The sequence below is a fragment of the Saccopteryx bilineata genome, chromosome 4 (genome assembly GCF_036850765.1).
Source record: "Saccopteryx bilineata isolate mSacBil1 chromosome 4, mSacBil1_pri_phased_curated, whole genome shotgun sequence".
NCBI classification, from domain to species: domain Eukaryota; kingdom Metazoa; phylum Chordata; class Mammalia; order Chiroptera; family Emballonuridae; genus Saccopteryx; species Saccopteryx bilineata.
The window spans coordinates 291,308,054-291,376,583 of NC_089493.1; the positions used below are offsets into that span (position 1 = coordinate 291,308,054).

General features: G+C 47.6%; 1 protein-coding gene across 3 annotated transcripts; it reads right to left on the bottom strand.

The window, feature by feature from the left end:
• Nucleotides 1–7,486: 7,486 nt before the first annotated feature.
• On the bottom strand, nt 7,487–60,166 carry ACSM1 (acyl-CoA synthetase medium chain family member 1). Of its 3 annotated transcripts, none has more exons than XM_066275567.1 (14): nt 60,085–60,166; nt 46,757–47,002; nt 38,631–38,841; nt 34,470–34,677; nt 31,695–31,835; nt 29,301–29,460; nt 26,808–26,887; nt 23,490–23,613; nt 20,830–20,910; nt 20,225–20,326; nt 12,969–13,096; nt 11,459–11,558; nt 10,480–10,599; nt 7,487–7,948 (listed from the first exon to the last, which is right to left on the bottom strand). In XM_066275567.1, the coding sequence occupies exons 2-14, from the start codon at nt 46,946–46,948 to the stop codon at nt 7,862–7,864; spliced, it is 1,734 nt and encodes a 577-aa protein (XP_066131664.1). In that variant the 5' UTR covers nt 46,949–47,002; nt 60,085–60,166; the 3' UTR covers nt 7,487–7,861. The 3 variants fall into 3 exon arrangements, with proteins under 3 accessions (XP_066131664.1, XP_066131662.1, XP_066131663.1); XM_066275565.1 differs by lacking the exon at nt 60,085–60,166 and adding an exon at nt 50,329–50,421; XM_066275566.1 differs by lacking the exon at nt 60,085–60,166 and adding an exon at nt 50,329–50,419 and having other exon boundaries at nt 46,757–46,998.
• Nucleotides 60,167–68,530: the final 8,364 nt, after the last annotated feature.

Sequence of the window (68,530 nt, forward strand, 5' to 3'; positions counted from 1 at the left end):
GGAGAGGGTGATGCCTCCGCTAAGTTGGGATCCTTGACGATTTTTGGGTTCAGAGAACCGGACCCCGTCGTGCTGTGGGGAGCGCAGTACCCCCACCCTCGGTCCTGCGCGCTGTATACCCTTTCTCTTTGGAGTCGGAGGCCCCGCTACCGATCCTTCCCGCCGACCTCCGGTGCTTCTGGGGATCCGCACCCGCTACGTGTCCTCCCAGTGGGCGTCCTGCGCGACCGCTCCCTGCGCTCCGGGGCTCTGAGACACCACAGCGGGAGTGGGGGGCAAGGTCGGGTGGGAGAAGGCACAGCTCTCTGTTGAGGAGCTTAGGCTAGACGGGTTAAAGCATCTCGATTTTGGGGATTACCTAACCGGAACCCCGGAAGGGAGGGTCCTCCAGAGATAAGCTAGTAAAGCCAGGACAAGTGAAATAGGGAAAGACACAGGTAAACTGCCAAGCAGTTCACAACCACAAAGCAAAATCCTGGCTTCCCTAACCAAGGACATTTAAGAGTAAATGGTTTATACTTCTCCTCGATCAGAAGGTAAACAGCTTAAATCACCCTACTCAGGGAGATTGATAGCAAAAATCCAATTAGTGCCAGTTATGCCGACAGCACCCAAGGACGGATGAAGTCAGGGGAACAAATCTCATTTTGGCTCATCAGCATAAAGCTGATGAATATTCTATTGAGATCCCCCCCCCCCCCCCGCCTTTAAAACCCTTAGGCTGCTCTCCCACTCCAGACGAGCACGGTTTCTTTCCGGTCCCCGCCTCTTCTGCAGTCACTCTAGTCTTCCCCTTTCCTAGGACCTAAGGGCCCTTTTTTTGCTTCTGTCACTTGTTTCCCGCGCCTGTGCAGCCCTGCGGGCTCACTTCTACCTCTGCAACTTTCTAATAAACTTGTTCTTCTTTCTCAAGAGCGCTGTTGCTCTTTGGGGTCTTCTGTGGTTCCATATACATTTTTGGAATATTTGTTCTAGTTCTGTGAAATACGCCATTGGTATCTTGATAGGAACTACATTGAATCTATAAATTGCTTTGGGTAATAGGAACATTTTAATGCTAATTCATTATATCTATGAACACTAAATAAACTTTCTTTTATAATTTGAGTTTTTGGCTCTGAACTCTTTCTTTGCTGAACTCAGGAACCCAGGTCCAATTTCGCCGCCAGCACTTGGTGCTGTTCCGCTGTCTGGTCACATTGGTCAGTGTTTGTAAGTTACAGAAAGGCCCCGTGACAGCACAGCCTCAGATTCACGTCTTAGCGCATCCTCAAGCGAGTCCTGAGCGAGTGGTCAGGGCTCCTGGGGTGTGGTGCCTCAGATTTCACAGCAGGAGGGAAAGAACACTCACCGAGGAGTCGGGAACCTCTGGCTCGCGAGCCAGATGTGGCTCTTTTGATGGCTGCATTTGGCTCGCAGACGAATCTTGAATAAGAAAAAATAATAACGTTAAAAATATAAAACATTGGCCCTGGCCAGTTGGCTCAGTGGTAGAGCGTCGGCCTGGCGTGCAGGGGACCCGGGTTCGATTCCAGGCCAGGGCACATAGGAGAAGCGCCCATCTGCTTCTCCACCCCCCCTCCTTCCTCTCTGTCTCTCTCTTCCCCTCCCGCAGCCGAGGCTCCATTGGAGCAAAGATGGCCCGGGCGCTGGGGATGGCTCCTTGGCCTCTGCCCCAGGTGCTAGAGTGGCTCTGGTAGCAACAGAGCGACGCCCCGGAGGGGCAGAGCATCGCCCCCTGGTGGGCAGAGCGTCACCCCCTGGTGGGCGTGCCGGGTGGATCCCGGTCGGGCACATGCAGGAGTCTGTCTGACTGTCTCTCCCCGTTTCCAGCTTCGGAAAAATACAAACAAACAAACAAACAAAAAAATAAAACATTTTCCTGTATTACAATCCATTCATTTCCTACTGCTCATGTTCATGATTGCGAGAGGCTGGAGCCAATCACAGTTGTCCTCTAGGACAACAAATTTTTATTGGATAATGTGTAAGTACACGGGTTGTTGTATGGCTCTCACGGAATTACATTTTTTTTTTTTGTATTTTTCTGAAGTTGGAAACGGGGAGGCAGTCAGACAGACTCCCGCATGCGCCAGACTGGGATCCACCCGGCATGCCCATCAGGGGGCGATGCTCTGCCCATCTGAGGCAGAGGCCACAGAGCCATCCTCAGTGCTCAGGCCAACTTTGCTCCAGTGGAGCCTTGGCTGGGGGAGGGGAAGAGAGACAGAGAGGAAGGAGAGGGGGAGGGGTGGAGAAGCAGATGGGCGCTTCTCCTGTGTGCCCTGGCTGGGAATCGATCCCAGGACTCCCGCACACCAGGCCGACGCTCTACCACTGAGCCAACCGGCCAGGGCCGGAATTACATTTTTAAATATGTGGAGTTCATGGCTCTCTCAGCCAAAAAGGTTCCCGACCCCTGGAACAGGGCGAGGACGCGGCCAGGATGACGCAGAGGCAGGAAGCCTATCCTGACCGGGACTTGGGGCATCGCTCTTGGTCGCAGAAGTCCGCCGCAAGCGAACTCGGCGCTGTAGCCATGGTCTCCGCTGCGCAGCTGGGAGCCCCACGCCGCCGCGCGCCCCAGTGCTCCGCGCACGAACGGGGATGAGCGAGGCAGGCAGGCAGGGGCGGGCAAAGAAACGCGCAGAAGGAAGCCGTGCTGGGTCCTCTGTTCTCCCGCAGCTCCATTGCCCCCGCGCAGTTCGCTCTAGCAACGCCGTGAACACTTTGAGAAACCAAGGTGTTGGCGAAAGCCACCGTTTAAGCGCTCTTAGCTGACACACAACCAGGAGGTTGACCCGGAGGGGACTTTTTAAGCCACTCAGGCTCTGCGGGGGAGCTTGGGCTGAGGGCCCCGCGCTGGTAACAGCGAGCCCTTCCCACTCGGTCTGGCAGCGTCCCGAGGTCCTGCGGAACCCGCCGAGCCCAGAGAAGGGTTCATCGTGAGAAGGTCTTTGGGCATCAGATCTCCGCTCCGGTCACGGATGGCGCCCTGGCGGACACGAGCGGAGTAGCGCCGTGCCTCCTCCACGACCTGTGGAGCGAAAGGACCGAGGATGGTTGGGACCGAACGGGCCACGGGCATCTGGGCAGGAAGTCCGCGGCCCTCGCCGGGCGCACGGGCGTCGCCGGGATAGTCTGTCCAAGTTCCTACGCGTCATTACAAAGTGCAGTGTGCTGCCGGGCCCGCCGCCCGGCCCTCGGCAAACGGCGGGAGACCTGCTCCTCGCTTCGTCTCTTTATTAAATACAGTGTCTGCGCTTCTAGAGAAAAAGAGTACAGTTGTATCAGGTGAAAACGTTTTCCGCGCACTGTCCTGCGGCCGGGCGCTATGGGCCTGCGAGGACCAGAGGAACTGGTGTTTGGGGAGCCAGACCCCAGCGCAGGCTCCCGGCGGCCGCGCGTCTCCCGGCAGAGCCCCGGGGGCTCTGACTCACAGTAGCCGCGTCGCTGGCTGAGCTGAATCTCCCTCTTCCCACGGGTGTTTGATTTCTGTGCTTTGATATATTTATTTCACTCAGCACCAGTTTTTCGAAATCCGTGGGAATCTGAGTCGCCGCTGCCAGCTGTAGACCTTGGATGGCACCAGACCCTGGAGTGCGCTCGCAGGAAGCCCACTTTGTCGAGGGGTTCCGACCGAGGCCAGAGAGGTGGTGCGGGCCGGCGGCTTACAGGAAGAGCGCGCCGCGCCGCGTGCACTCCCTTCGCGACAGCACCGCGCGCGCCTCGGCGGGACTCCGGCTCAGTGGCCCCTTGCGCGCCGGCCTGGCCAACGCTCCAGCTCCGGAGTCAGAAAAGTGATTGGTGGCAGCTGAGGGCTTACAACCATCTCGCCGCCAGGCCCGCTACAACTTGGCTCCGGGCGTGGGCCGCCGAGACAGCGTCCTTGCCTGGGCCCAGGGCTGCCGCGGCCCGGTGCAGAAGGCCCAGGCGGCCAGCGGGTGGGGAAGTCGGGCTATCCGCGCGTGCAGCGAAGTGTGCGGAATGTTAAAGGCAAAGAGCACCCTCAGGGCACTATCCTTCACCGAGTCACACAAATCCAGCAACTGCAAAACACCACACAAAGGAACAGTTCAGATGCTGTTCACAGCGGCTGGACACCCACCACCAATTATACGCACACCCAGCGGCCAGATTTTCTGGGACCAGGAGGGTGAGGGTGAACGCATTCGATCTTGAAACTCTCCCAAGCCTTTTTCATCTTAAAAATTTTCAACTCTCTAACACCTAGTCTGGCAGAAGCTCACTTATTCCGTAAAGGGGTGCGGGTGGGCTCCTAATCAGCCGGGAGCTCTCTACAGAGCCGGGCCTGAGAATTTGTTGATTTCCCCCTCCTGTCTCCTTCTTAGCGACTAGCGTGCCACCCTCTGGTGCGCACAGGCAAGTGAACTGGCAGAACGTCGGAGCAGGCGAACTTCGGAACCTGCCGGGTTGTCCCCAGCCACGCCTCCTCCCACCCACCTCCCATTCCTCCACCACTCTTCACCCCCACACTGGCCGCAAGTCACCGCTCCTGAAACACCAAGCAGTGGTGCGACTGTTGGGGGTTGGAGGGGGAAGGCAGTGGCAACTTTGCGCACCTTCCACCTGGCTGCCGCTGGAAACCCACCACCTGCAGTAAACCCAAGGAACCCCGCCAACACTTCCCGCCCCGCATTCTGACAATCACCGGAAGGCAGGATAAGACATCCTGCCAGAGGGGAGGGGAAGATGCAGACTGGTGGTTTTGGAGGCGCTGCATTGGGTGCATTTTATTTCATTTTCCATGGTTTAGATACCCAGCGTTTTTTTGTTTTTTTTTTTTTGTATTTTTCCGAAGCTGGAAACGGGGAGGCAGTCAGACAGACTCCCGCATGCGCCCGACCGGGATCCACCCGGCACGCCCACCAGGGGGCGACGCTCTGCCCACCAGGGGGCGATGCTCTGCCCCTCCGGGGCGTCGCTCTGCCGCGACCAGAGCCACTCTAGCGCCTGGGGCAGAGGCCAAGGAGCCATCCCCAGCGCCCGGGCCATCTTTGTTCCAATGGAGCCTTGGCTGCGGGAGGGGAAGAGAGAGACAGAGAGGAAGGAGAGGGGGAGGGGTGGAGAAGCAAATGGGCGCTTCTCCTATGTGCCCTGGTCGGGAATCGAACCTGAGTCCCCTGCACGCCAGGCCGACGCTCTACCGCTGAGCCAACCGGCCAGGGCCTTTTTTTTTTTTTTTAAGAGAATGAGAGACAGGAAGGGAGAGATGAGTAGCATCAATTCGTAGTTGTTCATTGATCGCATCTCATACCTGCCTTGGGAGAAGGGAGGGAGGGCTCCAGCTGAACCAGTGACCCTTTGCTCAAGCCAGTGACCTTTGGGCTCATGCCAGCAACCTGAGGATCATGTTGATGATCTTGAGCACTGTATGTCTATTTTCTCCTAAAATACTTGTAAATCTAGTTTTTGTAAATCAATGCATCACATACTGTTTTGGTGACCCCGCATTCCAGAAACTGTGTTCTTCACAGATCAGTTGTCAAGGCTGCTGTTGGTTCATTTAGGTACAACATTGTGAAATAAAACCTGAACTTTCCTGCTGGCTATTTGTAATTATTTTCTTAACTAACATCAGTTCTCATCATTTTAATAATAATATGCAAGATCATTCTATTATGCAAATTTTTATGTACTTCAGAAATCTGCTATTATGAGTCCTGGTTCAGAATCAAAGTAAACATTGAAAAATAATTTCAATGGTTTTAGAAACTTGGGCTAAACAGTAATCTATAATTAATTTTTGTTGGAATAATAATCCCATTATAAGAGTAGCAGCTGTCTGTCTCTGCCCATGATATCTATACCTATAAACATCTTTATATATATTATTCTCATTTGTATATTTAATATACATATTTTATTGTTACCATGTTCTATTTTTTCTTATACAGTTTAGTCATATATTTGGTGATTCAAAGAATTTTATCCAGATATTTCATAAATATACAAGAGAAAAAGTAAGCTTCCCTTCCACCATAAATTTGTATTTATTTATTTTAAAATTTTCATTTAGAAAACTAAAATTAACAGGGTGACAGTAATCAATAAGAGTACATAGATTTCAGGTAAACAGTTCTATAGCATTTGAACCAGTAATTCTGTTGTATAACCATCACCCAAATTCAAATCATTTTCTATCACCATATAATTGTTTTACCTTTTATTTTATTTTGTATTTTTCTGAAACTGGAAACGGGGAGGCAGTCAGACAGACTCCCGCATGTGCCTGACCGGGATCCACCCGGCATACCCACCAGGGGGCGATGCTCCGCCCATCTGGGGCGTTGCTCTGTTGCAACCAGAGCCATTCTAGCGCCTGAGGCAGAGGCCATAGAGCCATCCTCAGTGCCTGGGCCAACTTTTGCTCCAATGGAACCTTGGCTGCAGGAGGGGAAGAGAGAGACAGAGAGGAAGGAGAGGGGGAGGGGTGGAGAGCAGATGGGCACTTCTCCTGTGTGCCCTGGCCAGGAATCGAACCCGGGACTCCTGCACGCCAGGCCGATGCTCTACCACTGAGCCAACTGGCCAGGGCCTGTTTTACCTTTTAAAGTTAACTTACAGCACTAAACTGAGGAGAGCTATAACTTCATGAAAGATAATGCAGAACTTGCAGAAAAAAGATCCATTCGGGGACAGACGGCATCATGGTCCTTTCAATTATTTTTCATGATTTTGTTTTAACTACTCCCACCTCCGGTAGTTGTTATTTTGCTATCTCCTCTCATACTACGGTCCTATTCCATAGTTCTGTAAACACTAAGTTTAACAAGGCTTCATATGCATAAAGCACTACTTTGTTTCTGTGTAGGCCTCACCAAACGACAGCTTTTCTACCACTGTAATAAATAGTCTTCAACTTTAGTTCCCTTCTTACATATTGGTCTAAATCAATATATCCAAGAAAAGTCTCTAAGGAACCAAGGAACAACATAAAATTATTCCCGATGAAACACTTAAATTTAAGGTAAAAATCTCCTCCTTGCTTGGATTACAGTTTAAAAAGAGAAGTTAAACCAATGAGTAATTATGACTGATTCAAAATGTTTTGTTGAAAGATGACACCAACATATTTGAAGGGGCTAATGAAATTTTGAGCGACACCTTCAAAGAACCCGCGCTAGACTGCCACCTGAGAGATATCAGAAAGTCTGGAATCAGGCTCAGTAAGAGTTTGGGGGCTAAGCTTTACCGTCATTTGGTTTTAGAGGCTTTTTGTCCCCTGGGTGCATGGAGAGCTGCACACGTGCTTGCTGGTCTCCCGTAGAGTGCGGGAGCCTGGCAGCCGAACCTCTGTGGGAACACTGAGCTGGAATTCCAAGAACTAACAACCACCACGACGCGTGCACAGAATGAATGCACAACACAGGATTGCTGTTGACATGGATGTCAGCACTTTATTACTGTTAGCCCCAGTTCGAGAGCTCACCTGAGCAATCCAAAGGAACAAGAGACCTGGAAGTAAGGTAATGACTGATGTTTATTTTATTTATTTTAACTCTATTTATTGATTGATTTATGGGAGAGGAAGGGAGAGAGAAACATCAATTTGTTGCCCCACTTATTTATGCATTCATTGGTTGATTCTTGTATGTGCCCTGACCAGGGATCAAACCCACAACCTCGGTGTATCGGAACAACGCTCTAACCAACTGAGCTATTCTGCCAGGGCACTGACTGATGTTAATTTCAAAGAACAGTAATGCTGACAATCCTGTACCCTTCCCAATCAACTCTTTCACCATCCCCAGCCTCAGCCAACCATAGAGGGGGCGCCAAGGCAGCCAGGGGTTTACCCAAGGTCACACTCAGAAGCGGGTTCTGACTTTACTGCAGATTACATCTGACCAAACTCCTTTTTCCGAAGTTCATTTCTCTTAATCTTGCCAGTGTTGGTTTTCGGCAGCTCAGGGACAAACTCCACCTGGTTGAGGAGAAAGCAGACCATCCTGACTTAGACCCTCTGTCATTTCCCGCCAATCCCCCACTGCTCCTCTTTGCCTCTACGCAGTCCTCCAAACAGGCCGGCACCATGTGCTGGCTTTACTAGGGCCCACCAACAGTGTCAGGCTCTCCTCCTGAGCCCCTGAAGTTGGCTACAGCCGTGTGACGTGCTTTGACCAATGAAATGTGGTGGGAGTGAGGCATGCCACTTCTGACAGAACAGTCTGGAACCACTGAGACTGGCAACCCTCTCTGTCCAACTCAACAGCCCCTGGTGGGCACCTACGTGGTGGTCCCGGGAGAACAAGGGTGGGCATGTGGCACGAGCACTCCCTTCCTTAGTGTAAGCTAGGGAGACTTTGGAGCTGTTTGCTACCCACAATAGCATCCAGCCCATCTTAGCTGGTCCACATGCTCGATCCTACCCCCTAGAGGCAACAGAGCCTAAAACGAGAAGCAAGAACTCTGTTGTCAGATGCACATGGGGGTTTGAGTTCCCTCTCTTGCCTTGATTAACTCTATTCTCAGGCAGTTTACACTGAGTCTCTGAGCCTCAATATCCTCGCTGTAAAATAGATGGTTAAACCATTCAGGTTGCAGAGAGGATTAAGTGAAATAATAATGCATGTACAGCATGGACTCCAGGGCCTGGCTCTGTAGTAAATATTCAATAAGCATTAGCTGTATAGCTTTACAGTATGTACAGGCTATGAACATTCAGACATATAGGAAAAGTTAACTTGTTGGCATATATATTCTTTCAAATTTTCTTTTTAAACAAATTGGATAGGCCCTGGCCAGTTGGCTTAGTGGTAGAGCATTGGCCTGGCGTGTGGATGTCCCAGGTTTGATTCCCGGTCAGAATACACAGGAGAAGCCACCATCTGCTTCTCCACCCCTCCCCTTCTCCATTCTCTCTCTTTGTCTCTCTCTTTTCCTCCTGCAGCTATGGCTTGGTTGGAGCAAGTTGGCCCCGGCACTGAGGATGGCTCCATGGCCTCGCCTCAGGCACTAAAATAGCTTGGTTGCCAAGCAATAGAGCAATGGCCCCAAATGGGCAGAGCATCACCCCCTAGGGGGTTTGCCAGATGAATCCCAGTTGGGGTGCATGTGAGAGTCTGTATCTCTGCCTACCTGCTTCTCACTTAAGAAAAAAAATTGGATAATATTATGTATATTCTCTCCTAACCTGCTTTTTTTCTCTTAATAATACAATGTGTCCGTAAAGTCATGGTGCAGATTTCACATTTCCATCGTCTTTTTTTTAAAAAAGATTTTATTCAATTTTCAGAGAGGATAGAGAGAGAAAGGGAAGGAGGGAGAGAGAGAGAGAGAGAGAGAAGGAGGGAGGAGCAGGAAGCATCAACTCCCATATGTGCCTTGACCAGGTAAGCCCAGGGTTTCAAACCGGTGACCTCAGTGTTCCAGGTCGATGCTTTATCCACTGCGCCACCACAGGTCAGGCTCCATCGTCTTTTGTTGGTTTCCTGTGACTGGTCAAAAGTGCACCATGACTTTACGGACACACTGTTTATTGTGATAGTTTTATGTTAAAAATAAAAATAGCTTGACCAGGTGGTGGAGCAGTGTATAGAGCATCAGACTGGGATGTGGAGGACCCTGGTTCGAGACCCCTAGCTCGCCAGCTTGAGCGCGGGCTCATCTGGTTTGAGCAAAGCTCACCAGCTTGGACCCAAGGTCGCTGGCTCAAGCAAGGGGTTACTCGGTCTGCTGTAGCCCCACGGTCAAGGCACATATGAGAAAGCAATCAATGAACAACTAACAACAAAAAACAGATGATTGATGCTTCTTATCTCTCTGTTCCTGTCTGTCTGTCCCTATCTATCCCTCTCTCTGACTCTCTCTCTGTCTCTGTAAAAAAAAAAAAAAAAAAAAAAAAAATATATATATATATATATATATATATATATATATATATATACATCACCACTGTAAATCAGAGGATAATATTAAAATTCACAAATAATTTAATAACTTGTTTATTGTTGGACATTTTTGTTGTTTGCACACAAAATTTCAAACAAATGCGGTAGAATAAAAAGAATTGGAATGGGCTGCCTGTTGTAAGGATAAATATAGTTTTGCTAACATTCGTTTGTTGTGTGTGTAACTAAGTATTGAGTTGCAGTATTGAATGCATTTCTGAGTATGAATCATGTTTTAAAAATATTGTGGAAGCTGTTAATTTGGATGCCGTTTTCAAATTTTGAAAGATTTTAAATAACTATCTAGGATGTCTTTGGGTACCTGTCTGGGTTTTTTTTTCCTTTTTTTTGCCTACAGGTTAACAGGAATGGATTGCTTTGGGCGTTTCTGACCCAGAATAGAGGTTCCATCTCCCTCAGTTGGCTGCACTCCAGCCTTAGGCTGAACTGCTTCTTCTGCAGAGAAAAATGCTAGTTCTACTACTGTGGGTTGTGTCGCCCAGCCACCCGACCAGAGCGGGGCAGCAGAGCACAGGAAGGGCACCAAGCACCTGCCCACACTCACCTTCCTCGGGTACTTGTACGGGGCTGTCACCGACTTCACGTGCTGCTGCAGCTCCTTGGTGAGCTGGTCCGGGTCATGGGACAGAAACTGTGGCGTCAGGACAACAAACGCCTTCACCACCTGCAGTGCAGAGCCAGAGCGGAGGCTCAGGGTGAGTGCCAGCCCGCTGCACGGTTTACAGAGCAAATGTTTATGTAATGAATGGAGAAACAAGTGGAGGGAGACTCGAGCCTTTGCAAAAGGACAGGACTGGGTTCAAATCCAAATAATTCCAATTTTCACTCTTTGCCTTGGAAAATTACTTAACCTCACATTCTTTTTCTGTGACATGCTCACATATAGGCTCATCCATCAGTGGCCTTGTGTACAGATTCCCAGAGATAATAACTATATAACATATAGATAGTTTAACTCTATTATTACCACCATCACATTATCATCATTTTTACTATTAATATATGGACAGTTCTCTGCCTGGAACCTTGTGGGAATTTAATACTCATTGGCAAGTTATTGTTTTTATATTGTTACTTATGTCCCCATTAATTGTACATGGCCTTGCACATAGTAGGTGACCAATAAACACTTGTTAAATCAATGTGTTGGAACTGGAGTGCTTCGATTTCCCTCCTGGTTTACCACGGTGTAATCTGGGAAAGTTTATTTAACTTCCATATGCGTGTCTCTGTATCTCTTAAAAGGGCATAATAAAAGTCTAACTCATTAGGCTGTTGTGAGGGTTAAATGTGCCGGGTCATTGAACCCTCATAACACTGTAAGGGCCCACGGAATATTAGCTCTCATTCCAGTCAACATTCTCAGTTGGGAGTATATTAAGTCACCGATGACGGCACAGCGCCTCCTGCTGCTCACGTGGTGTAAGTGCGCCACGCACCCCAATTGCCCTCTTGGCAGTTTCCCCTGCCCCAGCCTTCCAGTGTCCTGCACACATATGTGATGACCTCCCTGTCCTCCTCACCTGCCCTCGAGCCGGGTCCGGGCTGCTCACCACGGCTACCTCGGCCACCGCAGGGTGCTCAGCCAGCGCGTTCTCCACCTCTGCTGGCCCAATGCGGTACCTATGGGACACATGGTTCAGATGCCAGGGCTGGAGTGACCCAGGCCCTCCAATCTCATGTTTGGGAGGGTCACAACTTCTCTTGGCACAGAGAGCAACTGTCACAAGAGCCAGGGGACTGTGAAAGGCTGTGTAGTGAGATCAAAATGTGAAGACCTGGACATTCCAGGTGTAAGAAATCCCAGTTCAGATGCTCCGGGGTCCCCCTTCCACTGCCTCTGGGGAGGAGGGTGTGGGGCAGCTATCCTGGGGATGTGGGTCTTGGTGCAAGCAGCTCCCCAGTTAGCAAGACTCTTACTACACTCTTGGGAGTGTCAAACTTCATCTTAAACATTTAGGGAAATTCTGCCTCGTCGTTCCACTACATCAGCATTTCATTTAGAAATTTAAAAAGTCGAAAAAGCCTGACCAGGTGGTGGTGCAGTGGATAGAGCGTCGGACTGGGATGCGGAAGGACCCAGGTTCGAGAACCCGAGGTCGCCAGCTTGAGTGTGGGCTCATCTGGCTTGAGCAAAGAGCTCACCAGCTTGGACCCAAGGTCGCTGGCTCCAGCAGGGGGTTACTCGGTCTGCTGAAGGCCCATGGTCAAGGCACATGTGAGAAAGCAATCAATGAACAACTAAGAAGTCGCAACACGCAACGAGAAACTGATGATTGATGCTTCTCATCTCTCTCTGTTCCTGTCTGTCTGTCCCTGTCTATCTCTGCCTCTGCAAAAAAATAAAAAATAAAGTGTATAAAAAAAAAAACTAATTTCTAAAAAAAAAAAAAAGTCGAACAAATTTAATCTCCCTGATACACCCAAGAAAACTTTGTTACACGTGTCACTTTCCGCCTTAAATCGCATAAGCATTAGGGACAACAGATTGGGAGCCAGACGTCCTTGGTTCAAAGCTAGGCTCCACCCTGCACAATCTCGGAAACGTTCCGCATCTTACTTCACCTGTCAGCGACTCAAGTTTTCTTGTCTATAAAGTGGGCATAACCATGGCATCTACTGGGTTATAAAACACAATGAGGAGAGTGCTCTCACACAGCAACTACTCCATAGAAATCAGCTGCTATTGTTGTTTTAGTGACATGCGCCCCATCAGAGGAGCTCAGAGAATAATTTCCCTCAACCAAAATGGGGACCGATAGGGACCAAAATGAGGTATCCCTTTCTGATCCTCTCCCCCCCCCCTTTAAATTGCATGATGTCTTATTGTGGTTGCACTTCCAAACCTTCTTGAACTTTGTTTTGATGTTGAGGGAGATGCACAGATACCCCGGGCCAGGGCCCTGTAGACATGGTTCTGTTCAGAAATAGTCTGAGGGTCCCATCACCAATGCATGGAGGAATGGCAAGACAGGCTAGATCCCACCAGGCATATAAGGTGATACCTCCAGGTTCCAGGTCTGCCACACCTACCCAGAGGCGTTGATGATGTCATCATCCCTCCCCAGGAACCAGATGTAGCCTTCTTCATCCATAGTTGCTTTGTCCCCAGTGTTGTAAAAGTCCCCACACTCCACTTCAGCTGTCCTCTCCGGATCATTCTGCAAAGAGAACCGCACTCTTACTGACGGCGCTGAGTTTAGAGATGTTGAGCTGCAACCGGGGTCTCAGATCTGGGTTTGAGTCCTGCTGCTCATTCTACCAGGTACCTGCATGACTTTTGCAATCTCTTTGAGTCTGTATTCTTTGCATGCAAACACTCAAGGCATGCGAGTGGTCAGTTAAGTGCACAAATACACTGGCTACTGATATTAATAAAACACAGTAGTTGAACAGACGGGAGGCGTCAATAAACATGTGCTGAATAAATTTACTGCCCCAAGCCCCTCTCATCCTCAAAGAAAGTCTATAGGGCTGGAATTTTTTCAAATGGAACTTTTAAGATAATTGTAGATTTGCATGTATATAGTTATGAAAAATAACAGAGAGATTCCATGTACCCTTTATCCTGTTTCCTTCAATAGTCACATCCTGCCAAATTATGGTTCAGTATCACAACCGGGATATTTAAATTTTTAAAAAGCTTTTATTTATTGATTTTACAGAGAAAGGAGAGGGAGGGGTGGGGGAGAGAGAAGTATCAACTCATAGCCGCTTCATTTCAGTTGTTCATTGATCGCTTGTCATATGTGTCTTGATGGGGCAAGCCAAGGGCTTAGAACCGGTGACCTCAGCATTCCAGGGCGACACTCTATCCATTGTGCTACCACAGGCCAAGCACACACACCAGGGTATTGACATTGCTACAAGCCACCAATCTCACTCAGATCTCCCCAGTTTTTCACTAGTATTCACAAGTGTGTGTGTGTGTGTGTGTGTATCTAGTACAAGGCAATTTTATCATATGTGGAGGTTTGAAACCCACCACCACAATCAGTCCCATCTTCACCAGAACCACTCATGTTGCTCATTAATGTCCACACCTACCTCCCTCTTCTCCCCCTCCGTCCTTCCACATTCCTAAACTCTTTGAAATAACTATCTTCTCTCCAGTTTTATAATTCTGTCACTTTAAGAATGGTACCTAAGTGGAATTATATAGCATGTAACCTTTTGTGACCGGCTTTTCTTTTTTTCACTCGCTATAATTCTCCAGCAAGCCATCGAGGCTGTTGTGTTCATCAATATGTTGAACCTACTTACTGCTGAACAATATTTCATGTTAAGGATGAACCACAGTTTGTTCACCCACTGAAGGGCATTGGCATTTTTTCTAGTTTTTAGCTATTGTGAATAAAGCTGCTGTGAACATCTGTACACAGGTCTTTGTGTGAGATTGACAATTTAATAGCCCATTTAATGGAAGAGCAGACTGATGCTCAGAGAGGCACAGTAAGTTGCTCAAAGACATCAGCTGATCAGCGGCAGGACTGGTACTTGAACCACTGAGCAATAAGACGAGATCATTCCTCTTGTGGAACATGAAATGATTTTATGAGGCTCCAGTAAAAAAAACATTTTTAAAAAACATTAAATCATAGTCTTTTTTTAGCTTCCCTTCCAGTTGTTCTGGTTATATCAATGAGACTCCATGACATTTTTCCCCTTAAATGTTTATTAGTCTTGAAAGGTCAACTCCAATATTTATAAAACAAAAACACACACAGCCTGAGCCACTTATGGACTCAGGCACTTCACAGAGTTGCATATTTAAAAACTGTGTTGCCAGGCCTGACCTGTGGTGGTGCAGTGGATAAAGCGTCGACCTGGAAATGCTGAGGTCGCCGGTTCGAAACCCTGGGCTTGCCTGGTCAAGGCATATATGGGAGCTGATGCTTCCAGCTCCTCCCCCCTGTCTCTCTCTCCTCTCTTTCTCTGTCTCTGTCTCTATCTCTCCCTCTCTCTCTCCTCTCTAAAATAAATAAAATTAAAAATTAAAAAAAATAAAAATAAAAACTGTGTTGTCAACACAGCTGCCCTTCTGAATGGCCTGGGACACATAGAGTTAGCTATCTGTATTCTTGTGATGAGGAGCAAGTTCCTAAATGTACCTGTAACTAACCACCTGCTTGTCCAGTTACAGAATCACAGATCAGATATTCTAGAAAGCACTTTATGCTCCACACTACAGATTAAAGGTTCAGATTTACATAATAGGAGAACATTTATCCCACTAATGGTTTCTAATAAATTCACACTCAGCTTGCATTAAAGAGAGTAACATTTGGGACGTGAATTTAAACACTATATTCTCAAGGCTTCTCTCTGGGTGCTGAGGAAGCTACAAGAAGTAGTGGCTCCACCTGACCAGGTGGTGGTGCAGTGGATAGAGCATCGGACTGGGATGCAGAGGACCCAGGTTCGAGAGCCCAAGGTCACCAGCTTGAGCGTGGGCTCATCTGGTTTGAGCAAAGCTCACCAGCTTGGACCCAACGTCCCTGGCTTGAGCAAGGGGTTACTTGGTCTGCTGAAGGCCCACGGTCAAGGCACATATGAGAAAGCAATCAATGAACAACTAAGGAACCGCTACGAAAAACTGATGATTGATGCTTCTCATCTCTCTCTGTTTCTGTCTGTCTGTCCCTGTCTATCCCTCTCTCTTTCTCTCTGTCTCTGAAAAAAAAAAAGAAGCAGCACTGGCTCCATGAGATGAATCCATTTTGAGGGAATAAGTTGGGAATAATGCATGTATTTTCAACACATAAAAATCAGATTTAGCCTGACCAGGTGGTGGCGCAGTGGATAAGAGTGTCAGACTGGGATGCGGAGGACCCAAGTTCGAGACCCCGAGGTTGCCAGCTTGAGCATGAGCTCATTTGGTTTGAGGGGGGAAAAAAAAAGCTCACGAGCTTGGACCCAAGGTCGCTGGCTTGAGCAAGGGGTTACTCAGTCTGCTGAAGGCCCATGGTCAAGGCACATATGAGAAAGCAAACAATGAACAACTAAGGTGTTGCAACAAAGAACTAATGATTGATGCTTGTCATCTCTCTTCATTCCTGTCTGTCTGTCCCTATCTATCCCTCTCTCTGACTCTCTCTCTGTCTCTGTAAAAAAAAAAAAAAATCAGACTTAGAGCTTGAAATAATTAAGATTGGGTGACATCAGAATAATGGCAGTGTGAGAGATGGGCCTGAGCTCTCCCCTTAATATATATTTCAACAAATTGAACAACTATAACACAGCGAAGGAACCCCAGCTGGGATCGCAGCCATGCCAGATGGGAGCAGGGTTGGGGAAATGGGTGGAAAAGGTGAATGCATTAAGAAGGACAAGTTGACCTAACCAGGTGGTGGCGCAGTGGATAGAGCGTCAAACTGGGATGTAGAAGGACCCAGGTTCGAGACCCCGAGGTTGCCAGCTTGAATGCGGGCTCATCTGGCTGAGCAAAGCTCACCAGCTTGCACCCAAGGTCGCAGACTCGAGCAAGGGGTTACTCAGTCTGCTGAAGGCCCACAGTCAAGGCACATATGAGAAAGCAATTAATGAACAACTAAGGATTCCCAACAAAAAACTGATGATTGATGCTTCTCATCTCTCTCCATTCCTGTCTGTCTGTCCCTATCTATCTTTCCATCTCTCTGACTCTCTCTCTCTGTTCTTGTAAAAAAAAAAGAAAAAAAAAAGCACAAGTTGGTTGTTACAGAATAGTCATGGGGATGTAAAGTGCAGCATAGGGAATACAGTCAATAATATATTAACTTTGTTTGATGTCAGAAGGGTACTAGATTTATTGGGGTGATCACTTTGTAAGCTATTTGAGGGTCTAATCACTAGGTTATACACCTGAAACTAATATAACATTGAACATCTACCATAATTGAAAAATAAAAAATTATTTAAAAATGTATGTGGAAAAGCAAAAATATTTTTTGCACACCTGAAACTAATATAATATTATATGCCAATTACACTTCAATTTTAAAAACTGAAAATGACTTCACCAATTCAACTCAAATCACTGAAAGAAAACTGTCAAAATTTAAAGAATGCCTACTATGTATTTTTGAAAAATGAGATTTGAACAGAGAATTCTGCTGAAAAATATAAAAGCCAAGAAGAACATGCAGAAGTGCTCAACATCACTAGGCATTAGGAAAATGCAAATCAAGACCACACTGAGATACCATCTCATGCCCATTAGGAGATCTATTATCAAAAACAAACAAGCAAAAACCCCTGAAAATAACAAGTGTTGGGAAGGACGTGGGGAAATTGGAAGGCTTGTGCCTCATTGGGGGGAATGTTAAATGGTTCAGTCACCATAGGAAACAGTTTGGGGCCCTGGCCTCTTAGCCTGGTATGTAGATATCCTGGGTTCAATTCCTGGTCAGGGAACACAGAAGAAGCACCCATCTGCTTCCTCACCCCTCCCCCTATCCTTTCTCTCTCTCTGTCTTTCTCTTATCCTCCTGCAGCCATGGCTCTGGTGGGAGCAGGTGGGCCCCAGGCACTGAAGATGGCTCCATGGCCTCACCTCAGGCTCTAAAATAGCTCAGTTGCCAAGCAATGGAACAATAGCCCCAGATGGGCAGAACATTGCCCTATAGGGGTCTTGCTGGGCAGATCCTGGTCGGGGTGCATGAAAGAAGGAAAGAAAACAGTTTGATACTTCCTCAAAAATTTAAACATAGAATTACCTTGTGATTCAGCAATTCCATGTGTAGGTATGTGCCCCAAAGATGTGAAAGCAGAAACTTGAACACATACTTGCACACCAATGTCCACAGCAGCATTATTCACAATACCCGAAAGGTGAAAACAATTCAAATGCCCATCAGAGATTAATGGATAAGCAAAGTGTGGTCTATACACACAACGTAATATTATTCAGCCTTAATATGAATGACACTTCGTTACGTGTTACAGCATGGATGAACCCTAAAACATTGTGCTAAGTGAAATAAGCCAGACACCAAAGGGCAGATGTTGTAGGATTCCACTCAACTGAGGTACCGAAAACAGATACATTCCTACAACCAAGAAGTGTGTGAGAGGAGAAGCTGGGAGATGGGGAAGAGGGAGTTAGTGTTTAGTGAGAACAGTTTCTGTTTGGGATGGTGAACATTTTCTGCACATGCATACTTGTGATGGTTGCATAATATTGTGAATTTACTCAATGCACAGAACTGTATTGTATGCCACAAAATGGTGAACAGGGTAAATTTTATTATGTTGTATATGTTTTACCTCAATAAAAAGAAAAGAAAGGGTGGACGGGAAGCAAGCAAACCTCAGCGGAGGAGAGGCAACGTATTGTCACAAGAGCATGTGAAACGGGAGAGCACGTGTGGGCATATGTGAGGACATCTTTGTGAAATAAATGTCACATCGGTAAAAGTACATGTCATTGCGCTGGACCACCCCAGTTCAATTGAACCAAAATCTTTGTGGTTGAATCCAATCAGTAATATTTTTTAGAAAAAGCTCCCCAAACGACTCTAACGTCAAGGCAGGGTTGAGAACCACTGGTCTATATACACGTAGGTCTGGGTTTATTTTCTCTTTCATCCGAGCTTAAAATTGTGCTCCTGCGTGTTTGCTTTTGGGCGATAGTATAGCAGCGCCCTCTGGAGGCCAGAGTGATGACAACAGGGTCCCCATTGCTCCTTTTGTAAGAAAGAGGCTGCCCCTTGGAGAAAGGAGGGGCGTCTGAGATTAATTTAAACGCCCTTCCATGGCCAATCTTAGAAGCTGAGAATTTCCTCTGAGTGGCGTCTACTATCCTCAAAGGTCAAGAGTTTCAGCAGGTTTCCTCAAAGCCTATCATAGTTTTCCGTAATTCCTGGATTTCTCATTTATTTAGGCTTTGGGGCTCAAAAAGACGGGTTTGAATCTTAGACCTGTTATTTATTTGACATGGGAAGACATATAACTCTTCTAGTCTGTAGTTTGTTTTCTGTAAAGTGAGGATAGTGGTGGACCCCAGAGGCTCAGCACAGTGAACACATTTGTTCACACCCTGGTAGAATTTGAACCCAGCCAAAGCCTGCATTCTTTTTTCTTTTCTTTTCTTTTCTCTTTTTTTTTTTTTTTTTTTTACAGGGACAGAGAGAGTCAGAGAGAGGGATAGACAGGGACAGATAGACAGGAACAGAGAGAGATGAGAAGCATCAATCATCAGTTTTTTGTTGAGAGACCTTAGTTGTTCATTGATTGCTTTCTCATATGTGCCTTGACCGCGGGCCTTCAGCAGACCGAGTAACACCTTGCTCGAGCCAGTGACTTTGGGTCCAAGCTGATGAGCCTTGCTCAAATCAGATGAGCCCGCACTCAAGCTGGCAACCTCGGGGTCTCGAACCTGGGTCCTCTACATCCCAGTCCGACGCTCTAGCCACTGCGCCACTGCCTGGTCAGGCAAAGCCTGCATTCTTTTTTTTTTTTTTTTTTAATTTATTTATTTCTTTATTCAGTTTAGAGAAGAGAGACAGAGAGAGAGAGAGAGAGAGAGAGAGAGAGAGAAGAGGGGCGAGAAGCAGGAAGCATCAACTCCCACACATGCCTTGACCAGGCAAGCCCAGGGTTTTGAACCGGTGACCTCAGCATTCCAGGTCGATGCTTGATCCACTGCGCCACCACAGGTCGGCTAAAGCCTGCATTCTTTCTTTTTTTTTTTAATTTTTTTTTTTTTTTTACAGAAGACAGAGAGAGAGAGTCAGAGAAAGGGATAAACAGGGACAGACAGACAGGAACAGAGAGATGAGAAGCATCAATCATTAGTTTTTCATTGCTCATTGCGACACCTTAGTTGTTCATTGATTGCTTTCTCGTATGTGCCTTGATTGCGGGCCTTCAGCAGACCGAGTAACCCCTTGCTCGAGCCAGCAACCTTAGGTCCAAGCTGGCGAGATTTTTGCTTAAACCAGATGAGCCTGCGCTCAAGCCAGGGACCTTGGGGTCTCGAACCTGGGTCCTTGGCATCGTAGTCCGACGCTCTATCCACTGCGCCATCGGCCAGTCAGGCTAAAGCCTGCATTCTTAACCACAGGCAGTCAAAGGCCCCCAAGACTGAAGATTCTAAAGCCAGGCTTCTTCCCACCCTCCCAGTGTCAGATGGGTGGGACAGGAAAGGATACGGGAACACACTCTGAACTTTGCAATGAACTAGAACAGGCTTCATTGAAATAGAGCAAATAAAGGGAGATGTGAAGTCTCAGGATGTGGAGTGGAGTGTACCCCCCTTATTATTATAGAGATTCTCAGGCCAGAGAGGGGTGATAGGGGACCCTTACCTCATAGCACATGAACAGGCCGATGGGCTTGGTGGGCTTGATCCTGACGCCAATGTTGCCTTCAGTGTTGGGCGGCAGGATGTTGCCCTTGCTGTCAATAATCTGCAGCAAGAGGTCTGTGAGTCCCACCCTCTAGGCTCCCCAGCACTCCTGCTCCACCCGCCCACTGCCTGGCTTATTCAGTGTGACACCAGCAGAGATCACTGGGGAAGACCGTTGTCAGAACACAGAATAAAACTGTCAATTCTTTGAAATCAGCAAGTCTTAGGTCTGTTTGTCATGACATTGGGACATCGCAGATGTGTCTTTAAGCTAGAAGACATGGCTCAGGAAAAGCTAAAAGCACCAGCTGGTGGACAGAGCCGCCAGGGCTACTCCAGGTGCTGTCTGCCAGCCGCCGTGTGTGAGGCCCCGGCTGCCACGGTGAGCTGCAGCTATGCCCACCACGATACTGACATCTCCCCAGGAAACCAGAGGACACGTAGGAGGGGAGGAGGAAGGACAGCTGGGGCAGGGGCGTGGCTGCTTCGGCCACCTGGTGTCACACGGGCGTCCCGTCTTAGCTGAGCCCTCCGTGCTGCCTGACAATGCCTTTGGGACCAAACCTGGACGTCGAAGGGTGGGATGGCTTTCCCCATGGAACCGGACTTCACCTCCATTTCCTTCATAACGGCACAAGTTATTCCCTGTGCACAAAAGAAAGAGAATTCCAGTCATCAAAAGGTCCTAGTCACAAAGCAGCAAGAATCATACACGGCATCCCTACTCACAGATGTCTTTTTTCTTCTTCTTATAAATATTAAGTGCGAGGCAGGAAGGCAAAGAGACAGACTCCTGCATGCGCTCTGAGGGGGATTCACCCGGCAATCCTTGTCTGGGGCTGATGTTCTGCCCATTGCTCCATTGCTCGGCATCCGAACTATTTTAGTGCCTGAGGCAAGGTCATGGAGCCATCCTCAGCGCCTGGGCCAACTTGCTACAACCGTGCCCTGGCTGCAGGAGAGGAAGAGAGAGACAGAGAGGAGAGGGGGAAGGGTGGAGAAGCAGATGGGCGCTTCTCCTGTGTGTCCTGACCGGGAATTGAACCTGGGACATCCACATGCCGAGTCAATGCTCTACCACTGAGCCAACTGGCCAGGGCCCACAGATGTTATTTGATGCTGCCCATGGAGCCCTGTGGGGAAGCCAGAAAGTGTGGATTGTAGGCTCAAGGCTTTGACTCAGCTCTTCAGCAGACATTCACTGTGCCTGGCACGTGCTGAGCCAGTGCTGGCTGCCGGGGCTGCAGGGTCCAGTAGGGAAGGCCCAGAAAGAAGCAAATGGCTGAGCTGGGGACTGTGGGCATGTGCTGGTGGAGGTGGAGTGCTCACTGCATGCTAGGCATGAGTTTATTTGACAAACATTTACTCAGGACTGTTAAACAGTGACAGGAATCCTGCTGTAAAGCTTCTCAGGGCTGTGTTGCCATTACTCCGACTGTTCTTTCTGCTACGACTGCCCTTCCCCCACCCCCCGTGTTCTCCTGCTGAGCTGATGCTTCCTTCATGGTTCTCTGAAATACTGTTCTTTCTAAAGTTAAATGCTTTACAGTCAGACAGACCAGGGTTTGAATCTCGACCAGTTCATGTCCCTAGATCTCCTTGTCACAGGGGGATGATTCTAGCGCCCCCTCTCCGAGAGCTGGCGAGTGTGGGAACTGCACAACGCCTGCACCCACCTAGTGAGTTCAACTAGCTATAATACTTTGGTCAACCGGCTGTTACCCAGGCCCCACGAGAAGTTGGCTGGGGGGTTCTCCTTCTGTAGTGTGTTCCCCACATTTCTTCAGTTGACAACAGGGCATCACACCGGTTTCTGCAGGTCTGTTTCTCTCAGCAGATAACAAGCACCCTTGGGAATAGCGATGGCCCCGTTCGTCTCTGTACTACTCACGTGGTACACCGCCTCCCGCCCCAGGGAGGACAACGGCACCTGCAGTGTGGACACGCGCAGGGCTGGGCCCTGTGGCTGGAGCTTTACACACTTCCTAACACTCCCCTTGTCACAACCCGCAAGATCGGCCTTCTACTTCCCATTTGGGAGATAAGGAAGTTGAGCTTCTGGAAGGTTCTCTGGTCTGCCTATGGTCTTGAAGCCTGTCATTGGCAATGCTGAGGCTGGAACTGAGGCCCAAGCTCCTGGGAGAGGAAGGCCTCCCCCTCTGCCACGTTGCTGCTCACACTTCCGGCACATGGAAGATGCTCGCAGATGAGTGAGTAGGGTTGAAAGCGCTTTGAGAGGTAAGCACCATGCAGGATAAGGGAGCGTTCTGTTGTTTCAAATAGCTGATGCAAAGGAACTGGGGTTACGGGTGTACAGCGTGGCTCTCCTTGTCCAAAAATAAACTGCGAGCCATGCAAGGACATTCCTCAGGCCAGGAAGCAGAATAAGTAAATGATTAAAATAAATTGTATTTTGCAAAAAAAAAAAAAGAAAAAAAGTCAAACAAATAGGTGAATTAGGACTAAAACAGCCATTTTGCTCTGGGTCCTGAGCTGGCAGTCGAGTCTGTCAGCTACAGGGACAATGGGCGGCCAGGGACAGTGGCTCCATCCAGCGTCAGAATGGGCTGAGGATGTGTTGGGAGAGAGGTAGCTCCTCACACTGTCACTGAGGAAGTGCACGAGGTTCCAGACAGACACAGTTCTCTGAGTGCCCTGCTCACCCGCCTATTCAGTGACGCCCTGTGGGATCACACTGCGTGCGTGTGTGTGTGTGTGTGTGTGTGTGATGCCTCTGCCCCTCCTCCACTCCTGCAGGTGCTCCACAGTCTAACCTGTGTGCTTCCCTCATAAACACCCAGAAATGAACTTCTGGGGCCCGCTCCTGCCTGGCCCTGTGGTTTCCACTCTCAGGAGGGTGGTGACCTGGGCAGGAGGACTTGCAGGTGGGGCCTCCATGTTGCAGGGGTGTGCCTCCATTTCCATTGCCCCTGGGGGCTCCCCTGATCACAGGGACACAGCACCATGTCCTTAGACCCCTTTATAAGTTTTTGTCCAATAGTTTTCAGCACACTGGAGTCTTGACATGTTGGTGAGCTGTGTGTGAACTGTCTTTCTGCACACCGATTTGGGGCAAGTTAGCCTAGAACTTTGGAGCCTCCCATCTGCCTGCTATGTGCATAGTAGGGCCTTTGCACACGCTCATGGCGTGATTCGGTTGGTAGGTCTGCCGGGCTCAGTGGCTGGACACCCCCTGACGGGCCCAGAGGGGACCGTGCACTCACCGTTTCTGACTGTCCGTAGCCCTGAAAGAGCTGAAGGCCCGTGTGCTCTTTCCACTTCTCTACTTCATGGGGCAACAGGAACTCCCCTCCAGCACAGCAGTGCTCCAGGGTGGGGAACCTGACACTGAGGGGGAGACAAGGTGTCATCAGACCTTCAGAACAGGCCCGGTGCTCCGCCCAACCCAGCCCAGGAGTTAAGAGCTCACAGCATTGTCATTTAGATCATTCCTCCTCCTGCTTCCTCACTTTGGCTCTCCAGGTGAAAGTCATTCACTTCCTGTCAGTCCCTATCCATTCTTCTTCAGGCAGGGGGTGGTGCTGCTGATGGGGCTAATGCAGGGGTCGGGAACCTTTTTGGCTGAGAGAGCCATGAATGCCATATATTTTAAAATGTAATTCCGTGAGAACCATACAACAACCTGTGTACGTTATGCATTATCCAATAAAAATTTGGTGTTGTCCCGGAGGACAGCTGTGATTGGCTCCAGCCACCCGCAACCATGATCATGAGCGGTAGGAAATGAATGGATTGTAATACATGAGAATGTTTTATATTTTTAACGTTAGTATTTTTTTTAATTAAAGGTTTGTCTGCGAGCCAGATGCAGCCATCAAAAGAGCCACATCTGGCTCGTGAGCCATAGGTTCCCGACCCCTGGGCTAATGGGTTAAGTTAGGGGTCAAACTAAACTTGGACGTTGAAGTAACAAAAGAGAAAAAACGTGTTTATCCGACCTCGTAGGAGGGAAGAGGCATCTTTCTAAACCGCAAAGGGGTGAAGGATAGGAGTCCAAGGACACCCTGGGAGGGACGGATGGCAATCAGACTGCACTTCCCCCCTTCCACTGTGGAGAGTGGCGTTATGTGAACTGACCGCAAGTTAGGGGTTGGGAATGAGTTGCGCAGGACATCAAGGAGGATGGGGCTGAGCACTGGAAAGGAGGGCAGGGGTGGGGCTAACGGCCCTGAGACCAGGAAGTTGGGAGAGAACAGAAAGGCTGCTGTGAGCGTGTAGTAGGTATAGTGTATGCTAGGAACATCGTGTGCTGTAGATCCTCTCCTCCATTTTCCCCATGAAAATTCCTGTAAATAATACAAAACAATCACAGGATCATGAGGGGATTCCTGAAGAAAATGGGGAGTGACTGAGGCCCGAGTACCAGTGGGCATAGGTCTGAGCCGGGCCAGGTCCTGGGGATGAGGGAGGAGGCAGACATCTGGCTGACCTTCCCACCTGGTACACCCAGAGTCAGGAGTGATGGACCGAAGTGGGGGTGGGTTTCACTCAAGGTGTCTTCCTCACTCATCTGGAACTTCCTCCAAAGTATTTAGATTAAAGGAGCAGAGTGACCAGTGGAGTCATTAGTTGTGCTCTGGTTGGATTTTCACTGGGTTTGGACAAAGTCTATCATCTGAGGAATGTTGCAAAATAGCTGAAATATGAGCTTTGAAATGCAGATAGAAGCAGAATCCAGCCAGATGGAGGCGTCATGAGCAAAATCAAGTTGTATTTCGAAGTTAGCTTCATAAGGGTAGTTGTTGAACTCCTTTACATTTTAACTCTGTGTCTAAACATGGTTACTTCTGAGATTTGAAGCAGCCATTTCCATTTCAGAGTCTTTAAAATATGCATAAATGCTCATTAGGTTCAACAAGAAGATTGCAGCTTGACTTAAAAATTAATCTACAAACATGGGGAAATGCGAAAACAAAACCAGTAAAATAACACTATGCAGCCATCAGATTAGCAAAAAAATAAAAGCTTTGACAAGAACGAGTATTGCCAAAGATGCAGAACAGTGCATATTCTTCTTTGCCTCACTAGTGGGAGCCAAAATTGATCTGATGTGTTGGAAAATAGGGAGGTAAGGTGCAGTGTCAGGGTGACCTAACTATTCCCTCGTAGGAAAACACTGTAAATGTGTGGTTATATGCATCAGGGTAAAAGTGCAAGAATTCAGTGCAGTATCATCAGCCTTCAAATGAAAACTGTCCAAATGTTCATTAATGGTAGAACTAATAAAAAAAAAAGTGTGGACTTTTCATAAACTGGGATATCGTATAGCAAGGAAATTTAGTTGCAGCAATGTGGATACATTTTTTTTTAAAGAATCTAATATTAACTTCATTATCACTTTTGGCTTTATTTATTTATTTATATTTTTTAAGACTCTGTCTCAGCCTTTTTGAACCTCACTTATGTCTTTTATTTTTATTTATAAAATTAAATTTAACGAGGTGACATTGATCAACAGAGCCCATTGGTTTCAGGCAAACGTTTCTGTAGCGTTTGAACTGTTGATTATGTTGTACACCCATCACCCAAAGTCAAATCATTTTCTGTCACCATATAGTGGACCCTCTTTACCCCCCTCCTCTCTGCCCTCCTCTCTAGGGACACACCTTAGAAATATAATGCTGAAAAAAGAAGGCAGTTATTACAGAATAATGTGTGATTACCTAGCTCAAAAGCAAGTAAAATAGAGTGATTTCTTTCAGGATATTTCCTTAGGAGGTAAACAAGAAGGGAAGATAAAGTAATACAAAACCAGAAACGAACACCATAAAAGTCAAGATAGTGTGGGTCCCTTTAGGACAGTGGTCCCCAACCCCTGGGCCATGGACCGGTGCTGGTCCGTGGGCCATTTGGTACCGGTCCACAGAGAAAGAATAAATAACTTATATTATTTCCGTTTTATTTATATTTAAGTCTGAACGATGTTTTATTTTTAAAAAATGACCAGATTCCCTCTGTTACATCCGTCTAAGACTCACTCTTGACGCTGGTCTCGGTCACGTGATATATTTATCCATCCCACCCTAAAGGCCAGTCTGTGAAAATATTTTCTGACATCAAACCGGTCCGTGGCCCAAAAAAGGTTGGGGACCACTGCTTTAGGGGAGACAGAGAGGGATGACTAGGTCACGGGGGGGGGGGGGCTGGCAATGTTCTCTTTCTGTAACTTGAATGAGTGTTTACATAGGTGTTTCAGTCTCAACAATCCCTTAATCTGCAAGTTTATGTCTTATGTATTTTCTGTATGTTTGTTGTTTCACAATAAAAATGTTTTAAAAAGGACAAAAACCTACAATGCTGCAAGGCTCACTGAATGTGTCATTTGGGTCTCGAAGTCCTACTTACTAAACTGATTACACTGGCTGATCATTATCACTACCGACAGTTCACACACTCACACACGCACACACACACCCACACAACCCCCGGAGAACCAGACTTGAAGCAGTCAGACCGCAGCGCATCAGACTGCTTCAAGTCCTAGCCAAGGATTGCTAGTACCACGGGCTCTTCTCCCCTACCCGGTGGAGGTCTGCTGCAGAATCATCCGAAACACCAAGGGCGCAGAGAAGCAATAGGTGATGGGGTATTTGAAGAGTGTCTACAAAGTGCGGAAAGAAAAAAGTTTATTGTTATCACACGAAGGTTAAAAATATTGACCACTTTTTTTTTTTTTTTTCATTTTTCTGAAGCTGGAAACAGGGAGAGACAGTCAGACAGAATCCCGCATGCGCCCGACCGGGATCCACCTGGCACGCCCACCAGGGGGCGATGCTCTGCCCACCAGGGGGCGATGCTCTGCCCATCCTGGGCGTCGCCATGTTGCGACCAGAGCCACTCTAGCGCCTGAGGTAGAGGCCACAGAGCCATCCCCAGCGCCCGGGCCATCTTTGCTCCAATGGAGCCCTGGCTGCAGGAGGGGAAGGGAGAGACAGAGAGGAAAGCGCGGCGGAGGGGTGGAGAAGCAAATGAGCGCCTCTCCTGTGTGCCCTGGCCGGGAATCGAACCCTGGTCCTCCGCACGCTAGGCCGACACTCTACCGCTGAGCCAACCGGCCAGGGCCTATTGACCACTAATAAGCATTTATTTCTGCTCCCCCCTCTAGGAGAGCCCACTTATTCATTCATTAATTTTTCCAGTATACATATATTGAATATAAATGGCCTGAAGGAGTGGAGGCTGTGAAACATGAGAGGCTCATAATACAGAAGAAAATGAAAGATGAGTAGAGAGGGGCTCCACTGGGAGGGCCTGGGGCAGAACAGGGGTCTCCGTAGTATATCCATGACCTCGGTCTTATAAACCAGTAAAGGGGAATGACCTCCCTCAAAGACTCAAGGAGAAGGCGCAAGCCTCACCGTCAACACCCAAAGCTGAAATCCTAATCAAACTACTCCTTGTGCTCGATACAAGGACTCAAAACCCCCTAAAGTGCTTCCCTAGCATGAACAATGATCAATTAGAAGTATGTATATCGTGCATTAAGTTATATTCCCCGTGAATAATAAGCAAGTATGCATTATTATTACTAATACGGCATAGGACGTAAGATTATTGATGGTAGATACACCATTAAGTCCAGTAAGTCCTAGTCAACAGGACTAATCCTGTCCAATGGTAATCTCTTTGTCTACCCACCTCCATGCAACCAGCAGCCCGCCAAACAGTACCCCTCTTCTCGCCCACCCGGGGTCCATCCACAGTGGGGGTTTCTAAACTGGGTCATAAAGGGCACCTGGTTCTTACCTCAGGGCCATGCGCCTAAGATCGCCCACAGCAGCCTCTTATATAAGACATGGCTCCCTGGCCGGTTGGCTCAGCGGTAGAGCGTCGGCCTGGCGTGCGGGGGACTCGGGTTCGATTCCCGGCCAGGGCACATAGGAGAGGCGCCCATTTGCTTCTCCACCCCCCCCTCCTTCCTCTCTGTCTCTCTCTTCCCCTCCCGCAGCCAAGGCTCCATTGGAGCAAAGATGGCCCGGGCGCTGGGAATAGCTCCTTGGCCTCTGCCCCAGGCGCTAGAGTGGCTCTGGTCTCGGCAGAGCGACGCCCCGGAGGGGCAGAGCATTGCCCCCTGGTGGGCAGAGCATCGCCCCCTGGTGGGCAGAGCGTCGCCCCTGGTGGGCGTGCCGGGTGGATCCCGGTCGGGCGCATGTGGGAGTCTGTCTGACTGTCTTTCCCCGTTTCCAGCTTCAGAAAAATACAAAAAAAAAAAAAGACATGGCAATGGATTCATGACTAATCAGCCCATGCCGACACATAACTGTGCTGTGTTGCCTATGGTCGTTTTTAACTTTTGGGGATGCATGGATTCACCTATGGCCGTCAAAGGCCCTGACGGGGTGGGGAGAGGCTTGGACTCTGAGAGGTGGAGAGACAGGTCTGCTGAAGGAAAGCAAGGGTGAGTGGAGAAACAAACCGCGTTTCCAAGTGTAGGAAAGCAATTTGCGGGGGGGGGGGGGGTCTGCAGGCCACTTTGGCGGTGTGGTCACCATGAGGGACGCACAGCAATAGCAGCAAGCTCTACCGGTTACTGAGAGTGGCTAGGTGCAGCCCTCAGGCCACGCTTTAAACACTTGACCTGGATCACCTCAATGTTCCCGACAATTTTATGAGTTAGCAACTATTAAAACTCCCACCTTACAGATGAGGAGACTGAGGCTCAGAGGTAAGGAGACCACCAATAAATGGTAAATGTGTGAAAAGAAACTAGAAACATCATATTCCACGGGCTCTGATTTTTAAAAACTTCATTAAATTCACACACACACCCCCTTCCCCAGCTAACTGGCCCTGGAGGAGCCAGGAGACCTGAGCTTGTTCTGGTTGCTTTAATTTTTCAAAATATGTATTCCGGGCGATTCTGATACAATGACTGATGGAGCGCTGAGGAACCCAGAACCCGGGTTCCGTTACCCGAATGGGCTTCTTTGTTGTCTAAACTATTTCTCAGAAGGGTCCAGCTTTTCTGCTTGAAACCTGAGTCACTTCTGATACTGAGAGGTTCATCTTCTTACCTGTACAATGATCCTAGGGTCGAACTGGAGCAGATGATGGATGAAGACCGTGCACCCTGCTGTCCAAGGCTCAAACAGGCACCCCAGAGTAGCCAAGATCCAGCCTGGATCTGACAGGCACCAGAGGACATCGTGCATCTTCAGATGCAGGAATTTCCTGCTAACTCCAAAAAACAGCGGCCTCAGCTATGTAACAGCGGGAGGACGGGATCGCGGGCTGGGGGAGCCGGGTCTCACAGCAGCCACCCCACTCATTCTCAATTCATGTCACGTGGTTGGTGTGGGGCTCCAGAATCACTTCCACCCAGGTCCCAAGGGTACATACACCCCATCCTATCTCCTGGTTCCGTGTGACTTTAACTGGTTCAATCATCATGTTCCCCGAGACTGGGAGGAAGTCTGTCGCTCTTTTTGCCGGCTCAGATCTATTACTGGTATAGTCTGGGGCAAGGCTGGCTGCCCTTTGGGGATAATAAGGGATGAGCCTTTGGGAGAACAGCATCAAAACAATGGAAATAGCTGGCGGATGGAGAGAGAAGTGGAACCCAGAGGCTCCTCTTACTGCTTCCGCGGGACCTCCATGGGTGTAACTCCTTGAGAAAAACACAACTCTGCACTCGCAGGCTTGGCTCTGAGGGGCTTTCCTATCAAAAGGGAGGGGCCTGGTGAGGCGCGTCCCTTCTCTCTCAGGACCGGGACACGCCCACAGGAAATCACTAGCCAGGGGGACCTCTGTTCTGAGCTTGGAACCCAGCTACTCCCAGACCATCTCTCCTTGGATGTCTCTCAGGTGCTTCCAGCCCAAAGCATCCTAGTCTCTCCTGCCTCCCTAGACTAATTCTTCTCCAGCGTTCTCTGTATTTCAGGGAACCTCATCACCGTCCAAGCCCGCAACCAGGGCTTGACTCCCACATCCAGCCCGCATGCCCTGCCCAGTCGCTCTCCTAAAATTCAAATATGTTCACCTTCATGTCCCCAGCATCTTGTCCAAGCCACCACCACCTGGCACCTAAATTGTTCTAAGACCCTCAAACTAATCTTTCTAAGTCTATTCTTTTTCTAACCCATTCCCTATCCTGTAGCCACAGTGATCTTTTCAAAATACAAGTCTGATTAGGTCTCTTCCTTGGTATAAACCTTTCAGGGCCTCCCCATTGTTTTCCCAATGAGCTCCGATCTCTATCGCAAAGCCCGCACGACCCTGTATGATCCTGTATGATCGGGCTTGGCTCACTTCTCTGCTCCTCTGTTTGTCCCTCACCTTACACCCTGAGCACCAGCTCATCTCAAATCTCTGCCCTGTTGTCAATGCTACATGTGTGTGTGTGTGTGAGAGAGAGAGAAAAAAAAAGATAGAGAGAGAGACAGAGAAGGACAGAGAGAGGGACAGACAGGCAGGAAGGGAGAGAGATGAGAAGCATCAATTCTTCGTGGTGGCACCTTTGTTGTTCATTGATTGCTTTCTCATATGTGCCTTGACCGGGGCTACAGCAGAGCAAGTGACCCCTTGCTCAAGCCAGATGAGCCTGCGCTTAAGCCAGCGACCTCGGGGTTTTGAACCTGGGTCCTCCTCCTCCCTGTCCAATGCCCTATCCATTGCGCCACCACCTGGTCAGGCTGAATGCTACAGTTTATATCTTTGTGCTTTTGTATTATTCTGACTATGCAGAAAACCCTCCCCTTCTCCCTTGCCCACCCCACTCCTCCAGGGTTTTGTTGTTTCAGGGCTACTGTTAGCACAGATACCCAGTGTCCACACGACAGCTTCCTGCCCCTGGTCTGGTTAATAAGGTAGAAAATACAGAGAACTTGGTCTGCTCTGAATATTACCAGTTGGGGGAGGAGGAGGGAAGAGGGAGAAGAGGCTCGTTTTAAAATTGATTCAATGATTAATCAAAGGCTGTAGTTTCAGCCTCTGCCATTATTTATTTTAGGTTAAAGGCAGTGGCGTGGTCCCAGGTGCCATTTTCCTTAATGGCTCATGGTTGGGAAACTGCAAGTCTGATTTGCTCATCATGAGGGACAATAGAAGGCCTGTCATCTCAGGTCACATTGCTAGAACGTTTGTCTTCCCCTCACCACACCCTGGAACCAGTGACAAAGACACTTGTCATTTGTGTGGCTTGCAGAACGCCTGGTGCCTCCCCCACATTTCCTCCAGGCCCCCTGTAGGTGCTCAGAGGGACCTTCTTTGTCATTCGGAGGCTCCTATTGACCAACACTGAAGAGTGCAGGCGCTCGCCTCTCAGACCCTCCGTGGTCCGAGCCCAAGAGGGCAGAGGGGAAGCAAGACGGACTCGGCTTCGCTTAGAGCACCTTTCCCGACACGCACCCATGCACACACACGGCTTGCCCCTGATGGTGACCCAGCCAAGTTGGTGCCCTTTTTCTTACCACGAAGGGAGGAAGGACCGTAAGGCCAGGCCATGGCTGTGTTTTACCATCTTGGGGAAGCCCGTGGTCCCGCTGGTAAAGAAGATGACCATTGGGTCTGTGGTCTTTGACTTAACACAGCTGTGATCTGGGGACGCTGATCTGCAAGGAATTCAACAGAGAAGAGAAGTCAGGTTCCCTGACCAGGGGAGAAGTGCTGGCTCCCATCCTCAGGGTGAGCAAGAGGAACAACGGGAGGCTCGCAGTCAGAAAACCAGGGATTTGCGACACTCCAGGGAAAACTGGCTCTCCAGGTCTGGGGCATCAGACAGAGACCATGGGGGACTCGCATAAGAGAACTAACATTTCTTCATTTAAAAAATGGGGAAAGAACAGCAGATTACTTTTTTTGGGGGGCAGAGACAGAGTCAGAGAGAGAGACACACAGACAGGAAGGGAGAGAGATGAGAAACATCATTTCTTCATTGTGGTTCCTTAGTTGTTCATTGACTGATTTCTCATATGTGTCTTGACGGGGGTGGGGGACTATAGCAGACCGAGTGACCCCTTGCTCGAGCCAGCGACCTTGGGCTCAAGCTGGTGAACCTTGCTCAAACCAGATGAGCCTGCGCTCAAGCTGGCGAACTTGGGGTCTCGAACCTGGGTCCTCCGCGTCCCAGTCTGGCGCTCTATCCACTGCACCACCACCTGGTTAGGCCTGTGGATTACTTTTTAATTTAACAAATATGGAAACAGCACTTACTATGTTTCAGAAAACGCTCTAAATGATTTAGAAATAAGAGCCTATTCAATCTTCAGAGGGATTCTAAGAGGTGAGTGTGCCCACTTTGTCGTGCCAGCTTCGCGGATGAGGAAACGGGGCTCAGAGAGGTTCGGTCACCTGCCTGAAGACATACAGCCAGCAAGTGGCAGAGCCAGGTCCAAACCTAGTCTCATCTGTAGACTGTGCTCCTAACCACACCGCTAAGCTTGCTTTTTACACACACTGGCTTCACAGGAATTGAGTTCCATAGCCTTTGTGATGAGGGGTGAGGGAGAGAAGGAGAGGGGATTGAAAGAAGAAGTGTGTACATCAGCCCTGCTGTAAACCTGAGACCGCAGGTCAAATCTACAGTTCCCGCAGTCGGCCTGATTCTTGGGAGCCTCTAGACTCAGTCTTGGGGCTGCAGTGGTTGGAAGTCAGCTTCCGGCGCTGTTCAGATAAACTACAGCTTATCCAAATGCTGGAGGAAACACCGGCTCTTCCTCAGAAATGGTGCCATTCTGACTCCAGGCAACTGAAGGGATTCTTTTTTTTTTTTTTAAGATTTTTTTTTAAAGGTTTTTATTTATTCATTTTAGGGAGAAGAGAGAGAGAGAGAAGTGGGGAGGAGCAGGAAGCATCAGCTCCCATATGTGCCTTGATCGGACAAGCCCAGGGTTTCAAACCAGCGACCTCAGCATTCCAGGTCCTTGCTTTAATCCACTGAACCACCACAGGTCAGGCCTGAAGGGATTCTTAAATGGTATTATTTATTTAAGCTTTTTAAATTGAACTCTCTGACTTTAGAATCTAGCATAACATAACAGTGGCCGAGACATATAAACAACCACAGTGTCCTTCGATAGAGGACTGGATAAAGAAGATGTGTGACATATATACAATAGAATACCACTCAGCCGCAAGAAATGAAGACATATTGCCATTTACGACAAGAAAGAAAAGAAACACCTCATGGTTCGTTTTGTGTATGGGGGAAAAGGGATTCTATAGAACCAACTTCACAGGGTGATCTGATTTCTAATTCCTGAGTGGGCAGGACGTGGTGGGTAGTCACGCACGGGCTTATTTCTTCAGTTAAAGGTTCTAACACAGTCATGACCATTATTCTTGTGCATCTAGATTAATGCACCTTTGAAATATGAAAAGTAATACCTCTTCATGGGGGGGTATTAATCCTCAGAGAGCACATAATTTTATTACCAGTAATCCAGTCCCCATCTGGCTCTCTCCCACCTCCATGTGATCTTACTTACACCCTGTTCTTAATTTCAAGTGCATAAAAAAGCAGCAAGACTGTTACTCTCTGGAGCATTTGAGATCTTGCTCCCCAGCGTACGTGGTCAGTCTGGCTTGGATAAACTCTTATAAGAATTCTCTACAGGTTTAGACGTTTCTTAGGCCCACGGTGTGTGTCATATCATAAATGCCTGAAGGCTTACAGAATCAGAGTTTTGGAGGTGGAAGGGGTCTTTCTTACCTCCCACATTCCCCTGACCTTTCCTACAAGGAAGGTGTCGCTAATGGCACCCCGCCCCTAGAAGATGTTTGCTCCCTAAACTCCCTGCTAACCACAGCCTCAAGTTTCACCTTAAAGATTAATTTTTAATCTCTCACTCAACTTACTCATATGTATTAGTATATGAATGATATTTTATTATAGATTCCCATCCTCTAAGAAGTTTGATTTTAATCCTCTGACTTTCCACATTCTCCTTTGCACAGTTCCGGGGGTGATCATGTTTTAGTGAGAGAGGCATAGAAGTACCATGTCCTTATATTACAGACAGAGCAATATACAGAGCAATTACAGGTGCTGCCTTAGCTAAGAGAGGGGAAGGAACTAGCCCAGCATCACACAGCAAGTAAGTGACATAGCTAGGAAGAGTTTCCTGGGGTCAGACCTGGTCTGCCTGTTTACTAGTGCTTGGGAGTGGATGGCCTATGTCACCACTGCTAAGTGTGCACACATTGATAAGTGTGCGGAGAGCACACTTATTCGACTGGAAACTCACTTTATCAGAGACTGGAAGTTCAGCCACCCGTCACGGCTGCCATCAGACACCAGGAGCTTGATTTTCAGAGCAGGACACTCAGAAGCCACCGATTCCACCTCTGGGGCAAGGGTGTCTGTGGTCATGATGGCCTTGGCTTTAGACTTATTTAGTCGGTAGAGAATGTCTTTGGCCTTCATTTGGGTTGTCCCTGGCATGTAGATAATCCCTGGGGGTGAGAAAGAAACCATTTGTTTTAGGCCTGCTTTTTCAGCATAGAAATCCCCTAGCCCCTGGTTATGCAAAGTAGGACATGAAATCCTGCGCCCCACTCCAATCCTACTGAATCAGAATCTGCTTTTTAACATCTCCGGCCCTGGCCGGTTGGCTCAGGGTTAGATGTCCACCCGGCGCGTAGATGTCTGTGGTTCGATCCCCAGCCAGGGCACACAGGAGAACTGCCCATCTGATTCTCCACCCTCTCCCCTCTCGCTTCTCTCTCTCTTTATCCCTCTATTCTCTTCCTCTCCTGCAGTCATGGTTCTATTGGAGTGAGTTGGGTGCTGAGGATGGCTCCATGGCCTCTGCCACAGGTGCTAAAAAATGGCTCTGGTTGCAACAGAGCAAGGGCCCCAGATGGGCAGAGCATCACTCCTTAGTGGGCATGCTGTGTATGTAGATCCTGGTCTGGCACAAGTAGGAGTCTGTCTCTCTGCCTCCCCTCCTCTCACTGAGTAAAAAAAAAAAAAGAAAAAAAAATCTCTAAATGATTCCCATGCATTCTAAAATTTGAAAAGCTTGCCCTAAACCTTTTACTCCAGATGAGTGCAGCCCGTTGACAGGCAGAGCCTACTTCGCACCAGTTCACATGGGATCTGGGAATACAGATGCAAGTCAAACCGCATGTTGACGTCAGAACTAGGGGCATCCCTGCCCCCACTCTCCCCTCCCTTCTCACTTCCTTCTCTGTCAGTCCCTGTGTCATTGCGAATCTCCCTTCTTTCCTTTATTCCTCATATCCAAATTTAACCACATTGTCCTCTGAACTTTCCTACCTTCCCTTCCGTCTTCTATAACCAACAATTAGTTCAAGTCTTTGTGTGCACCTGTAGGATTCTAATCTCTCCACCTGATATCTTGCGCTGAACCTTCTTGAGTTCCACAGAGTATTGGCTTTCCCCTTTACATTCCTTCTCTTCACTAACACCTGTGCCCTCTCTGCAGGAAAACACCACACTCCCCATGCTAACATCGAAGGTGCTGCCCACTCTCGACCTTTCTCTTCCACAGCTCTTTTCTCTGTTTCAAAATGGCCATTCCTCACAGAGGTGATTCCTGACTCTAACCCTCTGCATGTGTGGTGCCCAGTCCTGGAATTCCCTTCCTTTGTTTCTTCTGCTCTTGAGTGGCGCTTATCCCAGACGGCTCAGCTCGTGTCATGGATTCTCACAGGCCAGCTCCCAGCTCCCAGCTCCCAGCTCCCCGCTCCCCGCTCCCCGCTCCCAGCTCCCAGCTCCCAGCTCCCTGCTCCCAGCTCCCAGCTCCACAGATGACATATGTCTTCTTCCCGCTCCCTCTGCTTTTGCTGTTAATTTTTTATTCCACATGACCTTGATGGATTAATCAACTATTTTATTTGTAAGAAATGATGATGAAAGGGAGAGAGAGAGAGAGAATATATAAGCAAGAGCATGAACAGATTGTGGTGTGAACATGCATACAACATGTGATTTAACTGAAGTGTTTCAAAAAAGAAGGCACAAGTCCCATACTGATTCTATATTACATAGATAGATAGAGATAATTAGAAGGGAAAGGGAAATCTCTACAAAAGAATGTTAGCTAATAAATGTCGAGGCGGTGAGATAAACAGGAAATCCTCACATGAAACCACCATAATAATATCCAATCCAGTCAAGAATCAACAGCGGATACTCAAACCACAGGGTGACAAACAGTTAGGGAAGAGGTTATTCTCCTAGTCTCATAAGTATTACTCCACAGATTACTTCCTAATTATAATGGGAAAAGGCACCTTTACAAGGATAAATACTGCCTTTTTTTTTTTTTTTTTTACAGGGACAGAGAGAGAGTCAGAGAGAGGGATAGAAAGGGACAGACAGACGAGAACAGAGAGAGATGAGAAGTATCAATCATCAGTTTTTCGTAGTGGTTCCTTAGTTGTTCATTGATTGCTTTCTCATATGTGCCTTGACTGTGGGCCTTCAGCAGACTGAGTGACCCCTTGCTCAAGCCAGCGACCTTGGGTCCAAGCTAGTGAGCTTTTTGCTCAAACCAGATGAGCCCGCACTCAAGCTGGCGACCTTGAGGTCTTGAACCTGGGTCCTCCGCATTCCAGTCCGACGCTCTATCCACTGCGCCACCGCCTGGTCAGGCAAACCTGTGGTGGTGCAGTGGCTAAAGCATTGACCTGGAACACTGGGGTCGCCAGTTGAAAACCCTGGGCTTGCCTGGTCAAGGCACATATGGGAGTTGATGCTTCCTGCTCCCCCCTCTTCTTTCTCTCTCTCTCTCTCTCTCTCTCTCTCTCTCTCTCTCTCTCTCTCCTTTAAAATAAATAAATAAATAAATAAATTTTAAAAACTGCCTTTTTAACACCATAAAGCAGTATCACTGATGGAAGGACAAAACAACTTTGTATGTGCCCTGAGGTGATGCGCTGAAAGACGCACAACACTGTCCTCCCAGCAGTCCTGCTAAAAATGTTTAACAGGAATGTAATCGTAAAGCAGGAATCAGAATTACGCCTTTGGATGGGCCTCCTGCAGAGCAGCTGGCTTAGACACTTCCAGGAGGTCGTTGTCGTGCAGAAACGGCTGGGGAACCACTGCAGAGCAAAGGAGGCTGAGAAGACACGGCAGCTGAGTGCCATGCGTGACCCTCGGTAGGGTCTGGGCTTACGGAAAGGGCTCTCAGGGACGTCATTAAGACAACCGAGGGATCTTGACTATGGAGACTGTCAGGTAACTTTACCAGTGTCAGACTTCTTGTGTGATCAGTCTGCTGTGATTATGTCATGGAAAGGTCTAGGATCCAGTGTTTATGGGTATTTATATGGTATTTCTGGATGTCACACTGTCTGCAACTGATTTTTTTTTTTTTTTTTTTTTTTTACAGAGACACAGAGAGAGAGTCAGAGAGAGGGATAGACAGGGACAGACAGACAGCAACGGAGAGATGAGAAGCATCAATCATTAGTTTTTCGTTGCACATTGCGACACCTTAGTTGTTCATTGATTGCTTTCTCATATGTGCCTTGACTGTGGGCCTTCAGCAGACCGAGTAACCCTTTGCTCAAGCCAGCAACCTTGGGTGCAAGCTGATGAGCTTTATTCAAAGCAGATGAGCCCGCGCTCAAGCTGGCAACCTCGTGGTCTCGAACCTGGGTCCTTCCGCATCCCAGTCCAACACTCTATCCACTGCGCCACCAGCTGCTCAGGCTGCAACTGATTCTTAAATAGCTCAGTTGGTGTAGGGGCTCAAATATGGCAAAAGGTTAATAATTGATGAATCTTAAAATATATAGTAATGACTGGCCTGACCGGGTGGTGGCGCAGTGAATAGAGTGTTGACCTGGGATGCTGAGGTCCTAGGTTTGAAACACCAAGGTCACCTGCTTGAGTGTGGGCTCCTCCAGCTTGAGTGCAAACTGTCCAGATTGAATGTGGGGTTGCTGGCTTGAGCCCAAAGGTCACAGGCTTGAAGCCCAAGGTCACTGGCTTGAGCAAGGAGTCACTGGCTGGAGCAAGGAGTCACTGGCTCTGCTGGAGCCCCCGGGGTCAAGGCACATACAGGAAGCAATCAGTGAACAACGAAAGTGATGCAACTATGAGTCGTTGCTTCTTATCTCTCTCCTTTCTTGTCTCTCTCTTCTCTTGCAAACCTCAAACAACAAACAGAAAAAGCAATGCCAAGACTGTGCAAGAGAAAGTGTGTGTGTGTGTGTGTGTGTGTGAATGAAAGAGAACTATGACTTTGCATCCGAGCACATGTCAGTGTAAGGGAGAGAGTGAGCGAGGAGTGAGATGTACTTGAGGGAGGCTGAGAAAGAGAAAGACTGTGAAGAAGAGAGCGTGGAAGGGAAGAGAAAGCTCCTAATCATCTAGGAACAATTGGCTCTAGGCCATCCCTAAGGTGTCCTGACGTCTCTGAGTCACTGACCTGTTCGGATGCAGCCCAGGGTAGCCAGCCACCACTCAGGCACTCGGGGCAGAATCAGGGCGAGCCGGTCTCCCTTCTGCAGGCCACAGCTCTGTGTGAAGACGTTGGCTGCACGGCAGGTGTAGTCTGTCACCTCTCTAAAACTCCACTTCACTTCGTCCCCATGGCTGTTCACCCACCACAGGGCAGGGTTTGGGCTTCTTTTGCCTTCCTGGTCAAGACAATACAGCAAAGGTTACTTCCCGTCTCAAAGGAAAAGGGCACTTATTTCCCCAGTCCGCTGCCATAGTCACAGTCCAGTGTAAGCATAGCTCAGGGACCGAGACCCCATTTTAAATCAGTTAAGAACCAATGAGCCCTGGCCGGCTGGCTCAGTGGTAGAGCATTGGCCCAGCATGTGGATGTCCCGAGTTCAATTCTCTGTCAGGGCACACAGGAGAAGTGCCCACCTGCTTCTCTACCCCTCCCTCTCTCGCTTCTTTCTCTCTTTGCCTCCTACAGCCATGGCTTAATTGGAGCGAGTTGGCCCTGGGTACTAAGAATGACTCCATGGCCTTTGCCTCAGGTGCTAAGAAGAGCTCAGTTGCAGAGCAACAGAGCAATGCTCCAGGTGGGAAGAGCATTGCCCCCTAGTAGGCTTGCCAGGTAAATCCCAGTTGGGATGCATGTGAGAGTCTGGCTCTGCCTCCCCCCCTCTCACTGAATTTTTAAAAAAAGCCAATAAACTTGGGGGCAGTGGTGATCCAACCAACTTCTTCTGATCTACTGTAGCCACCTCCTCTCAAGTCACATAAAAACACCAATAGCTTTCACGTTAATTAAGGCTTAAAGTTCCATTTCCCCATGTGTTTGTCTTAGTGCCCTACAGACAGTGGGCTCCTCTTTGTGCCTCAGTTTTCTCACCTGTGAAGTGGGGACAATAACATTACCCAGAAGGTAGTAAAGACTAAATGAGTTATTTAGATGAGTAAAGTATACATAACAGTGCCTGGCACAAGGAAGGGCTTAATAAACAACATGATTATTATACATAATTGCTACACAATAAAAGAGGTTAGTTTAGGTTCTGAATATCTTAATAATTTTTTTTAATTAAGGTATTTCTAAAGGTGAAATTTGCAAGAAGCAGACTGGGAAGCTTCCGGCCCCCATTCCTGCAGAGAAACGTCAGGTAAACAGACTGCAGCAGCCCCGTGGGAGCTCGGGAGCTGCTGGTGGGTCTGCAGCAACCGACCAACGCCTGAGCAGTTAGCACCCTGCTCAGGAGGGTAGGACATTTTATGATGTTTGTGCTCACTTTTGCACCATCTCTTCTCTGGTGTGGTGCCGTGTGGTCAGGAGGAAGTTACCCAAGTCCCTCCTTGGGACAGGAGGAAAAGAGTAAAATTTGTTTGTAACATTCAATGAGGGTGAAATGCTAGAAAGGACTAGAGTTTTTATATACAATTGAAGTTAGGTTGTTCATTAGTTTAAAATAAATTGGTATAATGTTAAGACCCTATATGTAATAGACACAATATACAAAACATACATAGAAGGAAAGGAAAGGGGAATCAAAACACTACATATCACTACAAAATATCAACAAGACACAAAGGAAAGCTATAAAAGCCTGACCAGGTATCAGCCTGGGACTCTGAGAACCCAGGTTAAAAACCTGAGGTCACCAGCTTGAGTGAGGGCTTGTCCAGCTTGAGCATGGGCTCACCAGCCTGAGCATGGGGTCACCGGTTTGAGCGTGGGATCATAAACATGACCCCATGGTCACTGGCTTGAGCCTAAAGGTAGCTGGATTGAAGCCCAAGGTCACTGGCTTGAGCAATGGCTCTGGCCTGGTTTGCTCAGTGGATAGAGCATTGGCGTGGTGTGTGGACGTCCCAGGTTTGATCCTCAGTCAGGGTACACATGAGAAGCGACCATCTGTTTCTCTTCCCCTCCCTGTACAACTTCGCTACCTCTTCTCCCCTCGCAGCCAGAGGCTCAATTGGTTCAAGCATCGCTCTAGGAACTGAGGATAGCTTGGTTGATTGGAGCATTGGCCCCAGATGGGGGTTGCCTGGTGGGTCCCAGTTGGGGCACATGAGGGAGTCTGTCTCTATCTCCCCTCCTCTCACTTAAAAGAAAAATACAGTGGTACATTGAGATACAAACAGATCAACATACGAATTTTTAAGATACGAGCTGCGACTCGGTCCATATTTTTGCTCGAGATCCAAGCAAAATTCCGAGATACGAGTCGTGATTCTGGAAGCTGCCGCTATTGGTGCATTGGCGCACGGGTCCAGTATCAGCAGTTTGATATATGAGCTGACTGACTTATGAGCTCGGTTACAGAACGAATTAAATTCGTATCTCAAAGTACCACTGTACAGCAGCTAACTACATGCTGTCTACAAAATTACAGAATATAATAAGCCAACAAAAAATTCATACTTGTTTGCAATAAAATGCCAACAATATAATATCAATTTATAAAAGCAAAACCATATTTACATTATAATCCAAATTTAATAATAATAATTCACTTATTCATTCAATATTACTTTCTCATTATTTCTTAGGCACTCTTCTTAGACCAAAATGATACAATGGTAAGCAAGACATGTAAATGGTTTTAAATATTTATGGCCAATTTTTATTTTCTTTTTAAATCACCAGTCTTATTTTTCCTATGTTTTCTATAATGAGCATGGCTTTTTTTTTTTAGATTTTATTTATTCCATTTTAGAGAGAGAGGAGAGAGAGAGAGAAAGGAAAGAGATAGAGAGAACAGGGGGAGGAGCAGGAAGCATCAGCTCCCACATGTGCCTTGACCAGGCAAGCCCGGGGTTTCGATCCGGTGACCTCAGCGTTCCAGGTTGATGGTTTATCCACTGTGCCACCACAGGTCAGGCTGAGCATGGCTTTTTTGAAAAGATTTTTTTTATTCCCCAAACAAAACATGTTCAGAGTAAAAAATCAAGCAATGCAGAAATTTATGCACAGAAAAAGTTCTTTTTTTCTTATAATAAAGATTTGATAGATTTTATAAAATTTATTTACTGATTTTAGAGAGAGAGGAAGAGGAGAGAGAGAGAGACAGAAACATTGGTCTGTTCCTGTATGTGCCCTGACTATGGATCAAGCTGGCAACGCCTGCATATCAGGACAACACTCGAACCAACTGAGCCATTCAGCCAGGGCAGACCTTGGGCTTCAATCCAGCGACCTTTGGGCTCAAGCCAGTGACCATGGGGTCATGTCTATGAAATTTTTGGTGCGTATTCTAGTGTTTTAAGTGTTTGACATAAATAAATGGTGATATTTGTTTTCTTTTTAAAATAATGATAGTTATGTGTCAATTATGTCATAAACAACAACAACAAAAAATAGTGATGACTTATCAATTCTTTATAAAAAACACTTAGAAGAGCTCTTGGCACACAGTGAACGATCTGTAAATATTTATTAAATGAAGAAATAAAAAAAACAGCTTTGGGATATAAATAAGGAATGAGCCTGACCAGGCACTGGCACAGTGGATAGAGCGTCGAACTGGGATGCCAAGGACCCAGGTTCGAGACCCCGAGCTCGCCAGCTTGAGCGCAGGCTCACCTGGTTTGAGCAAACAGCTCACCAGCTTGGACCCAAGGTCGCTGGCTCGAGCAAGGGGTTACTCAGTCTGCTAAAGGCCTGCAGTCAAGGCACATATGAGAAAGCAATCAATGAACAACTAAGGTGTCACAACGAAAAACTGATAATTGATGCTTCTCAACTCTTTGTTCCTGTCTGTCCCTGTCTATCCCTCTCTCTGTCTCTGTAAATAAATAAATAAATAAATAAATAAAGGAATGATAAGAAACTTCAGCATTAAAGGAAATCTAAGATGAAATCAGACTTCTGTTTCTTTGGATAAAGGAAATGATTTGTTTTTCTAAATTTGGTAGTGATCAAATTTTTGGATATAGATTATAGCCAAACCATTCATTTTAAATATGACTAGATATAAAATTGATAGTAATTTAAGTTAGAAAGAACGTGTTTTTAATATAATTTAAAGTTAAAAATGGCATGTTCTTCCTTAGTAGATTGCCATTGATAAGAAATGGGTTTATTCCTCACAGGTTCAGCAGATGATGGATAGAGAGAAGTCACCTTGGGGGACAGTCATGGAGCAGCAACGGACCTGGATAAGCCACTGACTGATTACCAGGCTCTAAAAGAATTTACCAAAGAAGATTACTCTGAAGATCTGGAAGCTAAAACTTTTTTACATTATGTTTAATTGTGTGTATAATGTAGTATGTATTCAGTATGTACGTAGTATGTATTATGTCACTGATATTTAGATACATTGAAATATGTTTTTTTAACTAATTGATTTTAGAGACAGAGAGAGGAAAGCAGGAGTGGAGTGCATTCATTTTGTTGTTCCACTTAGTCGTAGGTGCCTTGACCGGGGACTGAACCCCCAACCTTAGTGTTTCAGGATGATGCTCTAACCAACTGAGCAAACCAGCCAGGGCTGAGATAATTTTGTTTTTATACCAGAAGTTGCAAATTCAGAGCCTACAGGGGCCGGGCAAGTAACATAAATGAGAGAAGCCCACGAGGTTCCTTCGGAGCAAACCGGAGAGCGACACACCTTCCAAGAAGCAGCAACCATTCAGCTCTACTGGCTGCTGCCACCCGGGAATGAATACTTAGGATTCTGAGATGCGATTTTACAGAAGAAGGCTCAAAGCCTCAGACTGGTTCCTGAAGTGTCTTGCTGGCTCTGTGTGAGGCCTGCTTGTGCCAAGTGCCCCCCATTCCCACATGCCTTCTTGCAGCACATCCGTGACAAAGCCAGCCGCCTGCTGCTAACATACAGCTGTGTCACAGACACCAATGCTACCTTGTGCTGGTTGTGCTGTTGTCCAGGGCGCTACGTGTATGCAGATCCATTCAACAAATAGTTGAGGTGCCAGACATGTTCTACGCTCTGGGGACACAGCCGTTACTGAAACAGGGAAGACCCCATGACCTCATGGGACTTACATCCTAGTGTCAATGATACTACGCGTGTATTAGAATTTCCAAAGATGTATAGACTTTGTGACTACTATGGAGGATTCCTTCCTGGGACTCTAGGACAAAGGTTTAATAGTTTCAGAGGAACATGAAGACTCTTTAAAATGATACAGGTCCTAGGGCTGTTACTATTTATGTAAAATTACAGAATTAAATCCAGGATCTACAAAGCACAGACCTCCTGGCTCAAAGAAATCCAGGTAAACATGACTTTTGGATATTAAGCGGTTGAAATGTTTGAGAGTACATAAATTCATTTCTTTGGGCAAACATGATGCAACAAAGTGCTCTCAGACATTATCGGGCAAAGGGATTAAGCTGTTGTTTTTTTAAGATTTGTGGTTAACACATACTGACTATATTGAGCAATGTTTATTATTCAATTGCATCAGAGGCCGGTAAGAAGAATTCATGCCTGTCATGATTTTGTCAAAACAAACAGAAGTGAATATCAACGTTGCTGTGCTCCTCTCTCCCGCAGCGTGAAGTGGGAGAGCCCCGCTGTCTCCAGAGGAAGAACAAAGACTTGTATGTATCGCTTTTCTCGTTCTATTGTCTAGAATAGCGCTCGCCACATGTAGGCGCTCGCCAAGTCTTAGCTGAACAAATGAACGTGGGGATCAAAGAGACAGAATGACCGAGTTTGGACGTGAATGGAATCCCTCATGAGCAGATTTGGAATGCTGCTGCAGGGATCAAGTGAAGTTGAATGTGATATTCGAGGAACCTAGAATAATGGAGAGTTTAGTTGCCAAGAACAGTCAGGATTTATAATTGGTGGCCTGAATGAATGACTGCATCTCACGGCTGCACCTATTGTGTCTGGCTTACAAGGCACTTTCTTTTGTTTTATAATGACTCTTTTTTTTTGTCAACCCATACGCATTCATGCACGCACGCACAATCAGAAGCGTGCACATAAAAATGCTGGAGGTCTAACTTACATTTTACAAGTAAACCGTGTTGAAATGAGAGTCAAATATAAATTCTGCCACCCTATTTTGGTTTGGCTGTGTTCTTGGCTAGGCCATGGGTCAGTTGCAAAGGTAGGTTCAGGAAGACAGAGTGGATGGTAGGGACGTGCCCTCTGCAGAGTCCTTAATGGGAGCAGCATCAATACGTATAGATGGTAAGTCAGGTTCCAAAATTCATTTATTCCCCAACGTGAGAGACACCCATCATGATTAAGGCAATTGGAGAAGAGAAAACAGATCAGAAGTGTTTTTAAGAGAGAATGTGAATGGGATGAGGGCGCGAAGGGTTGGAGACACTGGGAGATATGGAGGAACTGACAGTGACCGATAATGATGACGTAAAACCCCAGCAAAAACGGGCGTTCCATGTGGGAATATCATTTACTTGGTCGCTATCTCCGTGGATTTGGGCAGAAACTAACCAGTAAGAGTTTTATGAAGATAAATGCAGAAAAAAGGTGATGGGCTCCTCTCTGCCTCCTCCCTCTCCAGCCCATCTCATGGTTCAAAAGGTCTTCATCAGATGTTTGGTCTGGGGAGTCATGAAAGTCAATTTATAGTCTGAAGGAGGAGACATTGTGGCGTCATCGGATCACGAGACCAGATTAAATAATGGGTTTTAAAATGAGACAGCCTACACCCAAATTCTGCTCCTTTCCTTATTAGGTATGTGATTTCCACAGGTTATTTACAACTCTTGGAAACCTCAGTTATCTCATCTGGAAAATGGGGAGAAGAAAAGTGCTCATCTAATCAGACCATTAATTGCAAAGTGCTGGCATATAAAACATGCTCTTTGTAAGCAAAGGCTCTCTTTTCCTTGAAGTTATTATAAAAATCAGGGACAGGAAAAAGAAAGGGGTAAGAGGAAGCTCCCAGGAAAGGGACAGGAGTCTTGAATACGAACAGATGAATGCATGTCCTGGGAACCTTAGCACTTCTCTCAGCTCTCTGATTCCATCGCAATTGAATTCTCTCTTTGAACAAAGATGATGCTGGGTAACTTGTCACACTGTGAATGTCAGCAGCTGGGACTTCGTAGCTGGAACCCCAAGCACTGTCTGCCCCAATCTCTGGTGTCACCACTGCTGCCCTTGGGGTCTGTCTCTTGGGAGAAGACAAACCAAGCACCTGTTTTTTCCCCTGAAGAGACAAGTAAATTCTAGAGGCTACAGGGACTGGTTGCTCCGCATGTCCCCTAATGCCACACCCCGGTAGGTAGTTGACAGGGAGGACTCCAGCTGGACTTGCTAGCCTCAGAGGAAGATTGATGACATGACCCAGCTCTATGCGACAGCGAACAAGCAGGTGGTCCACCCTGTTCCCCCTGAGTGTAGCCTGAAGTTAAGCCCAACCTCGATGAGATGACTTCCTGTGAGACTCACTAGTTGAAGGTCAGAGCTCAGACTGACATCCACTTGCTGACTTTGTGATTAGAATTTTGCATGTGGTCACAATTCTCTAACTGTACCAGATACTTTCACCTGCTATCTTATTTCTTTTCTTTTCTTTATTTTTTTTTATTTTTTTTACAGAGACAGAGAGTCAGAGAGAGGGATAGACAGGGACAGACAGACAGCAATGGGGAGATGAGAAGCATCAATCATTAGTTTTTCGTTGCACATTGCGACACCTTAGTTGTTCATTGATTGCTTTCTCATATGTGCGTAGACCGCGGGCCTTCAGCAGACAGAGTAACCCTTGCTTGAGCCAGCGACCTTGGGTCCAAGCTGGTGAGCTTTTGCTCAAATCAGGTGAGCCCGCGCTCAAGTTGGCGACCTCAGGGTCTCAAACCTGGGTCCTCAGCATCGCAGTCCGACGCTCTATCTACTGCGCCACAGCCTGGTCAGGCCTACTATCTTATTTCTTAAATGTGGTTATCCCCATTTCACAGATAAAAACCACTGAGACTCAGAGAAGTGAAAACATGGCCAGGCGGAGAACTCACCCCCAAAACAGAAGCTTTTCCCCTGACTCTGGCGAGCGGAGGCAGAATCCCTATTGACTCTGCGCCCCTCGGCCTGCCAGGAGCAGGATAAGTCAGGGAGGCCACTCCTGCCCTTACCACCAACCCCCCCCCCAACACAAGTGCCTCCTCACCTTCTCCATTTGAGTCCAGTAGTCTACTACATCCCTGGCAAAGTTAAACTCCTTGGGTGTGTCATGGTCATTCCATCTGGGGGCTCCAGGTGCTGACACAGACTGGTAGCGCAAGTGCTGAGGGACATGGCAGGAGCCCTGGGCGGATCTGCAGGTGACCCAAAGGGCCCGGAACCTCGTCAGCCACTGCATGGCGGAGCAGTCAGTCCTCAGAAGCAGGCACAGAATCTTCAGGTCACCACCTGCCTTGGGAAGATAGCTAATAGGTTAGCCATGGAGCCGAACTTGCCTCCACATTTCTAGTTAACGGCTAGAGCTTTGTTTTAGCTGACCTGTATTTGGAAGGCACAACTTAATTGACTTAAGATTTAGGATTTCTCTTCCCAACTCAGGAACCACAGGCAGAGAATTATGAGGAGGGATTGCAGCTCCTAGACGAGGCTGGTACGCATTCCTGCGGGAGTTCTTCTCTTTCACCCCCTGGGATTTCAGCCCGGGTTGGTAGCCATGTGGCCAGCCCCTCTGTGGTAGAAACTCACCGTTCTAAAGACCTGTGCTCCATGCTAGTCTTGCTCTGGAGACCTCTCTTCCTACCAACCCCAACTGTATAGCTCTTGTGAAAGCTACTGTACTTTTAGATGATGCCAGTCCCTGTCCAAAGTTGATTGGTCCAGGGTTGAGCAGTCATTGCTCACCATTCTCTAAATCCAGACCGGGCTATTCATAATTCCTCTCTCGAATTTGTGTCCGTGCACTTGTTACCAAAGAGTGCCAAGGCAGACTCTCTCTGGCGGAAGTGTGAAGTGCGCCTCTGAGGAACTACTCCTGGTTATGGTTTCTGTTAACGGCTCTACGTGAGAGAGGACAACTGATGTGCGTAAACATGGGGCTGAGGGGCAGAGCATCACAGAGGAGTCCAACTTGCTGGCTCATATTGTTCCTGAGGCCCATCTGCATCTCCATCCCTCTTTAGTTAATATCCTGTCCTGGATGCTGTGAGCCAGCAATTCTTCCTGCCTGAGATCAGTTTCAGTCACTTGAGACTGTCTGTATCTTGACAAATACACCCCACCAGACTCAGGACAGATGAGGCTAACATCACAGCGCTTTCCCTGCTGGACCGGGTCTGGCCTCAAGGTCTTTTCTAGGACAGCCTTCCAGGCAGCTGGTACCGACCCATCAGAGTTAACGCATGAAACTTCTTGCCACTCCAGATCCCAACAAATGCCCCTCCTATGGGAGCAAACCCTCACTTATTAGGGCCCTTCTTGAAGTTTAAGTGTTAAATTGGCGTAAGCTAGAATTACCTTTCCATAAGAATGCTGACTGAGAGAAAGCCACCTCACCAATGCCTTTGAGAGTCAAGTACTTTCCGCCTTGGCTGGTTGGCTCAGTGGTAGAGCATTAGCCTGGCGTGTGGATGTCCTGGGCTCAGTTCCTGGTCAGGGCACACAGGAGAAGTGCTTATCTGCTTCTCTACCCCTCCCCCTCTCACTTCTCTCTTTCTCTTCCCCTCCCATAGCCATAGCTCGATTGAAGCGAGTTGGCCCCAAGTACTGAGGGTGGTTCCATGGCCTCTGCCTCAGGTGTTAAGAAGATCTCGGTTGTTGAGCAATAAAGCAACACCCCAGATCAGCAGAGCATTATCCTGTAGGGGGCTTTCTGGGTGAATCCCAGTCAGGTGCATGCAGGAGTCTGTCTCTCTGCCTCCCTGCCTCCTAGCCTCTCATTTAATAGAAAGAAAGAAAGAAAGAAAGAAAGAAAGAAAGAAAGAAAGAAGCTGCTTGATATTCGGAATTAGACTTCACTAGGGATAAATTCTTGCACATGGACACCACAGTATCCAGCTTCTGCTTTAATAAGTTAAGAACCTAATTTCACAGTGTGCTGAGAAGACTGAAAGTCAGACATATCTATACTCATATGTCTATCTTTACATGCATATCTGTCTTTATAATGATCAATCTCTGTATCTGTAATTATACCCATATCTACTATCACTATCTAGATCTATAACTGCATCTGTATCTGTATTTCTATCTATAACCATATTGATACTGATATATCTGTCACTACATATTACTATCGTGATATTTATAACTATATCTATAATTATATTTGTATCTGTAACTATTTGTATATGTATATGTATACATATTCGTCACAATGCATGATACATTAGTACTCAACAAAATGTCAGCCTTTCCCTTTTTGTCATAATTCAGAAAGCTTAAAGATAAAAACTGGGGAGTGAAAATCCAGTGTGCCTGTGGAATGTCCCAACTACAGATAAATGTACTTCTCATTCATGAAATATTTACCGCACCACATGTGGTTTTAATACCATCAGAGATTGGTTAGGCTGCAAGAGTTCCTGCCCCTTGGAGTCCATAGTCTAAGGCATGACTTTCGATCTGTGAGCTGCAAGAATCTTCAACACATGGAGTACCTGACTATTTAGTTAGGGGCACCAACCTCTTCTCTCTTAGATTGTCAAATAAAAAAAAGCGACAAGAGCCAACACAACAACAGCCATCCGGGGCAAATGAATCAAAATCATACCTTTGTTGTTGTTGTTGTCAGATTAGCAAAAAACATAATATATTTTTGGGTGTGCCACAGAATTTTTAGTAAATAGTTTCTATGTGCCATGAGATGAAAATGGTTGAAATTTACTGGTCTAAGGACAGCCTACAAAATAGTTTTAAAGGACAATTCTTTTTCAAACTCCTTCACTGTCTTTTGAAGTCAGTTTGGCACTGTGGCTCGGAGAGGCATGTCGGCGCCCCACTCTGTGCTGGCCACAGGGCCCTGCAGAGCTCCAGCGCGGGAGCTCTGATCTCTCACTACACTTTGGCCTGAGAACGGCGTTTGTTTGATAAAACAACAGACTCAGTATGCCATAGGGGTTCCTAGAGCAGCACAGGCAGATGTGGCCTCACTACTGACCAGCTGGGTGATTTTGCCCACTATTTGTGTCTCTGAAGTTGAGGGCACAGGTATAAATACATCACCACCCAGCTTCTCACAAGGATTAGTGAGATAATGTACAAAAATCACTTTGCCAACACTGTGTCCAATAAAGGGTAATGGCGCAATAAATGTTGAGGTGCCTTATAACACCCAGCAAATTCTAAAGCCAACCCCCAATGAGATATATTAGACATTTGTTGAAATGAAAGCCATGCCCTTTGTATAACTTGAACCACTACGGCACGGTGGGGTTTTCTTTCAAGTATCCACCCACTGGGTCTTTGTGACCCCCCTTTGCACCCTGCGCCCCATGTGGAGCTGTCGACCATTAATTAGATTGATCAGCCACTGTGCTAGGCATATCATATGCCTAGCCCACATATCCCCCCACTCAATCTCACCGCCTCCATTGTGCAGTTAAGGAAACGAGGTATCAGAGAAGTTAACAGATTTGCCAAAGGTCAACCAACCTATGAGTAGAATTGCCAGAACTTGAAATTGGGCTTTCAGATGGTAAATTCAGGGCTCTGTATATAGTGACACCCCACCACCACCACCACACACACACACACTGTCACTCTCACTCGCCTCCATCTTACCTGGGGCTGGAGACTGTCTAGGAAGCAGTTGGGTCAGGTCTTGGACGGGTATGGGAAAGAGAGCTTTGAGTTTTCTGTCTGATTAGCAGTGTCCAGCAGTGTATACATAAGCAAACTTGGCCCCTGGCCACAGATAGGGTGGAGACCTGGGCAGGAATTAGGTGATTCGGAAGGAGGAAGATCTACTCGGGTAGAACAGGCAGAGAGTAATCACAGGCCTGCATGGAGAGACAGTGGGTTAGGAAAACAAAATATAGGGAGTCACCTCCCAATTCTTGAGGGGTGGCTCGCAGTGTGAGTGAGCAAATAAAGTCAATGGTCACTGGACCTCCAATGTTCTCATTTAAATGAAAGCCAAATGGCAGTGTTGCCTAGCAGGTAAAGCAGTGTTCTGGAGGCAGAAGGATATGAGTGTAAGCATCAAGTCTGCCATTTACCATTTCTTCGACCTCTGCCGACCTCCTTTCTCTATGCTTCAGGCTCCTTATCTGTAAAATGGGGGTGACAATAGGGACACTGATCTCCTACGGCTGTTTTGTTGTTGTTCGGATTGGATAAAATCAGTTGTGAGGGCATAGAGCACAGTGCTTGGCATAAGCAATGTCGGCCGTTTTTATTAACGCAGGCCTCTAAATGAAAGGCTGGTGGTGTACCAGCAAAGTGCAGGGTCTTTGGAATCCCAAAGTCTTGAGCTTAAATTCTGCCTCAGCCACTTATAAGATGGCCCACGTGGAAGCAAGCCACTTGCCCATGCGAACCTTGGCCTTCTCGTCTGAAAAACGGAGGAGTGGGAGTTGTGAATGAGATCTGTCTGGTGGCATCTCCGGAAGGCTGGCCTGGTGGGTACCTGAAAGGCGCCTGCCCCAGCCATGCGGATGCGGAGGTGGCGTTGAGCCAGCCTGGGCCGGCACAGGTAGTGGCTTGAACTGTTCGTTTTCTGCTAGAGCCACTTTGGGGGTGTTGTTGGGGGTGTGGTTGGATAGGGGAACTCCAGTATTCTGGCTCAACGTTCCCAGTCCATTTCGCCTCCCAATCTCCACTGCAGCAGGCAGAGAAATACCACTGCTCAAAGTCACCACCAAAGATCGCTGGGAACATCTAGAACAGCCCTGCTGTGACTGAGGGGGGAACCCTGGCTTCTGACAGGTGGGTCTTGCTCTTCCTGATCCATTCATTCATGATGAACTTCCAGCTCAAGGCAGGCTTCTATTTTATGGAGAGGAGTGGGTGAAAAGGCGGGGCTAGTTGACTGATCACGTTTAGCTAATGGCTAAACACTAAACATGCCAAAGTACAAAAAAAACCTCCTGTTATTCAAGCAGAAGAAGCCCTTTTTTTTTTTTTTTTGTATTTTTCCAAAGTTAGAAGCCGGGAGGCAGTCAGACAGACTCCCATATGCGCCTGACCGGGATCCACCTGGCATGCCCACCAGGGGACGATGCTCTGTCCATCTGGGCTGTTGCTCCATTGCTTCCGGAGCCATTCTAGTGCCTGAGGCAGAGGCCATGGAGCCGTCCTCAGCGCCTGGGCCAACTTTGCTCCAATGGAGCCTTGGCTGCAGGAGGGGAAGAGAGAGGACAGAGAGGAAGGAGAGAAGAAAGGTTGGAGAAGCAGATGGGCGCTTCTCTTGTGTGCCCTGACTGGGAATCAAACCTGGGGCTTCCACACACCGGGCTGATGCTTTACTGCTGAGCCAACTGTCCAGGGCCTAGAAGCAGTCACTTTTGAGAAGAGAATGGGGACAGGAAGAAAAAAGTGCACAGGATGCGCTCTGAAACTCAGTGTCTCTTCTTGTGGAATCATAACATCAGGGTTGGAGTTGAGAAGATGGGCTCTGGGCCAGAAAACCTGGGTGTCAGTCTAGCTTTGGCCAGCTGCTAGTTCTGTGACATTGAGAAGATTTCTTATCTCCTTGTGCCTCAGTTTCCTCGGCTGTAACAATGGGTAGGTGGTAGAGACAGTAGAACCCTCTGAGGATTTTATACACGCTTGTCCTTCGTTGTCAAGCCTCTCCTGTAGTTAGAATGAAGCCACTTCATTCCAGTGCTGGCTAGTGAACCCCAGTTGGACGTGACACAGGTCACTCCTGGTCTAGGGCAAGACTGACTTCTCACTACTTTTTTCCCCTGACTCAATAGTCCTAGAACCATGTGTGGAGATGGTAACATCAAAATAAGGCAGAGACTCTACCAGCCTAGTTCTCTGAGTAACTGTGTAGCCCAGTCTCCTGTCGACCTGAATATTCTACACCCATTACCCTCCTTAACCTTATAACAAACCTCTGGTGCTTTTCACTCCTCCCTGATGGTCCATAGCTATCAGATTTCTACCCTTAATGACTCTATTGAAACTTTTTTCTTTCTAGAAACAAGTTCTTTAATGTTCTTGCTGCCAAATACTATGGCTCCTTTTCAGTCTGACCCTTGGCTGGTCTTGGCAACGTCAATCAACTCCCAAATTGTCTATTCCTTCTTTCTCTTATCCTGCCCTGTCTTTCTGAGTCTTTTTTCCCCACGGTGTTGTCCATGGATCCTCTTCCTCTTTTCTCTTTAAATGTTTGTGTTTTCCAAGGACGCATCCTCAGCCAACAGTTGCTCTCGTCCCATATGCAGTCTGTCCATCTCATTCTCTCTCTCTTTCTCTCTCTCTCTCTCTCTTTCTGGATTGTATCTTTATTTACATTATGCTGAAACCACAGTGAAGTGCTGGCCTCCTTACATCCAAAGCTCTTGCTATGTAGGACCTGCAAAGTAACGAGGTTTGTGCATTCAAGGCAATTACTATTTTATTCACAATGAAACTAGGCAACGGACACACGTTGCTGGTCAGCAGCCCCTCCTCGGCTACAGCAATGGGACAGCAGATGACATGGCTGACCCCGAGGCTGGTGACTTGGCTGGCGGATGCATCTCCCGCCCAGGACTTGGGGCCGAGCAGAAAGCTGGAGAGATGTCTACAGTCTGGACGGTTCTTTCACTCCTTCAACCTCGCTTTCCACACCACCCGGACGCTCTCTTCGGACAAGGTCTTTCTCTCTCAATACTCTCCTAAACCACATGTAAAATCTTGACCTTCCCTCTTGAGTTCTAACTTCAATATGTATCTGATTACCAAATATATACTAACCTCCGTATTCCATAGACAACATAGATAAATTACCATCATCACAACTGAATTCAATGTTCCTGCCTCCAAACCTGTCCTCAGAAAGTATTATAACCACCTACCCCAGTTTACTGTTAGGTCGCCAAAGGAGGGGCGCCCAGGCCTGACGAGCTGTATAAGAAATGTATAATATTTATGCATCTGTGCACAGATGGGCTGGGACCCTAGTGGCGTCAGCCCCCAGGGTCTGGAGGTTTAAGCTACAGAACCCTATAAAAATAGGGTTAGTGAGCAAGGCTTAGCCAGGAGGTTAGTTTGGGTGTGGAATTTGAGGGCAGGGTGAGGGGATCCGCCCAAGCTGGGGGAGGTGGAGTGAGGAAGTTGTCCTGGTGGGAGGCTGGGTGAGGGGATGTGGGATACCAGTCAGCTTGGCTCAGGTGGAGAGGTACGGGAACTGCCCTGGCACCAGATTCCCTAAAGTTGAACCTGGCTTAGCAGAGTGTTTTTGGCAAGGGGCCCTGGACTGGATCCCAACATTCCAGCCTTTTGTCTTCTAAGGAAAAAGGGTGAAGGTCTCTTCTTCTGTAGCTACTTCCTGCTGGTTGGAGTGGTTGAAGCATTTAGGAGGAGGGGATGAATGGGAGTTGGTTTTCTGAGGTTTGAGCTAGGGCTTGCTCTGAAGTGGTGGCTCGAAGTGACATAATCTCTCCAATGGATGAGTTGGTATAAATGTCCTAAGGTGGTCCTTGAGAAAAGAACAAAGGAGGTGTACAAGACATGGTCCAAAAATTAGAGCGAGGATGAGAAGGGTTATGAGACCTAAGAGGGGTGATAGCCACGCATACCAACTGACTTTGTTTAACCAAGCGTCCCAGGTGTGGGTTGATGCTTTCTTATCTTAGCGGCTCTTTCAGTTACCTTATGAGCCGCGTCTCGAACTAGACCTGATTGATGGACATAGAAGCAGCATTCCTCTTCTAGGAAGAGGCAAAGTCCCCCTTTTCTGGCTGTGAGGAGATCTAATCCTCACCTGTTTTGTAAGGATATAGTAAGGGTTCTAGTGGTATGGCCAGGAGTTGGTTCTGTGGTGGAGTCCTTTGAGCCACTAATCCAGGGGTTGGGAAACTTTTTGGCTGAGAGAGCCATGAACACCACATATTTTAAAATGTAATTCCGTGAGAGCCATACAATGACCCGTGTACGTTTCACATTATCCAATAAAAATTTGGTGTTGTCCCGGAGGACAGATGTGATTGGCTCCAGCCACCCGCAAGCATGAACACATGAGCGGTAGGAAATGAATGGATTGTAATACATGAGAATGTTTTATATTTTTAATGTTATTATTATTTTTTTTATTAAAGATTTGTCTGTGAGCCAGATGCAGCAATCAAAAGAGCCACATCTGGCTTACGAGCCATAGGTTCCCAACCCCTGCACTAATCTAACTTCTTGGTCTGCTATGTTATTGCCTTGACTGATCGGATCATCCCCTGCCTGCTGCCTCCTACAATGGATTACAGCTGCTGACTTTGGGAGGTGTGCAGCTTGTAGTAGTTTAAGTATTAGTGGGACATTAGTTATTGGAGAACCTTTAGTGGTTAGAAATCACCTTTCCTCCCATATTAAGGCATGTGAGTATATGATGTGAAAGGTATATTTAGAGTCAGTGTATATGTTAAGTTCACATCCCTGGGCTAGGCTAAGGGCTCTGGTGAGAGCTATTTATTCAGCTTGTTGGCAATGTGGTCAGTAGGGAAAGGGACTTGGCCCTGATATCTGGTGGAGGGAGACTATGGCGTACCCAGCTACCTGTGTTCCTTGGTGTGTGTACGAGCTGCCGTCAGTGAACCAAGCGTGGTTTGCATTAGGCAGGGGTTGGTCTGCGATGTAGGGAAAGAGAGGCGCTCTGAAATCAAGAATGTCGGAACATGAACGGGTGGTGTCTTGGTCAGGCAGACGCAGGACGGTGGCAGGGTGAAGTCTTGTGTGTTTGGCCCAGGCGACATGTGAGAGGTTATCAAGGCAATGCAAAAGGTTTGAGTTCGGGAAGGAGGGAGAGTTTGTGTAACTTTGTGAGATAGTAAACATCAGAAAGATTGTGGGAGGAAAAAAACTATGGCTGGTTGTCCAAAAGTAAGTTTTTTGCTCTTTTGTGTGAGGAGGGTGCTGCTGCTACAGCCCTTCGCCAGATTGGCCGTCTTTTAATGGTGGCTTCAAGCTGTTTTGATAAATGGGCTATGCCTTGTGGGTCTGGCCCTAGACCTGTCCTAAAAGGCCGACAGCTGGACCCTCCTTTCGTCAGTATGCAGTTTGAAGGGCTTAGTAAGATTGGGGGGAGTGTGGGCAGAAGCTGAGACAAAGCCTTGTTGCAGGTTTTGAAGGGTGGGGAGATGCTTAAGGTGGGATCTAGGGGTTCTGATAAGGGGCCCTTAGTCGCCTGATAGAAGGGTTTTGCTAAGAGTTCAAAAGTGGGAATCCAGATTAGAAAGTAACCCGTAAGTGCGAGGAAAGAGAAAAATTCTTGTTTTGAGGTTGGTGGGGGCAAGAAAATGGAGGATGTGGAGGCCTGTGGTGAGGCCGGGCCCCTCAGGACGCCAAGGAGTGCCGCTGCGGGCAGGCCAGGTCGGTGCTGGGGAGGGGCCACGGCTGGGACTGGACGGGATGGTCCTCACGCCTTGAGGGGCTCGTGGGCAGTCTGACTTCCGATGGCCCACACGACCCGAGAGAGGGCAGGGTCTGGCTGGTGGCCTGGGATTGGGGCAGGAACAGCTCCAGCATGCCCCCTGTCTGCCGTGAAAGCAGGCCTCTGGGGGAGGGCCAGGAAATCCCCGCTGGGATTTTTGGGGGCCTTTGGGGCCTTTTTTTGTGGTTTTACGGCCTCCTCAGCAAATATCTGTAAGGCCTGAGTTTGGGCTAGTCTCTGTTCCTCCTCCCGATTATTGAAGACCTTAAAGGCCTGGTTTAGGATGCTCCTTCTAATGTTTCTTTTTCCTGCCATATGTATATGTCTTTGCTTCCCTTTGTTCACTCTCTCCTTCGCTTCTTCCCTCTGCACAAACCCTCTGCAACTTTCACAAACCTTCTTACCCATTCAGACATAAACACAAACTTTCAGGGACAACCAAAGGTGAGTAATCAGCATTCAGAAGACATAACAGAGAAAACAGGAAACTCACCCTGGCCGGATGGCTCAGTGGTAGAGCGTCAGCCCGGCATGTGGAAGTCCCGGGTTCAATTCCCGGCCAGGGCACACAGGAGAAGCGCCCATCTGCTTCTCCACCCTTCCCCCTCTCCTTCCTCTCTATCTCTCTCTTCCCCTCTCGCAGCCAAGGCTCCATGAGAGCAAAGTTGGCCCGGGTGCTGAGGATGGCTTCATGGCCTCCACCTCAGGTGCTAGAATGGCACCAGGTGCAACAAAGCAATGGCCCAGATGGGCAGAGCATCGCCCCCTGGTGGGCATGCCGGGTGGATCCCAGTCAGGCGCATGCGGAAGTCTGTCTGTCCCCCTCCCCTTTTTTTCAATTCAGAAAAAGAAAACAGGAAACTTTTGTCAACCCAAGCAGAGAAAACATACATTTTCTTTTAAGAACTTTGAAAGACATTAATTAAATTTAAACCAGTAGCAGTATCAAATGCTTTTCTAGACCACCTGGCTCAAAAAAACCAAAAACATTTGGAATACTTTTATACTTTACTATATATATAAACAGTACTGCTAATTGCAGAGAAGGCAAGACTCTTAACTTGTCCTTGGCAGCCTTTCAAGAAGGCCATAGCGAAGGGAGCAGATGGGCCCCTGAGCTGCTTGGATTTTAAACGAGCCATTGCAAGCCTTTTTCCCACTTTGAGTTGAGGTCGTGGTATTACTCCTCCCATTGGAGTGGTGTTAATTCTCCTATTGTTCTCAGGATTACAGCAGCTCCCAGACCTCCCAAGAGAAAGCTTTAAGAAGTTTAAAAGACTTTATTTTCCCTTTTATTAAGATTTACCTTCCAGAAACTTGGATTTTAAAAGATGGCATAGATTATGTTTGGTGGGCTTTGAATTGTTTCTGGAGCCACACCTCTGATCCTGCGAAAACATTATTTGTAAAATAAGGACAGTTGTGTTCAGTACCTCAAGGACCAGGTGGCCACCCAAATGTTGGCAAAGGACTGACCAATTCACTCGCCCATCTCAGGATTGTTTTCTACCTGGGTATATATTTCTTTCAGGCTCCGTAACAGTTACAGAGAGATCTACATAATTTAAGGTCATCCTTGAGAGCCATAGAGGTTTGGATATATGACCTGGGACTGGATAAACAGGTCCAGCTGCAAGGTGACCAGTCAGCTAGAATGCAGCAAGGTGGACGCTAGTGGAACCGAGATTAAGCTGCTTATTTTAAAACAAAATTCAGGACACAAAGTCTAAACAAATGAATATCTGCAAACTAAATCTTCTAGAAAGAGTGACTGAGACACAACCCTAGAACCTTACTTGACACCAACCAAGAGCACAGGCGACAGCTAGAAGGTCCAGATGGTACAAAGCCCAAATGCAGAGACAGAGTTCCCAGTGTGCACAGAACAGCAAAACTTCAGACAGACAGACAGGTAGACAGAGGAGATACATGAGACAGATGAGGTAGATAAGAGCTCTCAAACTAAAATTAACTACATACAAACAAGACAATTACAGTACAGAGACATGAGCAGGACACTTCAATAAAATCTGATTAAACCAAATGGAGTTGCAATTTGGCCCTTAACATTGGAGAGGATGAACACAGAGCATCACAATAACAGGCCAAGACCTTACAGAATACAGAAACAAGTTCAGGATATACCATTCCATTCTGTTTACATTTAAAGGAGCGCTTCTTGCATATTCTAATTTTAAAACAGCGATGTACAGGAATGAAACTATTCTACAGAGTATATACAAACAGAATAGTATATCATAATGCTTTTCATTGGTTTAGTTTAATATTTGAGCCTGCATTTTTCTTTTTTCTTTTCGTGACAGATACAGAGAGAGAAACATAGAGAGGGTCAGATAGAAGCAGGCAGACAGGAAGGAGAGAGATGAGAAGCATCATGTCTATGAGCCCACACTCAAGTCAGCAACCCTGCACTCAAGCTGGTGAGCCCCCACTCAAGCCAGCGACCTCAGGGTTTTAAAAGTAGGTCTTCCACATCCCAGTTCAATGCTCTATCCACTGCGCTACCGCCCAGTCAGTCTGAGCGGCATTTTTCTATTTTTTTCTTTTTTTTTTTTTTCATTTTTCTGAAGCTGGAAACAGGGAGAGACAGTCAGACAGACTCCCGCATGCGCCCGACCGGGATCCACCCGGCACGCCCACCAGGGGCGACGCTCTGCCCACCAGGGGGCGATGCTCTGCCCATCCTGGGCGTCGCCATGTTGCGACCAGAGCCACTCTAGCGCCTGGGGCAGAGGCCACAGAGCCATCCCCAGCGCCCGGGCCATCTTTGCTCCAATGGAGCCTTGGCTGCGGGAGGGGAAGAGAGAGACAGAGAGGAAAGCGCGGCGGAGGGGTGGAGAAGCAAATGGGCGCTTCTCCTGTGTGCCCTGGCCGGGAATCGAACCCGGGTCCTCCGCACGCTAGGCCGACGCTCTACCGCTGAGCCAACCGGCCAGGGGGCATTTTTCTATTTTTGAGAATAATTTGATAGGTGGAGCAGGAGAGACAGAGAGAATGAAGGGTGAAGAAGGACTGGACATTGGATTTCTGACCATTTCCACTGCAGTGACAGAAGTCATAGAGGTCTCCGATCATTGAAAGGCATTTTGGTTTGAGGTCTCCCTTGAGGCTGAGAAGGGTTAAATTTTTGAGGGGACAGCCTAAGGGGGTGGATTTCTGAAGTGTGGAGTGTGCGCTGAGAGAGAATGGCAACGAAGGTGAGGGTGGGGGTGAGAACTGACAGTATCCCTGGGCGAGGCTGGCCATGGACAGACATCCCACGTGGTAGCCAAGCCACCTAGGAGAGTGAGGGGGGTCTCTTAGGTCAGGCGTCCCTAAGTCTGAGGGGTCCCGAGGGCAGAGGTGGGGGAGTCTTCCGGCCCAGCGCTAGGACTCCCTATGGGGGCCAAAGCCGGAGAGAGCAAACGAGCAGACCCAGCAGGAGGATCGTAGGCTCACTCACTGGAACTGATGATCGGCGTGGACTGAGAAGTCAGCAATGGAGAGGAGACATTCCCAATGTCCGATGTCCTCCTTGGAGTGCCCAGGAGGGCCACAGGGGAAGAAGCCAGTGCAGGTTGGTCTTGAGACCCTGAGCTGGACTCAGAGCTTAGCCTAGGACAAGCTGCCGCTGTCGACTGCTCTCCGAGCCACAAGCCCAAGACGGTCAGGGACCGGAGCTGCCCAAGTGGGACCCTCCTGGGTTTCGGCACCCAATGTTAGGTCACCAAAGGAGGGATGCACCAGTCTTATAAACTGTTGAGTTTTATAAGAAGTGTATTTATGCATCTGTGAATAGCTAGTGTGAGACCCCAGTGGCATCAGCCCTGAGGGTCCGGAGATGTAAGCTTTTGTAGGGTTAGTGAGCAAGGTTTAGCCTGGAGGTCAGTTTGGGTAAAATATTTTGGGGTGGGGTGCGGGGATGTGCTCAAGCAGAAGGTGGGGTGAGAAGGTAGGTCACTTACTGAGGAAGTTGTCCCCGTGGGGACAGCCTAAGAGGGTGGTGTCGGCCCGGTGATGAAGGGTATCAGTCCGGGTGCTCAGACAGAAAGTGACAGGCACTGCTAGATCACTTCAGGTTTAACCTGGCTTTGGAGAGGTTTCTCGGTAAAGGACCTGGACCCGAACCTAATGCCCTGAGTTCGTTAGCCTCCACATAAAGTCCAAATTCTATCATGTGATATAATGACCACCCCTTCTGCCATTTCACAACTTGAATTCGATGTTGAAATCATGTTGAGTGTAAGTGAAGTGATCGCCTTTCTCCAAGATAAATTCCACCTTCTGTGAATAATAGCAGCAAGCCTGTGAGACTCCTCGCCACCAAGACATATCCGGGTTAGTCTGGGACCCCTCTAGAGCTAATGATTGTCCAGGGAAGTTATGCACAGGGACTTGGCAAATGTTACTTCTTAGTTCTGAGGTCACTGGGATATCTTAAAGACTTTTAAGGGCAGAAAGAATGAGGTAATCTAGCGCTGTACCTTATCCTAAAGAAGATGAGTTGGTAATTTCATTGTACTCACATTAAACTAGTCTTTGTGAAATGTACTGGCTGAGTATTATGATTGCTTTATACAAGCCATAGGGTGAAGGGATTGGGTAAAGAGAGGAGAACCTTTACTTTGAGTAAGTCTCAGATTTCCATAAAGGTATGGGTTCCTGTCATCAGTCATCCTTTTTTGTGTGTGTGTGACAGAGAGAGAGAGAGAGAGAGAGAGAGAGAGAGAGAGAGAGAGAGAAAGGGACAGATAGACAGGACGGGAGAGAAATGAGAAGCATCAATTCTTTGTTGTGGCACCTTAGTTGTTCATTGATTGCTGTCTCATTTGTGTCTTGACTGGGTGGGGGGGGGGGGCGCTCCAGCAGAGCCAGTGACTCCTTGCTCAAACAACCTTGGGCTCAAACCAGCGACCTTGGGCTTCAAGCTAGCAACCTTTGGGCTCAAGCCAGCAACCATGAAGTCATGTCTATGACTCCACGCTCAAGCCAGCGACCCCACACTCAAGCTGGCGAGCCTGCACTCAAGCTGGCCACCCTGGGGTTTCGGAGTCCTCCATGTCCCAGCCCGAGGCTCTATCCACTGTGCCACCACCTGGTCAGGCCATCAGTCATCGTTGAGTCTATATGGAGATCCTGTTCAATGGTGAAATGGAGAGCTATAGCCTTTTATTTCCTTCTTAAAATCCAGTTTTCTGTTTGATTTGGTTACTGTCTGTTTATCTGTGGGGATAATAATAAGTTACTCTCTCCTCCCTCTCTATCATTGTTCCTGTCTTTCATCATTTTTCTTTATCAGTTTCTTTTTTTTAATTTTTTTTATTATTCACTGAGAAGCAGGGAGGCAGAGAGACAGATTCCCCTCATGTGCCCGACCGGGATCCACCCAGCAAGCCCACTAGGGGGCGATGCTCTGCCCATCTGGGGCGTTGCTCCATTGCAACCAAAGCCATTCCAGCCCCTGAAGCGGAGGCCATGGAGCCATCCTCAGTGCCTGAACCAGCTTTGTTCCAGTGGAGCCTTGGCTGTGGGAGGGGAAGAGAGAGACAGAGAGGAAGGAGAGGGGGGTGGTGGAGAAGCAGATGGTGCTTCTCCTGTGTGACCTGACCGGGAATTGAACCCAGGACTTTCACACACTGGGCCAACGCTCTACCGCTGAGCCAGAGCCAGTTTCTATTTTTATCAATCTCTCTTTTCTTCTTCTTTTCTTCCTTCTTTCCTTTTATTCTCTCTCTCTCCTTCTTTCTCTTTTTTTTCTCCCTCTAATTCCATCTTTCCTCCCTCCCTCTATCCCACCACCCCTCCCTGCCTCTATTTTTTTTTCTTTCTCAACTGCTGGTTTAAGTTTTCTCTCTCTCATTTTTCTTTCTTTTTATCTCTGTTCCCCTATCCTTTCCTCACTTCCATTCCCACCCTCCCTTTCTTTCTTCAACATCTAACATGGCAAGATTTTGAGCTAGTAACCAGGGAAAGGCAAAAAATCAGATGTCTTGTCATAAAGCATCTCACATCTCCGGAGGAAGGTAGATGACTCAAAGGGAAATAGAAGGGAATGGAGGGAAGGACCCAACGGAGAGGCGCCTGCAGGCACCCGTGGGCCCTGGCTGGCCCGGACCTTCTCCGCTTCTTACCTCGAAGCTTCGTCTGCTGGGTTTTCCCCGGGACAGATTCGAGCAGGTCCAGGGCAGACTCCATCCGCTGAGACAAATCAGTCCAGGTTGGTCACCATGACCCCAATAGGGTAGAACTTGTTAGAGGAATTGCTGTAGGGTGAGGGGAAGCTCTGGTGGCTGGAAGCCCCAAGTCACAAACTCCTGAGCCTGGAAAATTCCCCGGGCTGCCCCCTGTGCAATAAGGAGGTTCATAAAATACTCTGGGGCAAGGGAAGGAAGCAAATGACCAGAATAGGCATAAAAGTCAGACAACTAATCTCCAACATACTCTAGGGCGGGGACAAGCAGGGCGGCGAACCGACATGACGCAGTGGTCAGACTTCCGGGCTTGACCCCAGACTCCCCGACTCTCTTCACTGCCGTGTATCTGGCTTGGAACAGGTCACTAGCCTTTTCCAAGACTCAATTTCCCCACTGAGTAAACCTCAGAATAATAACTCTGCTGAGTTGCTGTGAGGGTGAAATGAGGTTACACAGGCTAAGTTCTTGGCATGGGTCAACCCTCCAAACCATTAGCCATCATTATGAATCTGGAGTAGAGACGATAGACATGGAAGAGTTAGGAAGCCTGGCGCTGACTTTCATCTCCATCACTTCTTACTGGTGTGTCTTTGGCAGAACTAAAAAACCTCCCATTTTATCTTTCTCACCCGTGGGAAGGAATGTGTGATGTTGAGGACTCTTCCATTGCTAATATTCCTGAACCCTAAGATATAGGTGATGAGGAGAATTCACTGAGGCTTCTGGATACACAGCTCAGCTTGCCAGAGCATTGGTGTAGAAGTCAGGTGGTTTGGAGTTTGAGAAAATACTAATATAGTTTGAGAAATACTAATATAGAAAAATGTGGGCTCATCAGTTTCAGGTCATTGGCTTGAGCAAGAAAATCGTCCACACAATCCCAGAGCTCACCAGCTTGAGCCCAAAGGTTGCTGGCGTGAAAAACTCAAGGTCGCTGGCTTGAACAACAGGACTCTGGCATAGCCCCAGTCAGGGCGTGCATGAGAAGCACAACTAAAGTGAAAGCAACTACGAGTTGATGCTTCTCACCCTCTCTCTCCCTTTCTGTTTCTCTTTCCAAATACATGAATAAATAATAGCAGCTATTATTACTGAATTTATTATTTGATTTAATATTGGAGGTCTTCCCTGCCCACTTCTCAACAGTGGTGGGCTCGCATGCGTCTTAGAATTTCTGATTTCACCGTCCTCACCTGTAAAGCGAGGTAGTTGGACTAGAGGATCATCTATTTCTAACATTCCGAGGTTTAAAGATGGAAACGCCTCCAACTATGTGGCGAAGTCTCATTGTGATGTGTCTAACACAGCTCTAAAGCGGATCAATGGCGGAGAGTAGGGAGATGGTGCTGGGGGCAGGGGCAGGGCTGTCCTTGGGAGGATGCTGTCATATATAGTTCAGGGGCAATAGCTTTGTGCCATGAAACAGTGCTTGTGAGCAGAAAGGGGTATCCAAATTAATATAATTCTTCAAATGAAACTTGGTGATAGCCTAAGATGGCAGGGATGAATGGTCAGTCTTTTCTCTTGGCAAAGCACCTCTTCTTAGACTGGCTCCTCCTTGCCAATGCCTCTTGGGAAGTTGGTAACTTTGGGACACACCCTCCCCCCTCCCAGGACCCCATACTCCCACCAGGGGACAGAGATGGAAGAGCACATGTTCCTTACCCCGTAGCCAGAGAAGAGGCCTATGCACCTGATCGGTTTGACCCTGATGCCCAAGTCTCCTTCTGCACCAGGAGACAGGGCATGGCCCTTGTCATCTACAACCTGGAGGAAGAAGCAGATTGGAAGAATGATCTGCATAACAGGAGATGCCTTGAAAAGCAGCATGGAAGAGCCGAGTTGATCGATTTGGAGACCAAATCAATTTTAGCTCAAATCTTGAGCTAGCGGTGCAAACAAGAACCAGAAACCAAGGGAAACCAGCAGTTTGAAACCCAGATCTCTAATCCATCCCCCTAGAATGGATTAGGTGTAGTCCCTAATTGAGACTGGACCAGATGAACTTGGGAAGCTTCTGGCTTTTAAAGTTCAGAAAGTGTAGCAGTCTCCCATTGTCTTTGAGGCCCGAAGTCTGGGACATCAGACAGATCAAACCTCAAACTACAACTCTGCCACCTTCCCTGTTGTCTTTGAGCTCCTTAAGCTCTAAGTCTCAGTGGTTCATCTCTAAACAGAGAAAATAACAGCTTGTTTCTTTTTTTTATTTTAATTTATCTACTTATGTTGAGAAAGGCAGGGAGAGAGAGAGGCAGGAACATCAGACTGCTCCTGTATGTGTCCTAACTGAGGAATCGAACTGGCAACCTCAGCGTTTCAGGACAAAGGACTAAAACTACACTAAAAGCTGCAACCAACCAAGCTGTCCGGATAGGGCGTAACAGCTTATTTCACATGACTGTTATCAGAATAGAATAGGATACTAAAGAAGAACCCCAAGAAAACAAAAAAACAACCCTACATAAAGGGAGCTGGTTACCATATTTGGGGCAGGCAGTGACATGTAATACTGAATAAAATATAAATTGTTACTCTCTCGATCTGTGTAGCTACACACAGAAGCAGAGATACACATACACAAATTCTATGGCTTGGAATTGAGCCCAAAGAAGTAACAAAGGAAGCGAACAAAATTGTAGCTACAAAATATTCATTGTAATGTTTTTACTGGTGAAAATTTTAGAGATCATCTATTGAACAACGAACTGCATGAAGAGCGGTGAAATCACGCTATCTACTGCTATGTAGTCATTGAAAATTGGACTTTGGGTGATGGGAATGCAGCAAAATCAAATGTCAAAATAACCTAGAGATGTTTTCTCTGAACATATGTACCCTCATTTACCAATGTAACCCCATTAAAAATAATCAAAAAAGAAAAAAGAAAAGAAAGTCCTGGGGTATGCCAGCATTAATCGATCCTGGAAGATACTCACTAAGATTGTTAAACGATGAAAGTAAGTAACAAAATGACATGTCAAAATTTACCCCTATTATTTTTTTAATAAAATGTATATATTTAGGCCCTGGCTGGTTAGCTCAGTCGGTTAAGAATGTCGTCCTGAAAGGACAAGGTTGCGGGTTCCATCCCCGGTCGGGGCGCACACAGGAAGCAGCCAATGAGTGCACGACTGAGCGGAACAACAAATGATTGCTTCCCTGCCCCCTCTCCTCTCTCCCTTCCTCTCTCTGTCTCTCTAAAAATCAACCAAAGGTTAAACCCTGGTCTGATAGCTCGGCTGGTTGGAATATCATACCAGAGAATGGAGGTTGCCGGTTTGATTCCCGGGTCAGGGCACGTACAGGAGCAGCTCAATGTTCCTGTCTTTCTCTCCCTGCCTCTCAAAAATAATAATAATAATAATAAAATGTATATATTTATATAACTAACTAACCAACTAATTTGTTAGCTTTTCAAAGTGTGTTTTTTTCCTGCATAAGAATATGTTTGCCTTTTCTTTTCTTTCTCCCTCCTTTTTTACATTATTTTAATATCTTTACTTTTTATTAGTTTTCCTCAGTGAAGAATGCAATAAACAAGTTGTTGAAAACTGTGTGTTTCCCATTTCCCCTCCCGCCTGAGCGCCCTGACACACCTGCACATCGTCCTGGGGAATCACAGCCGCCCCCTCTCTCCCCTCCCTGGGGTGGGAGGCCGAGGCCAGGCTGGACTTCCGTTGTGTTGGCAACTCTACAGGCGAGTCCCCGTGGAAAGCGGCAGACACTGGGGCTAAGCTCGGGAGGGTCCTGAGATCGCAGGAAAACAAAAAACTCAGCAGAGCAGGTCCTGACACGGTCCTGTCCGGAAGACTGCTCACCTTTGGTGGCTCCATCCTGCCCTTTCCTTGGCTCTGTCCCCCTCACTGGACCCCATCCGAGCCGTGGCTCTAAATTGTTTAGAAAGCAGTCTGGTTGACTACTCCCCGGGAAGAAGGAACTAACAACCGCATCACAATCTTTTTAAGGGAAGCCATGCTTTCCTAAGAGACCATGGACACCAGAAGTCCTTTAAAACAGTATGGGGTTAAATTAGCTCCCATAAGAGGGCCGGCCTTGCTTGAATCCTGAAATAAATTCTCCTCGGAGACGCTGGTGTCCACAGGCACAGTTTCTAAAGCAGGCCCCCTCTGGAAGGCGGCCCCTGCCATGACCGCATGTCTTCCCCCACATTTGCAAAGTTCTTCCGCAGCACCGCACCCGTGAGCCCTCCTGGGAGTTCTGCCAGGGGACCGGTAAAAGAGTGGCAATGAGGAGGTGGGAAGTGTTGTGAGCCACAAGTAAGAGGCGCTGGGGAGGGAATGGGGGTGGGGGGAGAGGAAGTACTTCCCAGATTGTTTTGATAAGCAGCGCAAGGAGTCCACATGGTGCTCAAGGGGCCCCAAGACTCCCCAGAAGCCATCTCAGCAGGTGAGGTGGGGGTCCAGTGGGCGCTTCCCCTTATCCCTCACTTCGATCTGAGCGGCTCAGTCTAGTGCCTGACGCGTTTGCTATTCAGGTCTCTGCTAAAAGGCTACCCCACTACAGATGACTTTCCTGAGCACCATTCCTGAGAAACCAGGCCTTCACCCCACCCCACCCCCATCTCGCTCATCTTGACTGTTCTCCAGAGAACTCACTGTCCGCCGTGACAGACATTTATTAGCTGATGTCTCTTCCCCCGCTCCCACGAGAAGGCAATCGCCACGAGAGCAGGAGTTTGGCCTGTTTTATTCTCTGAATTTTCATCAGTCCCTAAGCTTACGGTTCCCCTCAGGGCACGTCCCGTGTCAGTCTGGCCGTAGAACTCGCGATGTCCAGTCCTGAGTGAGACTTCCGTCCTCCAGAGCTTCTGGGTGGAGGGTCTCCCCTCCACGGAAGCAGTTCCGTAGATGTGGGAACTTGTAACTGAAGAAGAGAAGAGAAGAGAAGAGAGGTAAGTGTTCCCCCACAGCCTCCCTGAGCCAAACTCTGCCCAGGCCTCGAGCTGGATTCTGGGTGCTTTGATGACATTGACTTCATAGGGCAACTATGCTCAGAAGGTCGGATAGATGTGTGTAAGTGGAGGAGGCAGGAGGATGGGCCAATAGATCCAGAGGTTCTTACCATGGCATGGACCTGTAGGGCCCAAAAGGTGACCACCAGGCAGATACTTGCTTGGTGCTGGGATATAAAAGTAAGCAGAACATGGAGCACATACTCAAGGTTAGTGGATGAGAGTACATGTTCAAGTTGTAACGTGCACCTAATCCAAGCTTCTGGGCAGCTCCCAGTGAAGGTCATGTGTGAGCTGACCTGGGACAGGTGAGCAGAGGTCAGGTTGACCAGAAGGTCAAAGAACAGTGTTCCAGGAAGGCCAAAGCGGGGGAAAGCATTGTGCATTTAGTTAACGGAAAGAGTTGGAGGACAAGGGAATTCTTGTCCTGGATTTAGAGCAATTGTCTCCTGTCCCCCAGTTCAGGGATGGTACTAAAATACTACCTGTCTCTGTAGGTCTATAAGCCCAAATGTGATGATTCAGCACACATATCAATTAAGAGTCTTATCTCTTCAAGTCTCAAGTCTGTCTTCACCTCAGGACAACGGCATGTGATGTCTGATGCTATCACCTCTGTGTTCACAGGCTCCACACTCACCTTTCTCTGCTAGGCAGTCTGGCATGTGCCCAGGGGCGTGAACAGGGGGAGGTCATTAGTGTCCTGCTATATGTCAAAGAAACCAAGTGGGCAATATTGGGTGACATTGGTTGATAAAATTATCCAGGTTTCTGGTGTACGATTCTATGATGCATCATTTGTATATTATATTGTGTGTTCCCCATGTCAAGTCAAGTCTCCTTCCATCATCATTTATCCCTTCTTTCTCTTCTATTTGTCCCTAGCCCCTTTTTCCTCTGGTAATCACAATACTGTTGTCTGTTTCTATGAGTTTTTTTTCTTTTCTTTTCTTAATCCCTTCATCTTTTTCTCATTAATTCTTGATGAAGGTTTTCTGGGCCATCCATCCCTGACTGTATAAATGCCCATCCAGGTTTCATAGGCTCTAGTTGACTTTCAGTAGACCACACCTGGATGGTGACATACTCCTGGGGCCCCCTATGGAGGCCTGGTCTTCAAAGGTGACATTCTGAGGAACATCAAGAGGATCTTTGGGAACCATCAGAGTGTGACCTTTGAGTGCTACTGTGGCTCCTTCACTCTGAAACATCACTCCCTCCTCACAGAGGAAAATCTAATCAAAT

Coding starts and splice junctions, on each gene's coding strand:
- ACSM1 (XM_066275567.1), bottom strand. CDS start 46,948: ATGCAGTGGCTGACGAGGTTCCGGGCCCTTTGGGTCACCTGCAGATCC. Junction 38,842..46,756: donor ACTGGACTCAAATGGAGAAG/GTGAGGAGGCAC, acceptor TGTCTTGACCAG/GAAGGCAAAAGAAGCCCAAA. Junction 34,678..38,630: donor CCTGGGCTGCATCCGAACAG/GTCAGTGACTCA, acceptor TCTCACCCCCAG/GGATTATCTACATGCCAGGG.